General features: G+C 48.6%; 2 protein-coding genes and 1 long non-coding RNA gene across 15 annotated transcripts in view; 2 read left to right on the top strand and 1 right to left on the bottom strand.

The window, feature by feature from the left end:
- The first annotated feature begins 6,044 nt into the window (after positions 1 to 6,044).
- Positions 6,045 to 36,059, top strand: LOC136019165 (mucosa-associated lymphoid tissue lymphoma translocation protein 1-like). Of its 7 annotated transcripts, XM_065689083.1 has the most exons (16): positions 6,151 to 6,197; positions 6,385 to 6,538; positions 6,712 to 6,772; positions 7,064 to 7,182; positions 8,438 to 8,591; positions 9,233 to 9,411; positions 11,003 to 11,099; positions 13,144 to 13,170; positions 13,981 to 14,184; positions 19,740 to 19,917; positions 23,384 to 23,458; positions 24,045 to 24,172; positions 24,410 to 24,541; positions 24,681 to 24,832; positions 31,398 to 31,523; positions 33,007 to 36,059. In XM_065689083.1, the coding sequence occupies exons 3-16, from the start codon at positions 6,763 to 6,765 to the stop codon at positions 33,367 to 33,369; spliced, it is 1,944 nt and encodes a 647-aa protein (XP_065545155.1). In that variant the 5' UTR covers positions 6,151 to 6,197; positions 6,385 to 6,538; positions 6,712 to 6,762; the 3' UTR covers positions 33,370 to 36,059. The 7 variants fall into 7 exon arrangements, with proteins under 7 accessions (XP_065545153.1, XP_065545159.1, XP_065545157.1 ...); XM_065689084.1 differs by lacking the exon at positions 6,385 to 6,538 and having other exon boundaries at positions 6,171 to 6,197; XM_065689082.1 differs by lacking the exon at positions 6,151 to 6,197 and having other exon boundaries at positions 6,232 to 6,538.
- An 11,955-nt stretch (positions 36,060 to 48,014) lies between these two features.
- Positions 48,015 to 50,592, bottom strand: LOC136019020 (uncharacterized). The gene is made up of 3 exons (XR_010614701.1): positions 50,461 to 50,592; positions 49,462 to 49,495; positions 48,015 to 48,464 (listed from the first exon to the last, which is right to left on the bottom strand). It is a non-coding gene; the product is annotated as an uncharacterized LOC136019020 (long non-coding RNA).
- Positions 50,593 to 56,938: 6,346 nt separating this feature from the next.
- Positions 56,939 to 61,571, top strand: part of LOC136019151 (zinc finger protein 592-like) — a 40,535-nt gene continuing 35,902 nt past the window's right edge. Inside the window, exons 1-4 of one of the 7 annotated variants that reach the window (XM_065689046.1) lie at positions 56,939 to 57,031; positions 57,771 to 57,911; positions 58,015 to 58,126; positions 61,085 to 61,571. The exon at positions 61,085 to 61,571 is cut by the window's right edge and continues 1,822 nt beyond it. In XM_065689046.1, the coding sequence (XP_065545118.1) occupies positions 61,093 to 61,571 (479 nt within the window). In that variant the 5' untranslated portion in view covers positions 56,939 to 57,031; positions 57,771 to 57,911; positions 58,015 to 58,126; positions 61,085 to 61,092. Of the gene's footprint in view, positions 57,032 to 57,320; positions 57,912 to 58,014; positions 58,127 to 61,084 lie in introns of those variants that run through there. The other 6 variants (XM_065689049.1, XM_065689047.1, XM_065689045.1 and 3 more) reach the window with 6 other exon arrangements.

Below are 61,571 nucleotides of genomic sequence, written 5' to 3'. Positions count from 1 at the left end.
TGCACAAGTCCGTGGGACCTGATGAAATCCATCCGCAGGTCCTGAAGGAACTGGCGAATGAAGTTGCTAAGCCACTGGCTATCATATATGAAAAATCATGGCAGTCAGGTGAAGTTCCCGACGACTGGAAAAAGGGAAATATAACCCCCATTTTCAAGAAGGGGAAGATGGAAGACCTGGGGAATTACAGACCAGTCTGTCTCACCTTTGCGCCTGGCAAAATCTTGGAGCACATTCTCCTGGAAGGAATGCTAAGGCACATGAAAAACAACAAGGTCCTTGGTGACAGCCAGCATGGCTTCACTAAGAGGAAATCCTGCCTGACCAATTTGGTGGCCTTCTATGATGGGGCTACAGAATTGATGGACAGGGGTAAAGCAGTTGATGTCATCTACCTGGACTTGTGCAAAGCGTTCGACACTGTCCCACACGACATCCTTCTCTCTAAATTGGAGAGATATCAATTTGATGGATGGACCCCTTGGTCGATAAAGAACTGGCTGGATGGCCGCACACAAAGAGTTGTGGTCAATGGCTCAATGTCCGGCTGGAGACCAGTAACGAGTGGTGTCCCTCAGGGATCGGTGTTGGGACCGGTCTTGTTTAACATCTTCATCGCTGACATGGACAGTGGGATTGAGTGCGCCCTCAGCAAGTTTGCCGATGACACCAAGCTGTGTGGTCCGGTTGATATGCTGGAGGGAAGGGATGGGATCCAGAGGGACCTTGACACGCTTGTGAGGTGGGCTGATGCCAACCTCATGAAGTTCAACCATGACAAGTGCAAGGTCCTACACCTGGGTCGGAGCAATCCCAGGCACAGCTACAGATTGGGCAAAGAAGAGATTCAGAGCAGCCCTGCAGAGAAGGACTTGGGGGTGCTGGTCAATGAGAAAATGAACATGAGCCGGCAGTGTGCGCTCGCAGCCCAGAAAGCCAACCGTATCCTGGGCTGCATCAAAAGGAGTGTGACCAACAGGTCGAAGGAGGTGATCCTGCCCCTCTACTCTGCTCTTGTGAGACCTCACCTGGAGCACTGTGTGCAGTTCTGGTGTCCTCAAAACAAAAAGGACATGGAACTATTGGAACAAGTCCAGAGGAGGCCACGAGGATGATCAGGGGACTGGAGCACCTCCCGTATGAAGATAGGCTGAGAAAGTTGGGCTGTTCAGCCTGGAGAAGAGAAGGCTGCGTGGAGACCTCATAGCAGCCTTCCAGTACCTGAAGGGGGCCTATAGGGATGCTGGGGAGGGACTCTTCATCAGGGACTGTAGTGACAGGACAAGGGGTAACAGGTTAAAAGTTAAACAAGGGAAGTTTAGATTGGCTATAAGGAAGAAGTTCTTTACAGTTAGGGTGGTGAGGCACTGGAATGGGTTGCTCAGGGAGGCTGTGAATGCTCCATCCCTGGCAGTGTTCAAGGCCAGGCTGGATGAAGCCTTGGGTCTGATGGTTTAGTGTGAGGTGTCCCTGCCCATGGCAGGGGGGTTGGAACTAGATGATCTTGAGGTCCTTTCCAACCCTAACTGTTCTATGATTCTAAGAGTCTTGCATTTGAGCAGTGTTTTGGAAGCAGCCATCTCAGGTGTAGGTACTGGAGTTTATTTGCTTTTTTGTAGGCAGGTTATCACAGTATCAGGCATGTAAATATCTGGATTTGTGATACCAGAGAAGGATACTTGGCCTTAGAAAATGCAAAGGAGATAGACCTCATAAGATGTTTGGTTGTGGTCCTAGGAATTACGGGGAAAGAAGGTGGTCCCAGAGAGCTGCTTGAAGGTCTCACTTTCAGCAGGCAGTAAAATACCAGATGAAATTCCATAAAATGAATGTAACATGATCCATAGAGGAAACAACAATACTCATTTTCAATAGGCAGCAGTGGGCTCTGCATGGACTAGTGCCACTCGGATATAATCCTTCTCAGGCAGAATACAATAGACTTGAAAAAAACCCCAACAAAACCAAACAGAAAACTCACAGAAGGGCAGCAATGGTGAGCAGAGGTACAGACTGGCTGCTGCAGGAAGAATAACTACATAGGCTGGGACTCTTCAGCCTGGAACAGCTGAGGTGCATATGACTGAGTTGTGAGGGACAAGGATTACAAGAACAGAGGCATGGAGTGAAATTAGCAGGAGGTAAAATCAGTAAAAGGGAGATACTTCCTCCCTCATTTTGGCATTAATCTGCTTCCACACACTGCTGGGGCTGCTCAGTGCTAATAGGGGTTAAGAAACCCCATAGAATAAATCTGTGGAAGGAAAATCTCTTGAGGTTTACTCACGACAAAGATACTACCTTTGGTTCAAGAGGTCTCCAAGCTACAAAAGAATACTCACTGTGTGCATGCCCTGATCTCACACCTTTTGCTGTGCCCTGGCTGCCCCTAAGTGTGGAAGGCAGGACACTAGGTTGGGAAGTCCCAAGATGGCATTCTCCTGCTTCCATTTCTGACAGGAGGGGGACTTTAAAGTCCCACAGTTCAAGGAAACATGAATTCAAGTCCCAGCATATGAATTACACATTATTTTACCATCCCTCACCATGGGCCCTATCTCTCAAGAGCTATCTTGAGAAAGGTGTCTAGAACAGGTGTGTCTTTGTGTCAGGCCTGAAACTGCCTGGTTTCAGACTCCCAGATACAGGAAAGACACTGATATACTGGAGTGAGTCCAGTGAAAGCCACCAAGATGGTTAAGAGAGCTCAACGCATGACATAGGAAGAGAGGAAGACAGAAACTGGGGTTTAAGTCTTCGGGGGAGGGCTAAATGCAGACTTCCTTGTTTTCTTCAACTACTTCACAGAAGGGTGTGGACAAGACAGCGCCAACCACTTCCCAGAGGTGCAGAGTGATTGATAGGGCAACAAATGCAACTGGCAAAGAAGCAAGTTCTGAATAGACGTTAGTAAAAGAAATTACCCCGTGAGGGGGTGTCGTGGTTTAAACCCAACCACAAACCTCTTTTGCTCACTCCCCCCCTTCTTGCCCTCCCCCTGCTTCTGGAGGGACGGAGAGAAGAATCGAAAAGAATGCAACTCCCACAGGTTGAGATAAGAACAGTTTAGTAACTAAGGTATAACACAAATCACTACTGCTACCACCAATAATAATAATGCTAAAGGAAATAACAAGAGGAAAGAATACAACACCTCAGCACCAGCTGACCAATAACTCGCCCCACTCCCCCCAGCCGAGCACCGACCAATACCTCATCCAACCCTGCAGTCCCCCTCCCCTTCCGGGTAACTCCCAGTTACCTCCTGGGCATGACGTGCTGTGGTATGGAATACCTCTTTGGCTAGTTTGGGTCAGGTGTCCTGTCTCTGCTTCCTCCCGGCCTCCCCTCCTCCCTGACAGAGCATGAGGCTCAGAAAGTCCTTGGCCAGACCAAACATTCGAGCAGCAACTGAAAACATCGGCGTTATCACCACTGTTCCAAGGCCAAAAGATCAAAACACAGCACTGTACTAGCTCCTAAGAAGGAGAAAAATGACTGCTGCTGCTCAACCCAGGACAGGGGGCTAAGAATCCCCTCTAAGGATCCCAGAGAGGTCAGTGATCTCCATCCTGGGAAACAGTCAGCTGTGGATGGGACAAGGTGCCAAGCAACTGATTGACGCCCTGCTTGGAGTGGGAGGCTGTACCAGAGACCTACAGAGGTCCCTTCCCACCCCAGTCACATGATAGTTCTTTGCCTCACCCCAGAAGTGGAGAGAAACCTGGATGCTGAGTGGAGGTTTAGCTTGGCTGTGGTGAGATGAAGCCTGCCATGGTGTTTGATCCTACCCCCACATGCACAGTGAATGCATTTTTTTTTCTGCCCTCTTCAGGCTCTTGGTTCTTGTGCCTGTCGCCTGTCATCCTGCTGAGACATCAGCTTCCTCCTGCAGCATGTGTTTTCCTGTCACTTGTTCACAGAGAGTGACAGTGCCCTCTGCTCTCATCTCCATTTGGAAATGTGCTCTCTCTCACCGTTTAATTTTTGAAGCCTAAGCCAGACTCAGCCACCAGGCTTCAATCCTTGTTAGCAAAGCTTTCGTCCTCTGCCTGCAAATCCAGCACTGGCTCACAGCGAGAGTGGCAGATGTTTTCTCACTCCTTTCACCCAATGTATCCTTCTCTTTCCACCCTGCAAGCATTCACTTAAGTTCCTCCCTTTCTAATATCACAGGCTCGTTCCTGCTCTCCAACATGATGTCAGCAAGTCCTCCCCTCCCCGTTCTTTACCAAACATTGAAGCAGACTGTGCCAGTAAAGGGCTCTTACAGAGGACAAGCATGACATCTTTTGTCTGGATATTTGATAGAGGATGCTCTTTCCAGAGCCTAGAGAAGCAGTCTATAGGGAAAACCAGCAACCTGCAGCTATTTGAAGAGATGCTGCATCAACCAGAAGTGTCATCTTTAGCTCCAGGAAGGTGCCAGGGTTAATTTCATGATCATTTTTATTAGCTACCAGCACTGCATTTATAATAATTCTGCACGACAGGCATGACAGGGAGCTACTGGCACATACTCAGCCAGAACCTTCATATGCAATACATTTATTTTAAACCTGCAAGGGTGTATTTCCAAATGCCTGGCTGGACCCTGTAGAAATTAATAAAATGAGGATGTGTGTGATCTCAGAGACAACTGGGGAGGTAAGCACAAAGAAAGGCCTACAAGTCTGTGCTAAGTATCACCTTCCCTGTATTCAGGAAAGGAAAAGACCAGTCTCTGTAGGAGCAGGAATTGTTCTGCATCGTGTTAGATGTATCACATTTTCCTACCTTTGCAGGAGCACAGTGTAACCATCCCGTCCCGCACAGAGGAAAATATGTGGAAGGGAAAGGATGTAGAGAGAGAAAATCCTTCTTCCATCTGCCAGTTGGGTTTTGCTTTTTGCTCTTTATTCCCATCCCTTTTAAGAGGAAAGCAGCAGGTAGAGGTTCATCCCTCAGCCTTGCTTAGTCACTCTGACCCTGTGGCATGGCTCAGCTCTGCCCTGGGTTCCCTGTGGAATCCTGTCGAGTTGATCCATGACTGCTCTCAGCAACTACTGCTTTTCCCTGCCATCCCACAGAGCTGCCTGCACCTTTCCACACTGCCACTGAAGGCACTTGGGAGAGGCATCCCTGATGGCCTTGCTTTTTCTTCACCATCCCACATCATAGCCACTGCTGCAGCCTCAGTGGGCGGAAATATCAGCAGGGAAGCAAGAGTGTCTCTCACAGCTTCTACTCCAGATTGTCTGTGGTCCCTTTTGTGCTGGAGTCCTGGTCCCATCACTCCTGGCACTATGGGGACCTGCTGCCCAGGACCATTGGCTTGTGGGGAAGCCAGCCTGGTGGGAATTTGTCTGCCCTAGGGCTGGGAACCCATCAGTGGGGCATCCACAAGTCCTGAGCCCAGACTTGCTTCATCCCAGTTGGCTTTGTGTCACACTCCCTCCCCAGTCACTTGAAGTACTTTGGAAATGACAAGCAGTCACTCCCTGGTCAATCCCCTGTCCTCTCTATTTCTAGCTCCTTTCTATGGGGTCATAGAATCACAGAGTGATTTGGTTGAAGGGACCTTAAAGCTCCTCCAGTTCTAACCCCTGCCATGGGCAGGGACACCTTCCACTGGAGCAGCTTGCTCCAAGCCCCTGTGTCCAACCTGGCCTTGAGCACTGCCAGGGATGGGGCAGCCACAGCTTCTCTGGGCACCCTGTGCCAGCGCCTCAGCACCCTCCCAGGGAAGAGCTTCTGCCTAAGAGCTCATCTCAGTCTCCCCTCTGGCAGGTTAAAGCCATTCCCCTTTGTCCTGTCCCTACAGGCCTTTGTCCAAATACCCTCCCCAGGCTTCCTGTGTGACCACTTTAGGTACTGGTCCTCCCATCTCTTCAAAAGTTATGAGTTTTGGTTTAATTGCCCTAACTTTGGAAATGAAAGTCACAGTTGCAGCAGTAACAAGTCCTAGTGCTCACCACCGTGTCGTTTCCCCTGCGGGACCAGGGCATCCCCGGCCACCCCTGTTTTGCCCTGTCCCAGAGGCGCTTGTGCAACCTCCTGGCGGTCTGGCCCAGAGCCACCTCCTCTGGGCCCCTCGCGATGCCCGGCCCAGCTGGCGGGGATTTCTCAGAAGCAGCCCAGCAAGGTTTCCATCTGCCTGCCGGAGCAGAGCTGCGGCTCCAGCATGAGCCTTGGGGTTGCAGCTCCAGCGGAGAGAGGTGAGGACACCCGCAGGGAGTGGGTGAGAAGAGCGCCGTGGGGAGGGAATGAGGACACCCGTGGGAATGGGGAGAAGGTCACCAGTGGAGAGGGGGCGAGGATCCCTGTGGGGAGGGTTGAAGACACCCGGGCCGGGGAAGGTACGAGCGGGCAGCCGTGGTGCCGAGGGTGCGATGCCTCCTGCAGCGTCCCGGGACGGAGCCGTGCAGGGCAGAGCCGGCCCGTGCTAGGGGGCAGCCCCGGCGTTATTCGGCGCCGCCCCGCGCGGTTCCGCTGCGGGAGCGGGGCGGACCCGGCAGCGCGGAAGTGCGGGATCGGCGGCGCCTTTCTCGAGCGGAGGGTGAGTGTGGGGCTGTGGTCCCGGCCCGCGCTGGGTGCTCGGTGAGCCGGAGCCTGCAGCCCGGACCGCACGGAGGCCACCGTGCCCGGCCGCTGCCGCGCCGGGTGAGCAGCCCTGCCGCCGGGCCCGAACCGCCCCCCGAGCTCTGGGCGCTGCCGTCCCGCCCGCCGCAGGTGCCGCCGCTTCCCCAGGAGAGGAGTCGCTGAGGAGCCGCCGGCGAAGAGATGCAGGAAGGTGAGCGGCTGCCTGGGAGCCAGCGTGCAGCGCGGCCTGAGCACTGACTCCTTTTGCCCTGCAGCGCGAAAAGTGCTGCCCCCCCTTGCGCTCGGGCTTGGGAGATGACCCAAGAGCCCCGTGGCAGCCCCAGGGCACGGAAGGCCGAGCATCCCTTGTTTTCCGAATGTCCCGTCGTCCTGGGGTGGGTGCTGGGACCCCTGTTGCAGCCCATAGGGGCTGGCCAGTGGTGGGAGGAGGTCCCTGATGAATGCTGGGTTGTTTCCACTTCTGCACACTGTTTCTCCACAGCCATTGTAATCACCGAGCAGCCAGTATCCGTCTCCGTCCCCTTGGGATACTCCTTCACCCTGCGGTGCAGAGCTGAGGGACAGACACTGCTGCAATACCAATGGTTTTGTCAGTACCAGGTAATGGTGGGAACAGAGGTAGCCCTGGTGTGGCACCAGGCTGGGTCCCTGCCCACAGTGATGGAACTGGCCCTCTGCGGGCAGACCTGGTGCGAACAAGGAAGCTAGAAGAAGAGGGGGAAAGGATACATGTACACGACAAGGGTCTCTGCCCCTCATAATATCATAGAATCGTCAAATGCTTTGGCTTGAAGGGACCTTAAAGCTCCTCCAGTTCCAAACCCCTGCCACGAGCAGGAACACCTTCAACTAGAGCAGGTTGCTCCAGGACCTGTCCAGCCTGGCCTTGAGCACTGCCAGGGATGGGGCAGCCACAGCTTCTCTGGGCACCCTGTGCCAACACCTCAGCACCCTCACAGGGAAGAGCTTCTGCCTAAGAGCTCACCTCAATCTCCCGTCTAGCAGGTTAAAGCCATTCCCCTTGGCCTGTCCCTACAGGCCCTTGTCACAAGCCCCTCTCCAGGTTTCCTGCAGCCCCTTTAGGCACTGGAGCTGCTCTCAGGTCTCCCCTTCAGGAGCCTTCTCTTGTCCAGGCTGCCCCAGCCCAGCTCTCTCAGCCTGGCTCCAGAGCAGAGCTGCTCCAGCCCTCGCAGCATCTCTGTGGCCTCCTCTGGGCTTGCTCCAACAGCTCCACATCCCGCTTGTGCTGTTGCCCCAGAGCTGGACCAGGACTGCAGGGGGGGTCTTCCCAGAGCACAGCAGAGGGGCAGGATCCCATCCCTCAACCTACTCCTCATGCTCTGTGGGTGCAACCCAGCACACGGGAGGGTTCTAGACTCAAGCGTGCACACACAGACAGGTTGTGGGGAGCTTCTCCTCCCCTAACACCTTCAAGTTCTCCTCAGGGCTGCTCTCAGTCCTGTCTTCCCCAGCCTGTGTCTGTGCTGGGTATTGCGCTGACCCAGGGTCAGGACCCTTCGCTTAGCCTTGTTGAACTTCATGAGGTTCCCATGAGCCCATCTCTCAAGCCTGTCCAGGTCCCTCTGCATCACATCCCTTTCCTCCAGTGTGTCAACAGCTTGGTGTTGCCAGCAAACTTGCTGAGCATGCACTCAATCCCACTGTCCATGTTGCTGACGAAGAAGTTAAACAGTGGTGGGTGGGGTGTGCATTGAAAAAGCTCCTTCTCTCACATCTGTGCAGCTGGAGGAGGGGAGGATTTCCACTTTTCCTGGTCTTACAAGGTCCCTGCTGGTGCATTCGGCTACCAGCAATGAAGAGGACTTGCTGCCCACCACCTCTGTTTTCCCTTTAGTCTGTCTGCAACCAGATTCCTGGTGCTACCAAGCAAGACTTGCCCATCACTGCACAACAGACCCAACTCTACACCTGCAGAATCAACGACCTCTACAAAAATGCCGTCTTCTCTGACTGGGTGAAGGTGGAGGTCCATCACTGTATTGCCAGAGGTATGAATGTGTCTTGTAGCTTTTCCACATTTTATGCTTTGCCCACCCTTGCAGCAGTGATCCTGTGCAGTTCCCAGGGCAGTGTGTCCTCCCAGCTCAGAAATCACAATACAGAAGCATTGCCTCAGGAACATGAGCCTGCAGGCCTAACCCAGACCTCTGTGCCCATTCTCTGGGTGATTCAGGTCCTTGTCATGGTCTGCATAACCTTGGCTGTAGGTACCTGCTCCTCTTTCCTAAAGTTATACTGGGTGTTTGCCTGTTTGCGCTTGACAGTGGTACTGGACAAGGCAATATGGCTATTTCAGAGGTGAGCAAAAATAACTCCAGGTGTGGTTGATGCCAGCATGTTGACTTTGTGCCATTGGCAGGGAAGGGCAAGCATCAAGTCTGGGAAGCCAGAGGCAGGGTTTTGGTGTGTCATTTACTATCATGGGTGTCACTCTCCAGGATTCCCTGCTCCCAAAGCAGAAGGGTGCAGTGGTGATGCTGCAGTCACAGCCATCCTGTGGGACCTCTTGGAGTGGGTGGAAAAGCTTGGTTTTCCGGCAGTGCGCACAGGTTCTTGTACAGGGAGAGAAAATGACCCCTGTTTTCTGTCTTTGCAGAGGGAGGACTAATTCTGTTTTGCTACTTCACAGGACTGCCCCCTCGGCTCTGGCAAGGAGAACCAGTCATCATCCTCAACCCCACTGAGCAGAGGGTGGATGTGGGTAAGCCGCTACAGCTGCAGTGTGCTGCCATGGGGGTCCCAGCCCCCAGCTACCAGTGGTACCAGAATGGAAACCTTCTAGAACACCAGAAGAAAAAAAAACTCTGGGTAATGTTGTCTTGGGGTAGTTCAGATGCTTTGGCTGCTGAGGTGGGTGATAGGAGAAGCTCGTTGCTGGGTGCTGGGCATGTGAGAGCCTTAGAAACCTTGGAGAGACTGTTGAAAATTGTGTCATTGTCATCCTGGACATGACAGTGTCAGTCCTTAAGCCTGGCTTGCATCTCCCTGGCAATCTCGGGCGTGTTTTGATCTGTGTGATATGTGGATGCCAGCAGAAAGCGGTGTCTTGTTGCCTGTCCTCCCAGTCTCTCCAGCCCTCTCCAGCCTCATGCTCAGCAGTTTTTCCCTGCTGCCTTGCAGGGTTGTGGGAGAGCACTCCATGTATCACCCCAGTTGCTTTGGTAGCTGACTGAAGGCCTCTAGGTGAAGAGGGGAATATGTTTTATGGGCTTCTTTTAAAGCTGCAGATATTTCTCTAAGAAGTAACCCATTCATAGATGTGTCATGGGCTCTTGGCAGGTTTCTCATTACTTTTTGCAGCAGTGGCACATGAACAGCTATTGCATGTCAGCGCAGGGACTGTGGACTGATGGAGCTGCAGGAGTGCTGCCTGCCTGCAGGAGAACTAGAAGGAAAAGTGGTTAGTCCTCACAGAAAAGAGTCAGGGACACAGCAAAAAGTGTGGCTTTATTTTGGGTTACTGGCTGAACCCGACAATGCTGTCTTCTTGAAGCAAGAAAGGCAGATTTCCTTGTGGCGCATCACATGAAAGGTAATGAAGACAAGAGATCCTGTCTCTTCTCAGGAGTAATAGATGATGTTAGGGGACAGTGGTCTCAGATTGCACTTTTCCCAGGCAAGTTCAGGCTGGGGATTAGAAAGAGGTTCTTCATTTGGAGGTGGATGGTGCTGCTTGAGCCAGAAAGGCAACAAGATGTCCATCCTTGGGGGGTTTCAGTACTTAACTAGACGAAGTCATGGCCAACCTGACCCAGTGGTGGCTTTCTGAGTAGGAGCCTGCGCTGGAGAGCCACACAGGTCCTCACCAGCCAGTACTGCTGTGATTATTGTCAACGTCAAGAGAGATGCACAATTGTTGAAAACTTGCCAGAAGAGAGCTATGATCAAAAATCTAGAAAATGTTACCCAAGAGGAAAACGAGGCAACCTTCTGATTTTGGCCACACACCATCCTCCCAGTGTGGCTCCTGAGGCAGAGTATAGCTATGGCACAGAGTTTTTGGGCTGCTGAATAAAGAAGGGAAGGCAATTGGGCAGGGGATTCATGTGCTGTAGAAGCTGGGGTCAGCAGCCAACCTTAGCATAGAAGCATAGCACCATAAAATGCTTTGTGTTGGAAAGGACCTTAAGATCATCTAGTTCCAACACCCCCACAATGGGCAAGGACACCTCCCCCTAGACCAGTGTGCTCAAAGCGCTGTCCAGCCTGGCCTTGAATACCTTTGGGGCCACTGAACTTCCTAGAAAAGACAGATGTCATGGGAAACTTTAGCTTTGTGAGGCAAGGAATGAAGAATAAAGACTTTTCATTCCAGGAACACAGGTGCCTTTGGCAGATACCATCAGGGGGCTGTAAACTTTCACCATAAATAATGTGATTTAACTTTTGATCTGTCTAGATCTCCCATGCAAAGGTCAGTGACTCCGGCACATACCTCTGCTGTGCCTCCAATTGCCACGGCGAGCACTGGACCGATGCAGTGGATATTCGCGTAGGTGAGCAGAGCCAACCCACGTCTGCTTTGCTGCAAATCACCTTCTAGCATGAAAAGTAATTGGAGGGCAGAAAGGAGTTTAGTGGTCTTGCCTGGAAGCGCTGAACTGGTGAACAGGGAGCCCAGTGCTGGTGTGTTACCCTGTGGCTCAATCAGTGCAGGGGGAAGCTGGGCTCCAGGGGGTGGGATTAGGGGAAGTAGGATGCATGGCTCTGATACTTGCATCTTCCCCTGGTGTGGATGGATCTTGCACACTTTTATTAACATAAAGAAAGACCATGACTTTAAAATACCACTTCTGCAGGGAGACAGAAGTGTGACACTTCAGAGTAGAGATGCAACACGGGGCTCTGCAGGAGAACTGGAGTGTCCTGGCAGTGCTGTGGCAGCTGTCAGGGAAAGAGTCTGCAGAGTACAGTTTCACACCCTGGATATACTGGATACAATGATCTCAGCAGAGCTGCACAAGCCCTGCTGAGCGGCAAGCACAGGCATCTGTTGCACTGTGATAAATAGGATTCTTTGATAACAGAGTTCAGAGGCAGTGAGGGAAGCGGCATCTGTAACAGAAAAAAGCCAAAAGCCAGCGATCCACTCTCCTGTGGTGTAGGATGCTCCTGCGTCCTGCAGTCTGTCACAGACCTGACATCTGAGGGTAGGTTGAGCACTCTCAGATTCTCATGTAGTTTTCTTGCCTTGCCAAGGTGTTGATTTAATAGCTCCTCGGCCAAATTGCAGCAGGCTCCTATGCTAAAACTCATTTACAGCCCTGCTGAGATGAAGTGATACACTCAGACACACAGAGACGGAGAGGATGGTGTATTTTGGGAAGATTCAGCTCCTTTGGGCTCACAGGCCAGGCCTGGTGCTGCATGAGCTAAGAGGGAGAAGATGGGTCCCCAGAGCCTCCGGCATGCTCCACCAAGTGGAGTGAAGCCTGCTTTGGCCCTCTGCCCTGCTGCGTGACTGGAATAGCATGGGCTAGCTTTACTGGCTCCTTACTCCATCTAGGGATTCTATGCCATAAGCTTCTCATGTCACCTTTTAGGCTGGCTTTAAAATTGCTCCAGAGTGTAAATTGGCCCTGTATAGCCAGAGAGTACTCTCCCTGCTTCCTCACAGATGGCAAAACAGCATCCGGGGAGGACAGGCAGTGAGAAGGGTGCACTGGATTGGGATAGGTTCAAGATGCTACAGCTGCCTAGCTTTACCGTGTAACAGTCAGCTCTGTCAGAGGCAGGAAAGGATGAATGTATTTCCAGGCAGCCCTGGTGCATTTAGCAACACTGGTTTGAGTACTAAACTCTTCCAGACCTGAGTTATAGGCAATTAAAAATATGCCCTTGATTTCTTCTTTTTGAGCAGTAGGGCTTTAGGGTTTTCTTGTGGGCCAGATTATATTTTGAAATTTAAATGGGAAAAGCTGGAGCTGTTGGGTAATGATGATTTTAAGAGACTGGGCAAGGGAACTTGTGGAGGTCATGAAAGTGAGTCGCATTTAGGGTGGCTTTTCTGAACCGGAATTGCTAAAAGGCAGGGAAAGGCTCTGGGAATTTTATCTCAATCAAAAGCAAACAGGTGACTTCCCCTGGACTGGCTACTTACTGGGAGAACTCTCTGTTTTGGAGCTTATACTGAGCCTTAGTTACTGTGTTGCCTTTGCTTCCCCTGCAGTAAGGGAGAGGCCAAGTCATCTCAGGAAGCACCGCAGCCCAAGCAGGGCTGGCGCAAGTAGCACAGACCTGCTGATGGGTTTAAGCTCCTCCATGCTGCTCTCTTTCCCCTGGCCTGCCTCTTCTCCAAGCTTTGCTTCCCAGCTGCTCAAGATTTCATATATCAGGCAGGGTTCCATACATCCTTCTAAAATCACCAGACCAATGTTTTTAAGGTTAGCAAACGGGCCTGAGGAGTGTTGCTTGTGCGGATGCTTTGTGCTATATGATCCAGCTTTGCATTGCTGGGGGATGTTGGAACACATTTCAGATTTGTGGGAGTTGGCACTGTGGTGCTGGATACAGGCTTATCATTTCTTCTGTCTTTTCCAGGTACATGTCGCTCTGAAAAGTTTTTTGGTGAGTCCTGTCATCTTTTCTTCCCGAGCAATTCTTCCCCTAATTAGAAGTCAGGCTTTAAAGTAGAAGGGAGGACAAGGCATAGGAGTGTTTTTCCTGCAGGTATCGCTTCAAGCCTCTATGCCCACATTGTCATAGGCTCTGTACTTCTGGGATCAGAACTGCAAGGCACAGGATGAGTCCCATCCCAAGTCCTGATCAGTTTCCACAAGTGGAGTAAGATTATTCCTAATGAGTAACCCAGTCTTCACATCTGTGCCTACCAAAGCGAGTTTAAAAGTATTATTCACATGACACCTTTTCCCTTCCTTGCAATACCTCCTTGGAGCAGGGAAAAGCTCCTTGCTCCCATCACTGCTGAGTACCATAAATTTGTTTTTTTCCTACAGTGGAAGGTGGGGATAAAATGAAAGCAAGGATCCCGGGGTTTCTCTCCTTCAGCCTCATGGGGGAAAGGACCTCCTACCCTGGCTCAGTGCATTCGGGCACTGCTGGCATGCAAGACCTGTGGTTATGGTAGGGTAGCTGCTGAATAGTCTCAGTAGTGTGGATCCTCCTGCACTCCTGGGATTTTGGTTGTTAAGTGAAAACTTTCCAAGTCTTTCTGGCAAAATGATGATTTGTGTATTTTGTGAGTGTTCAGAAAGCCAAAGGCTTTCTGCAAGGCGCTTCAGGCTTGTAGCAACATAGGAGCTATCCTTCCTGCCTACACGTAAGAAAAGATTTCCCGTGTCCTGGATCCAAAAGAAGGAGGTGAGACCTTGTCTCCTGCTGAGCGTTTACAGCTTTGTCAATTGGTATTTCTTTTAGCTACGGGCAAGATAGCGCTTTTAGTCGGCAACAACCACTACCAGCATCACCCCAACCTCATGGCTCCCATCATGGATGTGTTTGAGCTGAGTCTCCTTCTGGAGCAGCTGGGCTTCCAGGTTGTCTCCCTTCTGGATCTGAACAAGACTGAGATGGAGGCAGCAGTCAGTCGGTTTCTGGAGCTCCTGGGGAAAGGAGTCTATGGTAAGGCAAAGCCAGCCCAGTAGCTGCCAGTGCTGAGCAGGCAGCAGCTGATGTGCAGGTAGCAGTGGTAGAGGACAGGAGGAGGAGGGATTTGGCAATTTTATGAACAGCTGTTGAATTAAAAAAAGAGGAACTTGAGCTTTCCTTTGGGGGATATGGGGGCAAGGGAGACCTGCAGCATAGTCTGCAGTGATGCCAGGCTTTTAGGGATCCAGAGCTTCTGATGATGAATGGGAGAAGGTATTTTGATGTGGCCTTGGATGACAAAATTGAGACTGACTATCAACTGCCCCCACCATTCTCCTTTGTGAGAGGGGGAGCTCCTTTTTAGTGGTGACTGCTACAGCTGACAATGATTTCCCTGTTTCTATTTCCTGATGGTCTCATTTGGGAGTTTGCTTTTTTTGCAGAAGAGCATTCCCAGCTGCAGCTGGCTTTGAGCTTATTGCATGCTGTTCTCAGAGAGAAGTATTCCTCAAACACAGAACCAACTAGCAGATCTTGTGCGTCTTAAAGCAGATGTTCAGGTGTTGTGGTGAAAGTAGCTTCTTCGGGGTTTCTGAGGTTCTCTCAACCTGACAGATATCCTGAAAACACCTTGAAGGTGTAAGGGGTTTTTTTTAATTCCAAACTGACATGCAAGGCTTATCTTCACCACCCTCCCAGTTGCATGGCATAGCAGGCCACTCGGTGAAGGTCAGTGTGGGACAATTCCAGCCCTGCGCTCAGCAGGAGGTTTGGAGGTTTTGCAGTGGACAAGGACACAGCCCTGAGTGAAATTCTGCAAAGCCACCTTGTTCCTGGAAGCACTGACTCACCCCGGGAGGCTGAGCTGATGGGGAAGGGCAGAACATTGTTGTCACCAATCCAGCCGAGCACGTCACTTGATGGCAGCATATTTCTGTCTTCACTTGCAGCTTCCTCTTGTGGTTGCTATCTGAAATTCGTGTGTATCTTGGGCTTTACCTCCTCTCCCAGGCCAGAGATATCCCTGTTGGGCTTCTCTGCTTGTCCCATGACACTGCCATTCCGAGTCTCTACTCATCTTGCATGAAGACTGAATAGCATTTTATCCATGGCACTTCCCTTGTTTTGATAAGCATTTGACAGAAAAACTATTTGGAAATGGCAAACCTTTCATGCTGTCATGCCTTATTTAAACTTCTAGTGCTTTTCTGCATTTGTGGCCACTGACCCTTCCTGGAAAACTGACTTTGTGCTCTGTCGGGAAAAACGCTAACAGCTGGGTTAGTGAACCTTGAAGCCTCAGGTGTTTGCTAGACATAGCCTGCAAGTGGTTTTCTTTGGATGGTGGTTTTCTTTACAGCTTTCTAAGCTGAGTGGTCTACTCTTATTTGGAGGCAGTGAACCCCAGCACAGGCTGATCCCAGCAGCGTGATTGAATTGAGGACTCTTGCTGTAATTGGTGGCATCCAGACTTAATGGTGAGGCATTGGGTCAGTCTGCCTGCTGATTGCCCCAGGGTTTCTCCATCTGAAGTGTGATGCCTCCCACTGTGATGCTTCTTCCAGCATTTCTTCAGCTGTTTTCCTTACATAAAATATAAAGAACCAGGTGAAGCACAAATCACTTAAACTAACTTGTCTTAGTAATAAAAACACACATTAGGAAAATGCTAACAATTTCTAAACTGTATTTTTCAAGGCACTAACTCCAGGATAAACATCAAGAACTGATTGAGAGGTTTAGGATTCATGTAACTCATACACAGGGCAGATAGTGGTGAGAGAGCAGCTTCAGAAACAACCTAAGCAGACTGTTAAAACTAAAAAGCCCCCCAGGTGCATGTGTGATAGCCAGTCTTGAAGGTCCATGTATGTATGTCAGACAAGCACCTGCAGAGAGGCATTGCAGTGCTTCTGCCTGGTTTTTCTGGTTCAAGAAACCTGAAGGTTCCATCTGCTGTGTAGCCATCACCAAAGCTGAAGTCAGGAGAGCTTTGTTTAGACATTCAAGTGAAACAGGGAGCTGAGAGGAGAGGGCTGACTAGTGAAAGAGTGTCACTGGGCTGAAGTGAGAGGCTCTGGTCTAACATAGACACCTCTCAGCATGCCCAGGGAGTGAGGCTGACTGTCTTCCAAGGTTTAACTCCAGCTGGGGCCTTCATACATCTTTTTGCTGGAACAGATCAGAAGACAGGACATAGCCACATGGATTAGTGTTTGAGCATGGTGCATGTTGTTGCTTCTAGCGATTTGTTTAGCTTCAGGATGCTGATAAGAGCTGGAGATGTGTCTGTCCTCCCTAGAATGGCAGGGCCCTTTGGCTGACTGCCCTCCCCTGCATGTCCTTACTGACATGTGATTTACACTTGTACAGGGGTTGGTAAGAAAAGACTTTGGAGTTACCAGCACGAGGTTAGGGTTGGTTGTAGCTCTCCTTATCAGGTCAAGATTTCCAGGCATGGAGCCCTCCATTTATCTGCCTGCCTGTCCCAGGCTGTACCACTCTCCAGGGAGGTCTTTCCTCCTGTCAGACATGACCCTCCAAGGGTTGGTGTTCATTGCCCCATGTTCTTTGGTCACCTCTGACACAAGAGTTGGGCTTTGTTGTCTCTGTAACTGCTCCTCCAGGAGCTGTTAGATCTTCCTCTGCCTCCACGTCTCCAGCCCAACCCAGTTCCTTCACTCTCTCCTCACAGGCCCTGGATATCTTGTAGCCTCTTCTTGGCTACAAGAAGCCAACATCTTCGTAGCCTCTGCTGGCCTTTTTCCAGCTTCTCCAGCCTCCTCTTGAACTGAAGTTCCCAAAAACTGGACACTGGATCTAAGCAGCATCTCCTGGGGCCAAGGAGAGTGGTGACAGCTTCTCTGGCAATCCTGCATCTGCTAGCATAGCCCTGTCCCCAGTGAATGCTGGCTCATCTTCAGCATGGTGTCCACTGTGACTCCAGGCCCTTATCTCTAGGCTTGCTGCTCAAGCATTATTCAGCCCCAGCCAAAATGCTACCTGGGTTTATCTGCCTCAGTGCAGGATTTTGTCATTGTTACTGAATTTTTTCTTAAATTTCTCAACCCCAGGGCAAAAGCTGGTTTCATTTTCAGGCACAGGAATATTGTTTAGCTGTGTATTTAAGGTGATCCAAAGGCTTCTCTAATTCACTGACTGGTTTTCCTCCAGATCTCCTCTCAGAAGAGCTGCAGAGGATTTTTGAAGGCTGCAAATATTCCCTGAGTGGTCTAATCATGCAGCCTTCAGGCAAACAAGGAATCTCTCTGGATTTTATTTTGAAGTCTTAAAAAGTCCTGAGTCAAAGAAGTGCAATGAGAGCAGAAAGCTGTGAGTGAAATACTAGGAATATGCTGTCATGCCTTAATTAAGCTGCATGCTGACGCTTCCTGTTTTATAAGCAGTGCCTGGAGCTTCCGTTTTTAAATTTGGTACTCAGGAGCTTGTCCCTGATCAGCAGTTTTGACCCACGAGATGTGAGAAGAACACTGAAATATTAGCTTGGAATAAAATACACTTTTCCTTCTCTAGGCCAATCATTGTCTTTCCTGTTCAGGAGGAGAGATGAGGTCCAGGAGAGATTTGCAAAGCTACTCAGCTGATGGGAAACTCATGTTATTTTGATTTGAACACAAATCTTTATGGTTTATGTAGTGTGGGGAGCACTTGGCAGTACATTCAGGGTACACAACAAGGCTTCAAAATTTACAAGATTTACAAGATTTAATGATTGATCATTCTTTGTGGGTTTTTTTCCATAATATTTCCTTTTCTACCAAGTATCAGTGATGCTGCCTGGTAAGGAATGTCATCACCTCCCTTGCACATACAGGAGTGCTTGGAAACTTGAGGGGCCAAACCTGAAGTGCCTGCATCTGATTTTTGCAGAAGGGTCCCTGTTTTATACTTTAATAGTCTCAGCAGAGGTTTTGATTTGCAAGCTCTAAAAATATAAAACTTCTGCAAATCAGAGCCCTGCCTTCCTCTGGCTGATGATCCACAAGAAGAGGAACCCAAACCCTGTGGGCAGCTGTGAAGACAGCATTTGAGTAACTTTCCATCATCTCCTGAGAATAGAAACCAAAGATGACTTGAGGCCTTTTTTGATGTAATATCATGCTTTCCATCCTCCATACAATGAGATCATGCTTTCAGTCATTCAGCTGCTGCCCCATTCACTGCATCCCTTGCAGCATCAAAGATCAGAGCGAGTGTCCTGTGAACTACAAAGGCAGAAACCTTGGAGGGAAAAGAGAGGAGAGGTTACTCTGAAGTTTGGGCTTTGGCAGCAAATTTGACTAAGGAATTTCTCCTGAGGAGTTTGCCTCTTAGCCACTTGTTTCCGTTTCTGACCTCTCATTTTTCACTGTCCCTCAGTTGTGGTAGTTTGCGTCACTTTGCAGAGCTATTTTTAACCTGTTTCAGTTCCCCAGGTTGGCTTTCACCAGCACCCACAAGCAGTGGCATCAGTGCTGGGAAGGGGTAGTTGGCCACTAGACAGCTTTCCTTCAAGAAGCTGCAGTCCATGTAGGAAACCCTGTACAGCAGGAATGCCCTTTGACAAACACATGGGTTGGAGAGAAGCACCAGCTTGGGCTGTGCCAAGCTCCTCAGTTGCTGGCTTTCCAAGCTGGATGTCCCTGTGTTGCCATCTCTTGTGAAGGCAGAAACCTTTTTGAAGTGTGGTGCTTAAGAGTAAAACTCAAAACCAAAATTCTTGTTGAGTATTGGTCTTTCCACTAATATTTGGATAAGTCTGACTTCTCATCAGCCTTACAGGGCCTGGTGTCTGGTCTGAGGTTGTTGAAGCATGTGGTCCATGTGTTCTGGACATATAGAGATCAAGTCTCTGTCTAATTTTTCACCAGCTTATAGGTGTGTAAATACAGGCAGACATTTTAAATCTGGAGAGTGTTTCCCATCACCTAATCCATTGCTAGTATCTTTTCTAAAACTAGGAAGCTGACAAACTTCTTATTTAAAAGGCTGTTAAGATATATTTCATAATGGTAAAATACTTCGTTGTAGCTATTCTATGATTCTTGCCAAGAGGTGATGATTAACCCAGACTTTGTCCAAAGGTGGCATTCAGCCTGGCATTCCTGAGAACATGGAGTTCTCTTCAGTCCACACTTTTCTGATGGTTATCAGTGGGGGAATTACCAATTAAAGTTCACCTTTTGAAGGAAAAGTATCCTACCGCCCTTGAACTTACTATTATCCTTCCCCATATACTGCATTTCTCCTCCTGTTTGCATTCTCTCCTTGGTTTTCCCCTCAGTGCTACCTAGATGCTGAGTTTGGGTGTTGTAGCACAAATGGTTATGGAAATGAGTAAACCCAGTGACTCTGGGGTCTCATGACAGATGGTGCTAAAGACCACAAGTGCAGGAGAGCCTCTCAGGGCTGCTTCTATCTCTGCTGAAGGGAACAGATTAGAAAAAGCAAAATTTGTGAGGTCAGTTTCATAGGTGCCCCCTGCAGCAGTATCCCTTCAGGACAGAAGGTGGGACATGGCTGTGTGGAGGTGGTTACAGACCTGGAGGTTCACACCATGGCTCATCCTCTTCTCTGCCTGTTACCAGCTATATTCTACTATGCCGGGCATGGGTATGAACATTTGGGGAGGAACTACATGGTCCCAGTTGATGCTCCACAGCCCTACGCCCCTGAGAACTGCATCAGTGTGCAGAGGATCCTCCAGAGGATGCAGCAGCAGCAGACGGCCCTGAACCTCATCCTGCTGGACACCTGCAGGAAGTGGTAGGTTGCTTTTCCCCCTTCCTCACCTGCAATGGGCAGAGCATGGTATTGTGAAGAGTCAGGGGAGACAGCCCCCACTTCAGCAGTGGGCTTCTACACAACCATGTGGGGTGATCCCTTGGATTGCTGGGACTGCATCCTCTGTTGTGCTGTTGAGACCAGTTTATTGGGTTCTAAAATCAGCAAGACTGTCAGGTCTTGCAGGATGTCCTGGGAAGACCAGTCTTCCCAGATGCTGCCTGAGAGAAGGGGTGGAGACCCTCTTATGATTTTTGGGGGTGAAAAAGCCTAGCAAAACCAGACAGGTTGTCTAAAGCCTGTGGAGGGATGGGTCTGCCCTTACACAAATTGTTGGCTGAAACTTAGCATAGGGTTTGTTTTTTTGCGCTTCAACCCCCTGCACTGAACCACCCAACCCAGCAGGCTGTAGCAGCATCTTGCTGACCTCATACTTTCATGTTGCATATAGCCCACATGCTCAGGCTCTCTTCTCCTGGCTCCGTTTCAGTTAACATCTCAGTGAAAAGAGTGCAACATGATGGGGAAAATATTTTAAGCTGTGGTACTTGGTTTTTACTGGCCTTATATGCTTCTGAAGTGCTCACATTGTGGCGTGGGACCCAGGCTGCTGCATTTTTCCTCTCAGATCAGCATTTTCCCTCTGTCTGCGGAAAGCTCATCATTCTCCCTTGGGCTGCAGCTTCTGGACTGCAGAAAATTACTACTTGTCCATTTTCAGCAGAGGTAGGTGGACTATTCCAGTAGAAGCTGTTATTCGTCCATTTATTTCAATCTTTTGAGGCAGATTTACAAGTCAGAAAAGATGTGGAGATCAAATGTAGAAATTTCCCTCTTCCTTCTGTGGTTCCTGTACTAAGAACCATAAAGATGACAGGGATTTTGATACTGTTGCCCTGAAAGAGCTGACAGCCCCTGGAAAGTTGTTAAATCTTAGATGCCTTTTAGCTGGAGAGGTGGGAATGCTCACTTTGAATAGCTTATACACTGGCTGCCACAGCTCTGAGTTGCCAGTGTCGCTAGAGCTTGATGTCCTTTGATACCTGCCCCTGAATGCCCCACAGTGAAGCATCTCTTTCTTCCTTCTTGCTCACCACTGCTGCTGAGAACATGTTGCTTCCCTGCACTACCAAGTGCCTCTGTGGCACATGTGACAGCAACTTGCTGCTCTCCCCAGCATGACACCGGGCAGAGGATGTCTTGCAGCCAAGTAGGAGTACTTGGCTCTCATGGATGCACTGGTGGAGCTCGGCTAGTATGCCTCTGGTAGCCCATGTGAGTGCAATGTGTGATGGAGAGGTAGTGTGGTGACATGGAGTCTTTACAGGGCTTGCTAACACAAACAGCGACAATCTATGAAATAGCTTTTGAGCTGATGTCTCTTTTCTTGGCATTGCCAGTGGTTTCTGTGCTCAGTGGAGCCTTAATGACATGTTGGGAAAAGGATGCAGCATGAGAACCACTGTGATATTTAGGCATTGTTGTGAGGCTGTTTCTCCTCACCTAAGCTTCATACTTCTTTCCTCCCCTTCCCCACAGCAAGCACAGCACCCAGTACAGTAGGTGTTTTCACCAGGCTTGTGGGGATTGCTGTAAAAGCTCTCTCCTGAGCTCGTTTTTCTTGCGAAGTTGCTGTTTCAGCTCAGTAAAGCATTTGGATTTCAGAGCTGCATGTGTTTACACTGCTCTGTAAAACCAGGCTCCTGGGGCCTTCTTTCCCAACGCCCTTTTGATTGGAGTGGTGCTGCAAGTCTGTTGACAGTCCAGTCAGCCATGCATGATCTGGGAGGAGCTGTGTCTGTGCTAAGAGGATCTCACCCGGAATATCTCTTCATCCCATATGTTGGCATCAGAAATGCCAAGGCCGTGAGAAACACATCCCTCTTTGCCAAGTCGTAGCAGATGTTCAGCTTCAGCAGAGAAGGAGCTAGGAACACGGAGCCTGTGTGTAGCCTCATACATTTATATGCTGATTCTGGGTGAATGTGATTGCCTCTTCCAGGAATTCCCCAGTTTATGAGGGTTTCTAGCATATGCCACTTAGGACGGAAGGAGGACACAATCTCCTAACTGGGACGCAGATGAGAAACAGATTGCATGGGATGCACTGTGTAACTGAGACTGGTTTTGGGTCTGGAGCAGGAGGGATGCTGCCACCTTCTCCATTGTCAGGTCACAGTCTGGAAATGCCACTGCTGAAGCTCGCTTTCTGCTGGACAGGATCACAGCCAGCATTTCTGCTGCAGGCACTAGCTGGCCTTGCTGGAGCCATGGATGCCTGCTGGTGCCATCACAAAAGGTTTGCATCAGCTCTTGTCCGCAGCTTTGGGTAGATGTCCCCAGCATGGGGACAACAGGTGCTTGGCTTATTTTGGGATCCCATGTCGTATTTCTCCTTGGACCTGGATCCTGGATTTCTGCATTTATTTAGGAGCAGATAAATCTCTCTTCTCAGTGTTCATATTTAGAAGCATATCTCCTTTCCCACATTTTCTCTTCTGATCATCTTTAAAGAACTTATAAAGAACTTATACAATCCAGATGAATGTTGCCATAAAACCAGACTGCACCGCCAGAACTGGTAATGTGCTGACTGCTGGCAACACAACCATCCCTTCTGCTCTCCTTAGCATGCCAGCTTCAGCCCTGAGAAACTGTGCTGGAATTGAATAACAGAGAATAATGCCACCTCTGTTATCCCCGTGTGACTGAGAACAGTTCCAAGTCACTGCTGTAAACTAGTGGCAGCCAGTCCCTATTCTGTTCAGTTTGGCTGCAGTCAGATGGGCAAGGCTTGTCCATTATGCTCAACCATAATATCTTTTTTGGTGGAAACCAGAACCACCTTAGAGATATACCTGATTTTGGAAATAACAGGGTCTGAGCTCATTGAGTTGCATCTAAACAAGGGTTCTGGAACCAGGTTTGGGTTCTGAGACCTGGGTGTGCATCCTGATCCCATCTCTCAGTGAGATCTAGAGGTGCATCAGCTGTAGCATGTTTTGGTTTTCTGGGGCAGAAGGTGCGTGCATGGTCTGGAAGGGAACTGTGGGACACCCCTGACCCCCGGGACAGGTGGTTGAGCTGTAGCCATGCAATGTGCACACCTCTGACTTCTTTATGGACAGTCATCCCTTGGGCAACAGTGAACCTGTGTGTTCTCTGCACTGTTATGCTGCCTGGGCTTGTTACAAACCAGCCTCAGGAAGGAGAAGGCATGGTTGTACCCACAGCCCAGGCTCGCTTGCCAGGCAGGGAGCAGCTCACCAGTGCAGACAGATCAAAGCTAGCCCTATCTACTCACTTCCCCGTGGTTGTGTTCTTTGTGGGTTGATCTTACTGCCATCTATAGGAGATGGACTTGGTGGAGCTTAGGGGTTTTATCCCCTCCAGGCACATGCTGATGGATGTCCTTGACACTGACTAATGCCTTTGTCTGCTCTTCCAGGTACAACTCCGAGTGTGCCCTTTCACAGGTACAGCCACTGGAGCCCTGGGGCAATACTGTTTATGGATATGCCACGTAAGTAGTGGCAAATGTGGTTTAGCAAGCCCACGCCATGACATAGGACCAAATGCTGGCACAGCCATATCTTCTCGCATCCTTTTGTGCATGATGGCTTTGGAGACTTGAGAGGGCTTTTCTGATGTTTCCTCTGGCTCTCACCCTCCACCTCTAGCATTTGCTGTTCAGGCAGTTCTGTCCTTCCTGTCATCAGTAGTGGCAGCCCGTGCATCAGTTACAGGTTATGCGTGAAGGTAGCATCAGCTCCTGTCATCTGTCCTTCCAGGCCTGAGCCTGATGCCCAAGGTGCACGTGCTATGAGATCACCTGAAGCCTCCTGAGATGATCAGTGTTGCTTACTGCTCTAGTGCCAGTTCTGCTGGCTTTTCAACTACTGACACTCCCCTAGGTTGGCAAAAGAGGCTTTACTGTCCTCTGCGTACTTCCCACCCTCTCCTGGGCCAAAACCAAGTGCTTTGTGTCATTGCTTGAGAAGCCAAGCTGGACTCAGCTGACAGAGTCTGGATGGAATCAGCAAGCCCTGCCTCACCCCAGGGCTACATGCCTCTTGCAGAAATGTGAGGACAATTCCTTACTCTTCCAGGAGTGAAGATGCAGAAGCCTATGAGTTGCAGGATGGGGAGTTCAGCTCTGGGATCTTCATGAAATACCTGAAGAAACATATTCTGCAAGAGAAGAAGGTTACACACATGCTGGAGGATGTGCTAGAAGGTAAGGGATGAGCTATAAACCACTTGCTTCATTAGCAGGGGTGAAAATTGATAGCAGCTACCCCATCCCAGCCAGCCAGCCAGTCATCCCTCCCTAAAAACCAAACCACAGGCCATGTCCCATGTGAGCTTTTAGTAAACTGGCAGCAGTACAAAGATGTTAACATAAGATATGAAAGCTAATGAGATAAATAAGGAACCTGGAGTGACTTTTGCACCTCCAAACTCTCTCCCCCAGACATTGGCCAGGATCCCTTGGTTACTGGGAAGCAGGTGATGGAGATCAAGCATACTCTGAAGGAAGCCCGGTCCCTGACGGATCCAATCTGTCCCTTGGGAGCAGGGGCTGAGCGCTGGGGGCACAGCCATGGTGAGCCATGCATGATGCAGGGAGGGCTACTAGGTGGGGGTGAGGAGAGGGCTGGGGGTCTCTGTGCCCCTCAGGGACACTGATCTTCCTGGAGTTGTTGGCAGGATGCTCCAAGACCCCTCTTGTCTTTTGCTTCCAGAGCTGCTGAGCAAACTGGTGACCTTCCCCTGCGGGGCACGGGTGGAGCTGCGCTTCCACCAACTCTTCTCCAACCTAATCTATGTGTGTTCCAAGCTGCAGTGCTCCCCAGCCCACATCGCAGATACCCGCCTCCTACTCTGCCAGCCCACTGTGAGTCCTCCCTTCCCTGGATTCCCAACGGGCTCCTTTCCCCGGAGTGGAGTTGGGAGGGTGGCAAGGGCGAGCCCAAGGGGTCCTGAGGGCTGGGAAAGGCTGAACCCCCATGGAAACAAATCCTCTCCTCTGCTACCTCTGATGCAAATAATCCTCCCTGCAAACACCTTTTTGAGTGCTCCTTCCATGCATCAGTACCCTGCAGACTGTCTGCCTTGCTCTTAATGCATGACAAAAAGGATTTTGTGGCAGTTTTGATGCCTTTAACCAGTTACCCTTGGACTGGTTTTTGGTCTGCCCAATTAAATTACTGCATTTAATCTGATTGAGATGAAGAGCTTTTCTGTTTTCTGTGTTTGGAAGCAGATCTGGCTTTTTTTATCATAGCACAAGTGGTTTGGGTTGGAAGAGACCTTAAAGCTCCTCCAGTTCCAACCCCCTGCCATAGGCAGGGACACATTCCACTAGAGCAGGTTGCTCTAAGCCCCGTTCAGCCTGGCCTTGAACACTGCCAGGGATGAGGCAGCCACAGCTTCTCTTCTCTTCTTCTGAATCATGCCTTCTTAGCCCACTGTGCTAATACATCTTAATGCAACAATATATTTCTTCCCTCTTGAGCTGTACCAGCTTCCTTGCACCCCTTCTCACACCTTTCCTAACAGACCATGTATCCAGTGTGGCTTTTCTGGTGATATCCATGCCACCTCTAAGGATTGAATTTGTTGCTCCTTTTTGCTAACCATCTTTCTCCTTTTCTATAGTCCTTTTGCTGAAGCATAGTGTGACTGTGGTGGATTTTTTGGACCTTGTTTCTCATGGAGGGGCATTGCCCCTAAGTACTTCGTGGTCACTGATTCAGCACAGTGTGTCCAGCAGGAGGTTTGGAGCCTGAGCCTGCCCATTAAGGAGCCAGAGCATCGTTTCCTGCTGTGAGCTCCTTAACCATGCATGAAAACCATGTGTGTGTGTGCGCACTTGTGTCTGCATGTATTTGTGTGTGTCCACACCACATCAGCAATAGTTGGGAAAGGGGAACCCAGCTGCTTGCTCCTGCATTCAGAGCTGTGTCAAGACATGGTCCAGGCCTGGGGAAGAGTGGCTGGAAAGATGCTTGGTGGAAAACGAGCTGGAGGTGATGATTGACAGAGCTGACCATGAGCAGCCTGTGCCCAGGCAGCCAAGAAGCCAGCAGCATCCTGGCCTGTATCAGCACTAGTGTGGCAGCAGGGCCAGGGCAGCACTTGTACCCCTGCACTGGGCACTGGTGAGGCCACCCCTCGAATCCTGTGTTCAGTTCTGGGCCCCTCACTATAAGGGAGACATTGAAGTGCTGGAGGAGCAGGACCTGAAGCACAAGTGTGATGAGGAACAGCTGAGGGGCCTAGGGGGGTTTAGTCTGGAGAAGAGAAGGCTCAAGGGAGACCTTATCATTCTCTAAAACTACCTGAAAGGAGGTTGTAGTGAGGTAGGGTTAGTCTCTTCTCCCAAGTAATGAGTAATAGGACCAGAGGAAATGGCCTCAGGCTGCACCAGGGGAGGTTTAGATGGAGCTGAGGAACAATTCCTTCCCCAGAGAGTGCTCAGGCATTGGAACAGGCTGCCCAGGGCAGGGCTGCAGGCACGTCCCTGGAAGTGTTCATGAACTGTGTATACAAGGCCCTTAGTGACGTGGTTTAGTGGTGGCTTTGACAGTGCTGGGGAACAGTTGGACTGAATGATCTTAAAGGTCTTTTCCAACCTTGTTGATTCTGTGATTGTAAGAGGGATTGGCAAGACCAAAAAGGGACCCCGATATAGCCATGGCAGTAGGATCCTGTCAGGGTCTGACTGGAGAAAACCCCAGTGTTGGACCTGTTTCGTTCGTGATCCCAAGAGTGAAATTTAGACTCAAACAAGGTCAAGTAGCACAATTGATCAGTTGGTTTATTACAAAAAGACAATTACTATAAAAAAGGAAATTACTGTTAAAAAAAAGGAGATAATGATGGGACAGATAGGAAAAAAGATAGAAGTGAAGCAAGAATTCAGGGTGCAGGGAGAGAGAGTCTCCACTGTGGGTCCAGCGCGGGTCTGTGGTCAGCATCGGAAGTGGTAGGACTCCTCCATCATCCATAGTTGGTATCAGAGCAGTGTCCCCAAGAATCCACAGTAGTCATCTTAGGTGGATGTCCTCATGAAGGTGTCCTGATGGAGGTGTCCTTATGGAGTTGTCCTCATGGAGAGTGTCCTCATGGAGGATGTCCCACTGGAGGGTGTCCTCATGGTGGTGTCTTTCCTGGTGATTACCTTTTCCCCGTTTTATTATAAGTTGGGGATGGTATGTCTGTTCTTAATGTCACATACTACACATTCCTGGTGGACCAGTTTTGCTGGCCTTGCAGCCAGCTCTTCAAGTGTCTGCAGCATTTCTTGGGATAATGGGCAGCAATTCCTCACACCAATCCCCAAGATAATGAACAGAAGAGTCTCAGCTCCTCCCACCCATCTTTCAGGTAATGGACATTGGGGTCAACTCTTCCCACCCAGCTCTGAGAACAATGGTCGATGGAATCCCATCTCAGCTTCTCATACCAACCTTAGAGACTGTGGACGGTGGAGTCTGATTTCAGTTCAGTCCCTCACAGATCCCCATTCCTATCCTACTCTGCAGCGGTGCTGGCTCACACTGACCTCCAGTGGTGTCTGCTGACGTGGCAGCACATCCTCCCATTTCAGTGAATTGCAATTCAACTGCTCCACGTTAGACATCCACAGCAAGGACACCCACTGCCCTGTGGGACCACAGAGAGATGCACGGGCATCTGCAGGAGGGCACCTGGCTCCTGTCAGGATCTGGGCAAGCTGTCTGCATCCTTACTGTGCCAGCCTCCTATTAGATGCTAAGGGGACCTGGGGGGCTGTCTGTGCCACACTTGCAAGGCTGAGATGTAGGAGCTGAGGCTGAAGGCAAACAAAACGAGGCTAGATCTGAGGTATATGTTGTAATCCCTGGCAATGAACCCAGGGAGCTGTTTGTTTGAGGAAATAGTAGTTTTCCCACCATTTGCCACATTCTGCTTATCAAAGTGAGTTAAGCAGAGAGCCTGGGCTTGTTGTAGGGCTTGTCAGAGATAATGGTGATGAGAGCTTATAGAATTGATCCATTTTCTTTAGTTGACCAATGGCAGTGTTCTGTCCCATCCTGTGTCTTGCCTGGCTTGCATTTTTACTTGACAAGCACTGTCTTCAGGGAAAGGGGCTGCTCTAGGACATACATACAAAGGAATAATGCTGAGCCAAGATGTTCCCATTTCTTTGCTCTGTACTGTTTAAATGCTTATTTTTTAAACTTTTATGTTGGATCTGCTCATTTTTAAGTCACCTGATCTAGAGCTGTTTGACGTAATGGCCTCTCCAGTTATGCTTTCCCATTTAGAATACGTGAAACTCTGGGCCAGCCAAAACTCTGGCCTTGGCACTTCCTGGGCATTCTCTTCATTAAAGAACACATTCCACCTGGGGGGAAATTTTTATAAATTATTACGAATTGGCTAAATAATTAATTTTAAAAATCTTTTTCTCTATTTCCTAACTCCTACACAGCCAGAAATGATAAAGGAGACTAATGGAAGAGAAGACCCACCTGCATGCAATTAGATTCTGAAAGCACAGGAGGCTACTGAGGCTGGGAATATAGTAGAGGGGCAGATACTTGTGGATAATGAGTTACTGGCGCCTGCTTTGAACCTCATATGTCAGGGCTTTAAGTGACCCCTCAAGATTAGGTTGCTCCTTGCCCAGGTGAATGTCTTGAAGGTGTTTCTGTGTGACATGGCCCTCCAGAGGCAGGAGGTCAAGGAGAGCTGGTGAACTTTAAAAGTCCACCTGATGAGCAAGAAGTCAGCCAAAGGTGGCAGGAGGCCTGTGTAGCCTTGCAGAGGGCTCTGAGCTCACACATGAAAAGGAGGTGTACAAGGGATGGAAGCAAGAGCAGGTGGTGGAGGAGGATTATAGAGACGTGGCCCAGCATATAGTCATGGGGTTAGGGAAGCCAAAGCCCATCCGGTGCTGAATCTGGTGGCAACAAGAACGGCTTCTACAAGTGCATCAGCAGCAAAGGGAAAGTAAAAGAAAGTATGGGCCCACTGCTAAATGGGTCAGGGTATTTTGGATGTTCAGTGCTTGGGACTGGATTCATCCCACTCAGGGAGGCTCTGTGGTTCAGAGTATCTAAACTTCCTGATGCTGCTTGGCTTTTCCTGGTTTAACTTCGGATGGGATATCGTGCTATCTATGCTAGTCATGTCTGTAGTATACTAGGCATTTCTTAGGCTGAAAAAAAGGGTGGTCCAGCCTCAAGGGGCTCAAAATTGCAGAGCAATAAACAGATGTCTAGAAGAGTCCAGTGCATTAGCATAGATCTGAGCACTCCTGTCTTGCTAGTTGAAACCCAACTGCGATGTTAATCACTGAAGATTCAGTGTCTGCAAGGGCTGCTAACGCAATTGCAAAAGCAGGCACTTAGCATCTGTGTCTGCAAGGAGACAAAGGGAATGTGGCTCTGCCAGGTGGTGGATCCCTGGAGGAGCTACTCTTGGAGAAGTCACAGGAATGGGGATGCCCCAGGGGAAGTCAGGACTGTGGAAATCAACAGACGCATGGGAAACAGCAGTGAGGCAACTACAGAGAAGGCTGGAGGAGGGTGCTTACAGCATCATCATGGATGGGGGTGGGAGGGGAATAATAGGGGGGTGACTATGAGGAGGGCTTCTGGCCATGAATGATTCTCTTTCTAGTGATTAGGTTGTCATGGGTATTACTAGTCTAGCAGGGTTCAAAAATAACTTTGTCACCTTCATAGGAGTCCATGAAAGCTATTGAAAGCACAGACACCACCTTTGGCTGAGAAAGTCACTGATTTTTTCCATGGCAGGAGGCTGGTTCATGTGGGTGAGGCTGGCAGCATGTACATCTCATCTCTCCTGAAGCATGTACTGGAGAATGGACCTAGCTGGACGCAGCAGGGCCACTCCACTCGTTTTTGCAGTCTTCCTGCCAAAGCCCTGCAGTAGTGGCACCCAGATGGTTTTGGTTTGTGCCTCTCTCTGGTCTCCAGGTTTAGTTAAACCTGGCTGTTGGGCTCAGCATAGTGGTGGTGGCATCAAGGTAGCTGGGAGCCAGGTGCCTGATGCAACAAGACAGGGAAGGAAAGGGCAGTGGTCACTTGCAGAAGTTGCGGTGCTCCTGTTTCAGGCACAGTTCAGGCTGGTGGAAGGAACAAGGCTTCCTGGCAAGGAGAGCTGCTCCATCCCCATGTGAGCTGTGTTCTCCTCTCACTGGCATACCTGTCTCCCTTTCTGCCAGCTCCGATCACTGCCCTGATCTTCCCTAAGCTCTCTCCAGTTTATATTTCCATTAATGAGTTGCCAAGTGCGAAGATGGGATTTGGCTTTGCTTTGTACAGAGATAAATGGTATTTCTTCAGCCTGCCTCCAGTGCAATTTTGTTCAGCAATGGTGTTTACTCCTGTTCAGCCAGCCTTTCAAGCAGGGGAGGACCCTGATGCTGCAGATCCCAGCCAGCATTTGGGATCCAACATTTTACTTTCTACCCTCAATATTCTCTTAGCCAAAAAAAAAAAACACCAAAAAAGCTTTAGCCACTTGCAGGCAGCAGTTCAGGGAGGGTCTGTAAAGGCTTCTCTGATCTCTACCCCCTGCAGTGTTCTAACAGCCTCCTTCATCATCATGCCCAGTGCAACTTCTCCTGACAACAGCAAGAATATTTTGCAAGGGTCGAACTCTTCTCTCACACCACTGGTGTTGTCTGTGGCTGCAGGGAGCCTTACCGGGCTGCTCAGCTCCCACACCCAAAGCCATGCCAGGACATCCTAGTGCTGGTCAAGTCAGGGCAGCATGATCACACCATGTTAGTTGCCAGAGCCAGCTGGCAGAGGTAAGTGCCGTCTTATGAAAAGGACTGGGGGACTGTGGGCTGTCACCCATCCTGGATTGCTCAAATCCAAAGCAAGATGCTATTTCATAAGGCCCTGATTCCCTTGTCCCTTCTTGTGCTATTAGCAGCTCTAATATATGATCATTACTGAAGAGTATCCCATAGAGATGGTGCTGTTTTGAATGATTTTGAGTAATTCCCCAAGAATTGACAGTTCTGTAGCTGGTAGGGAGCTAACTCAGCACCCACTACAACTCCCCTTCTCCAGCTGTGTCTTTGGAAAACTTTCTCCCTCCTCCAGTTATGATAGTGGCTGTTGCTCCTCTCTGTTCTGCTGAAAATCCTATTATTACCACAGTTTTCCCAGTAAATGATTCATGGGACATTTAGCTAGGTCTTCCCACTGATATACACAAGGTGAGTGTGTGAAAGCTCTGCATTTCTGTTTCTTGCACACTGTATTACTTCCACCAGCGTGTACATTTCCACCAGCCAAAGTGCCAAGGGCACAGGCCAACCCTGGGCACTGCTTTGTGCAGAGAAGCAGCATGCTTGATGGGCAGTTGCACCTCCATGCCCGGGCTGATGCTGAAACATCCTTATGTTTCTTCTTGTTTTCCTGATGCAGGAGATGGACAGTGTGGCCGTCCCGAAAGAGAGCCACTGGGACCAAATCAAGTCTCTGCTCTCCTCTGTGTACAAGCAGGAGGAGCTGGACTGTGTCTTCCAGCTCTGTGGACTACAGAAAATTCAGGTAGAGAGCTGCCGGGTGCAAGTATCTGTGGTTCTCCTGCACCCTCACATAACTTGTACTCCCCATCCCCACTAACTTAAGCTGGATGTGCCCCTCTGTATGTCTTGTGACTCTGAGTGGAGAATGCCTGGCATGCCTCTGTTAGTGCAACATCCAGACCTATGTTACAGGGGCTTGTTCACCTTCGAGGCACAAAACCCATCTTCTTTCCCTTGGTTTGCTCTGTTTTTCTGTGCTGCCCAGTCATGGAGGCTGTTCTTTACCTGTATCAGCCATGGGGAGATAAGACTAGCCCAAATCTTTTGGACAAAGGATGTCTCACTAGGCTGTGTGCTTGCTCACAGGCTGGCCAGGATCTCAAGCAGCGGGAGGGATTATCCCCTGCTATCAGGGTGACAGTACCAAGCATGACCCAAGCTATGCCTGTTTGGCACACTTCAGAAGACTCTCAAACTATTTAAAGCCCATGAGAGGGGCGGAATTGCTAGACCCCTGGCTTGTCTCTTCCAGCAGATTCTCTCTCCCCAAATAGCAGCGAGCACCTAGTTTCTCATCTGATTTCTTTTTCCCCCTAGCACCCAGGCAGTGGATCTTGCCAGCTGCTCATCTGCTCTGCTCCATGCAGACTCCCACCAAACATTGCTCTTGAGCTGCTGCCTAGATCTGCCTACAATGAGCTCCATTTGCTGAGTGCGTGACGTGCCTTGGTATATGGCAGCTCTTACAGTCCTTGACTGTTCCTGGAGCTCTTTTCTGAACCCTTTGCAAGCATTCAACATTGCTTTTAAGTGCAGATGGGAGACCTGGACCATGCATTGCCTGCCAAAATCTTCTTGCTCTATTATACATCTCCCTGCTTTATACAGTCAGGCATCTGAGGCACAGCCCCATGCTCGGGTTCATGGCCACGGGTTTGGCTGCCATGAATATGGTTATTTTCTGATTTCTTCATCTTTATAAAAACCTAAAATAGTCCTAGGCTGCAAACAGATCCCTGTGGAGCGCTGCTGTTTAAAAACGTTGGCTTTTACTGTGCAATATGTGTTTAAGTGGTTCTGTCCCTTCCCTTGCATGCTTTCCTCTTGCATGTGCAGCAGTCCTGTGCCATGGTCAGGACAGATGTTGCGCCATTCTTTGCATGGGTGCAATCTCTAATCCTGCTTCCTGTGCCAATGTCTCAGAGGTGATGCTCTCAGTGACAGTGCCCTGACGGGGTTGATGACATGTCCAGTGAGGTGGCTTGATTTCAGGAGAAGTTCTGAAATCAAGGAACTGTGTCCAAGTCCCACAAATATCATGAATATATGTAACAGCTTGTTTTCTCTGACAGTAGCATTGCTCCATCATGCCACAGCATGGGGCTGTGAGCCTGCAGAACAGCCAACCAAGTCTGGCATTTCTGTTGACAGCAGCAAATGCAAAAAACCTCTGCTTCAAGTCTTAGTCTCCAATTCACATTGCTACATTTGCTCTCACTTTCCAGACAGACGTGGTTCTGCAGTTGGATTTGCATTACACCCAGCTGAGCACAAAGCAGAGGATTTGTGAAAGCCTGCAGACAACCCTCCAAAAATCTCTGCTAGGGCAGTTTTTCAGCCAGATGAATTACTCCCAGCCAAACTACTGGAGAACACCTGCCTGTGCAAGTGGTGTGTGCCTCCAGGATGCAGTGGCACTGAGAATGGATCTGAAGGGACAAGCATCAATGAGGACAGGCTTTGGCCATAGCTTGCCCAGCAGCAACCCCTCCAACTCCAGCAGTGAGCCAGAGGAGAATGATGAGAGCGACCTGAGTGACCTCTGCTCAGCATTGCTGCGGGCCAGCCCAAGGCAGGACTACCCCTGACCCCATGGGCTGACATGCCCAACCTTAGGAACTATTTTTAATAGAGATAACAGTTATTTGAGTGCTAACATCAGAATCCATCAGAGGGAGAATTCCAGTCTTGGCAACCACCCTGTCCAAAGGAGGCCAAGGCTGCTTTCTTGGAAAGGATTCTCCCATATGCACGCTGTGGCATGTGCGCCCTGAAGCCCACTGGAAATAACTCCATCCCATGGGAGAGGCAGGGATCAGCAAGGAGTTGTCACGTCTAGCGGAGGACAGGGCCACCCCACCATTGCCAGGAACAACATGTAGCTTAAAGGGCACCGCCTGATGTGTTCTGTGAATTGGGCATTGCCTGAAAGCCAACATGACAGCATTAAACATTATGAGGAACCCATAAACACTACGAACCTGTGGAGAGTAGTGATGCAGCCTCAAAACCCAACTACAGCTGCTGGCTCTCATCACACTCGTGCAGGGGTCACAAGGCTTGACTAAGGGAAGCAGGTGGAATTATGTGAACATATAAGCCCTCCCTTGGGGTTGCAGTGTGGTTTTCTTTCCTTGCGAGTCCTGCTTGTGCCAAAGCAGGTTTTAAGTTATGCATTTATGTATTTCTCAAGAATGTATTTATACTTGGGGCAAGACAACTGCTTGCCAGGAAAAGGAAGGTCAGATATTCTGTGAAGTGTGTGTTTACAATGGAGGCTGGTTTTCCATCAGTAGCAGCCACTAGGCAGGTACATGTCCCTTCCTAGCATGGTACACAGGGGTGTTAAAGGGTGTTAAGTCCTGTGCAGTCCTGAGTTCCTCTCAGATGCAGAATTTCCTCCATGCGAGAGATGGAAAAAACAGCGTGGAGGAGGAAGAACCTTAAAAAAGTTATTATTAGTGCAAGATTTTTTTTCTAAGTGCCTGTCTGTGCATTCACTGTAGGCAACCTCATGCACTGCCTTTTGTGGAGAACCAGCTGTTCAGAGAGACCCACTTGTGAACAGGGCCCAAAGGGCAACCCAAGTGAGCATAGTCCCCTCCCTGCCTGCTTCTCTAATATTTGTTTGATAAAGGTTACACCACAGGTCCAGGTGATTGCTCAGCAAGGGCCTGGGAGGATGATCAAATAGTTCAACAGGGACCAGTGCCCCATCACCTCCATCTCGGGCACAGCTACAGGTTGGGTGGAGAAGTCATTCAGAGCAGGCCTGCAGAGAAGGACTTGTGGGTGTTGGTTGATGAGAAAATGAACGTGAGCCAGCTTCAGTGTATGCTTGAGCCCAGAAATCAACTGTGTCCTGGGCTGCATCAATAGAAGCATGACCAGGAGGTTGAAGGAGGTGATACTACCCCTTGACTGCTCTCATGAGACCCTACTTGCAGCACTGTGTGCAGTTCTGGTGTCCTCAACATAAGAAGGACATGGAACTGTTGGAGCAAGTCCAGAGGAGGCCACGAGGATGATCAGGGGACTGGAGCACCTCCTGGCTGGAGGCAGACTGAGAACACTGGGGTTGTTTGGCCTGGAGAAGAGAAGCTGCATGGAGACCTCATAGCAGCCTTCCAGTATCTGAACGGAGCTACAAGGATGCTGGAGAGGGGCTCTTCATGAGGGACTATAGTGATGGGACAAGGGGGGGATGGGTTTAAACTTACACAGGGGAAGTTAGGTTGGATACAACACAGAAGTTCTTCCCTGTTAGAGTGGTGAGGCCCTGGCACAGGTTGCCCAAAGAACTGGTAAATATGTGTAAATCCCTGGCAGTGTTCAAGGCCAGGTTGGACAGAGCCTTGGGCAACATGTTCTAGTGTTCCCCTGCCCATTTTAGGGGGTGTGGAATGATCCTTTCCAGCCCAAACTATTCTATGATTCTCAGAGGACAGTTCACTCTGGACTAGAGAAGGTGCTAATGAACTGATCTGGGAGTTGGACTAGGTCTCCAGAAGTCTCTTCCAACCCTAATAATTCTGTGATTTGGCAGGGTGCTGGACTAGAGACTGACAGACTTCTTTCTGGCTGTTGTCCTCTGAAAGAAAGACTTAAAGACTTCTTGAGAGATCAAGGATGGTGGGGTGGTGAGAGCATCCAAGCCCTGTCTTCTGTCTTGGTATAAAAGGGTGCTGTAGAGAGCATTTTGTAAGTTCTGGTTCTTCAGCAGTGAAGATACTTGCATCTCTGTCTATGGTGTCTGTTGCATCCTGAAAAAATAGGAAATGTTGCTTCCAGATGAACCATCCTGCAAGTGCTGGAAACCTGTCTGAAGAGAACAGGGGAGGCTTTTACTCTCTTCACAGTGAGTAGAGCCAAGGGTAAGAAAAGGGGCCCCATCTGGCTAAGGTCTAGAAAGTCTCCTAAGAGAAAATGTAAAAACAATGAATAATTGACAGAATGTATTTTAAATAAGATGTTCTGAGGGAGAAGCTAAATCAGGAAATGATGAACTAATAGAAGGGAGAACCAAAGATCAACTCAACACCAGCAGAAACTTCAGACAGGTCAGTGAGAATGTCTATGCAGGCATTTAGGAGCTATGAGTCTCATTGTCGCTATGAGGATTGTACACACCCTTCTGTACTGTTGGGCCACAATGTGGTTCTGGCTCATCTAATCATGGCAAATGTCACCTTGTGTGAATGTTAATCGCATTCAAAGTGAAGCTGTTTATTTTTTTCTGAATAAAATACTTCTGGTGTTTTTGGATGCAGAAGAGCTTCATGCGGCTCCAAGTGAACTGTCTTCATTTATCCTCTAATTGATGTAATTGCCATGGTTTGACTTTAATATTGACCTGCTGTGTTCTTACTGGGTTCTGGGTTCTTGTTGACCTATTGGGTTCAAAAACATAAGGCTCTTATATGTTTCTTTTTTTAGGTAACCTCATATTGAAGTTGGGATTCAGAAGGTGGATCAAGTGACATGAGATAGGATGAAATAATGTCAGGTGAAACGTGTAGCTAAAATGTCAAGATTTTGTGAATTATCCATCTCCTTTGTAAAGTGGGGCTGGCTGTTGGGTGGCTGGGTCCTTCTGTCCCAGTGCCAACCATAGGACTTGTCCCTGTCACCAGTTCTTCTGCTCCTCCAAAGAGACCCTGCAGCCAAGCCCAGGGCTACCACCACATTTCAATGCACCTCAGCTGGTTATAACCAAGAACATAAGCACTTGCAAAGCTGAATTGCAAAAGTGGAGTTTGAATCCCAGGCTTCTGGCCATGGCAGCCTGGTGCCCTACTGCCAGCTGGAAGGGGTGAAGCTATGTCTGCCTTCATCCCCCTTACATGTGAAATCTGAACTCCCCCATGGTGGTATAACTGTTTAGTGCCAGTCAATCTTCAGATGAATATATGCTTTCATATCCCAGCATTGAGGCTGGGCAACTGATCCAAGATTACTATGCTTCTCTTGATCACATCCTTCCTTATCTCCATCCATAGTCCTTGGGGACCATACGCTCCTTGTGGCCAGCCTGAAGAGTAGGAAGGAGGGAGCACCCATCTCCATGCAATGCACCATCCTTTCATACTCTGCTTACAGCATGCCTGTGGCCAAGTAGCCCCAACAGCCTCTGCCCACTCAATACTTAATTCCTCTTGTCATTGCTGCTCCTTCCATCCATCCTGACTCCTGGAAAACGCTGTTTTACCCTCACATCTGTGTGACCTGACCTCACCTCTTCCTGCTGCATCAGTTGCTTGCTCTCTGCCATGACACTGACGTGCAGCAAGCAGCCATTCTTCTCACTGTTTCCCATCTGACAGTGTATATCGTGCCCACCTTGCTGTGTCATTTCAGGTTATCCCTCCCTCCCTATCGATTTTGAGTACATTTCCATGCCTTTTCATACACTGAAGTAGCAGGTGGTATCTCCAAATGTAAAAGCCTGGAAATTTGATGCTATTCCATTGCATTTCTTTGCAGGAACATAGCTTGCAAAGACCTTATGGCTGGACAATGCCTAGTCTTCATACTGCCTTTAGTAAGAAAAGCAGTCCATTACTTAGTGTGATTCCCCCAGAAGGGCTACAAGACCTGTTAAATGCTGGGGCTCGTTCATTAGATGCATACTGCAGGCAAAGTGGCATCAAGAAATCATCTCTAATTTACATTCCCTCTCTGCCTCCATACCTTCACTTATCCATCCACAGCCACAGCCATTACCCTCCACTTCCCACTGTTTCTGTGCCACTCTGTGCCCAGAGGCTACAAACAGCATTTAGAAGCGTTTATGCTGGCAATACAGTTGCTTTTCCTATGTTTTCTTTGGGAAGCACCAAGTGAACCAAAGCTTTAAAACATTCATTAATCTCTGATGAAAACAGCAACACCATGATCATTTTATGTTTAGATGATTGCCCTTTTTTTCTTCTCTGCTAACACTGATGTACTGAAGGGAAGGACTTTGCTCAACAGCCTGATGTGCTCTTCTACAGAGTTTGACTGGATGAAGTTTTCAACTCTTTTGTTGGTATTTGGCAGTTTCCTGACAAAACAAGGCAAGTGTGCCCAAAAGGAGTGAGAAAACAAGGCAGTTGGAATCAGGGATATGCCAGTTCTGTTTTATTTAGTTACTGGAAAATCACTGGCCCACCATGTAGTCAAGAAGCATGTTGCGTGTGCACTGGCATATACATCCAAGCCTGGCACCCTTCTGTTGGCAGCAGATCCATTAAGGTTTGTTCTCAGTTGGCTTTTTTATGACCAAAGCAAGGAAATGGGAGATTGGTCTTGGACCAGCCACTCACCAGGCTCAGCCAGAGAGAGATGATAAGCATAATGCAGGTCTTTCTGCATCTGAAGAATTGGTCATACAAGTTAGGGATAAGAAGGCAGCAGAAGCAATAAGTTCATGTCTCAGGCCAGAGAGGGACACAGCTATGGAGGCAGATGACACCAAAGCATGTCGCCATGCCACAAGGATCTTCCTGGCACCTTTGGATAGCTGAGGCATCTGCATGTCACTGTGAATGTTTCAGACACCATTGAGGCATTGCTGCTGTGTGCTGTTCCCAAGTATGCAAGAAGTAGCATGGAGGCAGGGCAGAAGATGGGATGTTTCTTGGTTTGTACAGCCCCTCACTAGACACTGAGCCATCCCTACTGGCTCTGGGCAACAGCTGTCTCCTATTGATCTCAGCAAAGGTGCTGATACAGAACAGAAGGGCTGGGGCCTGCTGGTGGGTACCTGTGAACATTTCCATCCTCTGTAGTGGGAAGAAGTATTTTCTTCCTTACCTATCTAGAGTGTACAACAGAGGGACAAGTGCCTCCGTCATCTCCATCATCTCTCACCATAGTCATATTAGCGAGTTCAGACACAACAACCTTTCATCCCAGCTGTACTAGCTGGCATTGAATTCTGCTGCTTATCTAGTAAAAAACAGTGATATTCAGGTGTTTGGTGACATGCTTATAGTGGGATTAGCCCAGCTGACCAAGATGATTAGCAAGATGTGCTATAACCTGGGGAGGTTACAGAAAAGTGTGTGGCATGTATGGTGTTAGCATGAAGTGAAGGTAGTAAGCATTATCTTATAGAGTGGTAAGTGTTGTGTGGATAAGACTGTTGGATACTGTGTAGTTTTAGTGGAGTGGCCTCAACAGACCTGAAAATGCCTCCTCTGTGCAAAGCAGTAGCTCGTCCTTTGCTTTCTCAGGGTTACGCTGCCTACTGCACAAGACTGGTTGCTGTTGGGGCTGAGGAAGCATCCCAGAGGTGTCTCCTCTCCTTGAGAGAACTTAGGGAAAGCCCTAGATGGAGTCACAAAATGTCTCTGCTGCAGCAGAGTGACAGCACACATGAGGCACTGGCTAAAGCATAATTTCACTGAAGTTGTTGTTTCTGGGGAATGTATGGGGGAATATTGAGCCATTTCACTTACTAGGTCAGCTGTCTCCAGCTTTTTGGAATAAATCTCCCTCACACAAGAGTGAATTGGAATTTACCCTTTAGAAACTGGTAGGTTCTGTTCACTTTACACTTGGTAGAGATTTTCTATAATAACTACTACAGAACTTGCCAGATAATTTCCTACTTTGCATTACAGTGCAGAGCTAGTGGTGCTGGCTACTAGATACACTCGTTTGACACCTCCCACTAAAGCTGCTGTTTGCTGTTGTGTATGGCTGCCAAAGTGGTAAGCTGAATGTTCTATGCCATGGGCCAATCTCAGGCTGTTTTCTGGCCTTTCCAACCACAGAAGCATTTGAAACTTTGCAACCTTGAGAGTTTTCTTTCTTTTTTTCCCCAGGACAGTAGGGTCTGTAGAGCTTCCTCATATGCCAACCCAGTTGGTCTGGACCAGGGTGGCCTCTTATGGAAAGATGTGTGCAGTGTAGTAGAAAATACAGAGGGACATACAGGGAGACTCCAAGACTTAATAATGCTGTTTTGTTCCTCCCTCCCTGGTAGCTTCTCATACATGCAGAAGAGATCCTGAAGGCATTAGGTGGCCATTCCTCATTCCTTCCCAGGGAAGGAAGGAGCTTCTTAAAGGGCAGGTTGTCATGTTCTTTAGCAGTTATGCTACCTTTCCTGTAGGCAATGACTGGATAGGTTGATCTCTTCACCTCAGAGAGGAATTGCTCTTTTTCTAAAACGCACTCATTAGGTCATTAGCTGAGGATCACTTCTGAAACACCAGGTTGTCTGCTTCCTATAAGCATAACAAGACCATACACCATACAGTAACTGAAGATTTCAAGGCCAAGTTGGACAGGGCCTTGGACAACATGGTCTAGTGGAAGGTGTCCCTGCCCATGAAAGGGGGCTGGAACTAAGTGATCTTATGGTCCTTTCCAACCCAAACCAGTCTGTAATTCTATGATTCTATAAGATACCAGGCTCAGGACTAGTAAGGAGTTCCTGAATCGCTAAATCCAGGCAGTGCTATCAAAGGCGGTGTGTCACAGATGGCCTTTATTCATCAGGCTTTGCACATGGAGACACCCACGGCTCTCCTCTCTCCTGACGCTGGCAGTCATCCTGCTTCAAACAGGAGGTTGGATTAGGTCCCTTCCAGCCAACGCTTCTGTGATTTTGCTACCAGAATACATGCCCAAAAAAGTAGACGTGTTCAGAGTGATTCTGAGCAGCAAACTGGGAGATGCAAGACTCTTTCAGTGAAATATCACTGCTCCCTGTCCAAAGAGTAAACAAGGACATAGGCTCAGCTCAGCTGGCTCCAAATTTACAGCAGGCCTAGAAAATAAGGGAAAGGTGGTAAAACAGTTCTGTGAGATGGTTCACATTCAGTTCTTCCAGGCCTCCCCAACAGCAGATTGCTTAGTAATAAAACTAGGAGGATAGTTTTAAATAAAAGAGGTGATCGAAGCCATTCACTGCAAAGGTAATAAACCTGAGATTATCCATATTAAACAGGAGATAAGCACCACTGACATGCACTCAGGCAAGCTACCCCTCTGCAGAGAGTGGGCTACCTCTTTGGAAAGCAAAGACAGAAGCTTGTTTGGTGTCATGGTGAAGTCTGCAGACTAGGATCTTATTAATGGTGAGAAATTATTGATAGCATGACCTTTTCATATGGTCCCAGAGTTCTCTCTGCTATCAAAGATTATTTCAATGACTGTTTTGCCATCGCTACTAATCACTTGAAATTAGTCTATGACATCATGTGGCAGTGAAGAGGGAAGCCTATCACAAAACAAATGAGAATCCGTGAAGTGCTTGAAGTTGCTTCTTATCTTCACAGTTTGGATAACCTTTTGCATAATAATCAACGATTTCAAGTATATTGGTCATATCAGCTCCTCAAAGAGATGGAAGACACTCTTTGAAATCATAGACCAGACTTCATACACATGAGAAGAACTGACGTGGTGTCACACAGTGATGAAGAGCTAATGTCTCTTTGATAAAGCTGTCTTCACTGAGTTAGATTTTCTTGCCAGGGTGGCAGGAATAGTTGACGAGACAGACGTGTTATTAAGTGGTAAAAATAAACAGATGGAAGAGACAAGTGAGAGATTTCAGCTCTGGCTTTCCAGAATGTTTCAGCACAGAATAACCTCCTAATTTACATTCCCTACCAGAGATAAAAAACAGGAGATACTTACCAAAGTGTTGTATGGTCACAGCTCCTGTGCAGCAGTGGGGCACCCACCATAACACTGGACCACAAGTTGCTTGAGCCAACAGCTTGTCCCTACCTGGCCAAAGGGCCCATGAGATGGGGCAGTTTGTGGACCTGAAGAAGAGGTGCTGGTCCCAACCTGCTGCTACTCTGCAGGCAAAGTCATCATCATGGAGACCACTGATAGATGTCCATGTGTGTGCTGACTGCCTTGGTTCCTCATGGGCATCATGACCTATTTTTGAGACCCCAGTCTCTACACCCTTCCTCTTTTCTCACTCACTCTTCCACAGTGGTCTCTTCTCCTCAGCTTTCTTTTTGTCTCACCCCTTCCCGGTGTGGAGGCTGCAGCAGTGTGGCCAGGGCTGTGCCAGCACCCTGCCCCACTGCGGGAAGGACAGACAATGACAAGCAGGCTGAAGGTTTTTCATCCACTGGACTGCAGTAGCTCGAGTGTCAGCTCCTGAAGAGACTTGAGGGTGAAACAGTGTCAAGTAATTATGTAGTGAGCTTGGAGGAGCATCTAGGGGCCTTACCACAGCAGGGCACACCAGAAAGGTTTCTTGCCTGTAGTCGACAGAAAAGGGTGTTGCTCCCACACCTGGCTCTTGCCCAGCTGCTGGATGGTATGTTACTGGAAAAGTAGAGGGCAGCTTCTTCTGTGTCACTCCCACCCCCACCTGCTGCTTTACTCTTCTGTGTGGCTTAATATAAATTATAAAATATTAAATCAGAAAAATACCTTTGACCTTTCTGGATGATAAGAAAAGACATTGTTCTGCCTTCTAAAATGCCATTATTTTCACTGGAAATGCTAATGGGATTATATAAAGGTTATTTCAGCCTCCTCTCAAGTCTGGAGATGTGGCAAAATAATCATGATGTCCTTTGTTTCTGCTTTTTTAATGTCTGCTCTTACCTCAAGGTATCTGAGGCCTCTGCATTTCTCAGGTCCTTACTTGTGGAATCCTTGGGCTGCTTTTTGAGGGGAAACTTCCCGGGGAATATAAATGTGTCTGTGCTGTCATATTTGAAATCTGGAAGTGAACTGATGTGGTGAAGAGATCTGGGACTCCGTCAATGTGTATGTCTTGATACTTGTAGGGTTGCACCCTTGTGCATTCTGCTGTATGAGTACCGGGGAGCTCACATGGATTCAACATGTTCCTGTGGTGGGTCTGCACAGCAGTGCCCGCACCAGTGTGCTCCAGTGCACCTCTGAGGTTCTGTCTTCTGGTTTCCTTTCTTTGAGGCATCTGTGTGTGAGCCAGTGCAGGATGCATGCATGAATGAATGCGCTCTCATGATGAGCAAGTGGTGTGGTGCGGTCCCTGTTTGCAGCCTCTGGTCTAGACAGACCTTCACTGCACGTGCAGAAGGGATGGGCTAAGGAAGAAGCATAGTTCATGAGCCAGAGAAAACTACAGAAATGAATATGATGGTCCACATGCTCTGTTCTCTGGGAAGGTGATTCCAAAAGCATGTTTTCCTCTAATTTTTGGTTGTCATTGGGTTTTTGCCCAGGCCTTTCATTTTTACTAAGTCATTCCCTTGTGTCCCAAAACAGACCCAGTGTTTTGCAGAGGGGTTGTAATGGCCTGATGACCTTTTTGCTTTCCAGAAAAAAGCAGAGCAACAAGATAGAATTGTATCTTCTAACATCAGAAACACCAGTAAAGAACTGGTTCTCAGTGGGGGACCCCTCCATGTCCCCACCTCCACGTGGACTGAAATACAAGTTTTTCAATTGTGAGCGTTGGGGTCACAGATATCCTATGCATCAGAATCACAGAGTCACAGGATGGTTGGGGTTGGAAGTGACCTTAAAGCTCATCCAACTCCAACCCCCTGCCATGGGCAGAGACACCTTCCACCACAGCAGCTTGCTCCAAGCCCCATCCAGCCTGGCCTTGAACACTGCCAGGGATGGGGCAGCCACAGCTTCCTTGGGAAACCTCTTCCTATGTCTCACCACTCTCATTGTAAAAAATTTCTTCTTTATATCCAATTTCAATCTCTGCTACTTCAGTTTAAAACCATCGCCCCTTGTCTAGTCACTACAGGTCCAGGTAAAAAAGTCTTTCTCCATCTTCCTTATAAGCTCCATTTATACATTGAAAAGACACATTAAAAGTGGCCTGAGCAAGTGAGGAGTCTTGTTTTGACCAGGAGCTTGGCCTGCAGACGTCCAAGGGTGCCCTTCCACCCTAAGTCCTTCTAGGAGTCTGTAACAATTGCTGTGAAATTCTGTTTAGCTTCAGTCTTCTGCCTTTTCATGCTCTCCTAAAGTTTGTTTTTCATGAGGAAAAGATAAAATCAGAAATGTGGCCAACACAAGGACACTCCTCGCTGCTGAAGCTGCATGTTGTCCTTGGTCATTCACCTAGTTGGTGGCGCAGGAGGAGGGTGTGTGCAGATACCCTGGGGCTGCACGAAGAGTAGGATGGGTATTCACATTTTTTCTTAAAAAAAATCTTTTATGAACTTGGAAGAGGGAAATGGTATCTGGGAATGGTTCTTTTAAGCACAGCTTGATTGTGTGAATAGATGATTGAGTAATTTGAGAGGATCAAGAGGTAGTTCCTGGAGGGCTGAGAGGCAAATTAGCTAGTGCAGCAGGTATTACATCTTTCACAGCTAATAGAGAGAGAAAAAGAGAAGGCAGTTGTCACTGCCTGTTGAATGCAAAACATTTAGCCAAGAGGATGGGCAGAGAAAGGTGGTGCATCCCTGGTTTGGTGGAGATGTGAATTACAAATCCTGTTACTGAAAGTTGTAATTCTCTTTTCTGAAGTTACTTTGTAGGTCTCCCTGGAGGATCATGCCTTAGAGGTAAGAGACAGAGCAGCTGCTTTAGGATGACAGTTTCTTAACACTGACTGGGGGTTTCTCATGCACATTGGCTACGTAAATTCATACAGTAGCTTTGGTTTTCAAATCTAGTTTCAGGGAGACCATCTGAATCCTCCCAGACAGAAGGATTTCATAGTGTAAGATGCACACAATGTAGTTTGATCACAGTGACAGGCAGTGCTCTCGGCCATGTCTGCAGGACAGGATTCTCATGTGATGCGCTAGCTTGGCATGCTTCCTGCAAGTTTGTTTTGATGATCATTTTGGTAGCATTTGAAGGGTGAAGAAGAAAAAGACTTCAGAGGATGGTTGCTTTTCCTATGTAAATGGCATTTGTGTAAAGTTTTTCTGGAGAGCTCCCAGACAAAGGTGGTATGGAATGAGCAGTGGAGGTTCAACAGGGGAGCTTGTCTTTCCCCCCTTGCAACAGTATCTGCTGGTCTAATGAGAATTATGCTATCTACAGCCCTTGCCAAATTATATCATAGAAGCATAGAATGGTCAGAGTTGGAAGGACAGGGACACCTTCCACAATGGCCTTGAACACTGCCAGGGATGGGGCAGCCACAGCTTCTCTGGGCACCCTGTGCCAGCACCTCAGCACCCTCACAGGGAAGAGCTTCTGCCTAAGAGCTCATCTCAGTCTCCCCTCGGGCAGGTTCAAGCCATTCCCCTTGGCCTGTCCCTACAGGCCCTTGTCCAAAGCCCCTTTCCATGTTTCTTGTAGCCCCTTTAGGCACTCGGAGCTGCTCTAAGGTTTTCCCTTCAGGAGCCTTCTCTTCTGCAGGCTGACCCAGCCCAGCTCTCTCAGCCTGACTCCAGAGCAGAGCTGCTCCAGCCCTCAGAATCATCTTTGTGGCCTCCTCTGGACTCACTGAAGCAGGTCCATATCCCTTTTGTGTTGGGGGCTCCAGAGTCCCTGTGTCTTTGGCTTTGGCTTTGAAGTTCCTCAGGTGATGGATGCTTATCACTCAGTGAGACAAAGCAAGAGCCTATTTAATGTTCTTCCCTTTGACATCAGTGCAGTAAATCCATCTCAACTCCCCCAGCAGGAAATTAGGAAACATGTCACAAACCCCCAACACATCAGCAAACTCCAGCAATTTCCTTCAGGCAATTCAAGTAGCTGGATCAAAGGAGTATCTCTGAGACACAAGGTCCCTGCACAGTTGTCAGAAGTGCATCAGCTCTTCCTGAAGTACTTGTGTGATGCACATCCATCTCTGCTGGACCTGACTCTGCAGGGCTGGCTCCAAAGTCAGGGTCTTAGCCTGTCTGTAGGGCAGTTCATCACTCCCTGCTTCTGCTCTTTGTCCTGGGAAGGCTGGTGTCCACTGAAGAGAAATGCAGAAGCCTTGGTCTGAAAAAAGCCCACCGTCCACTCCAGACTCACAGCACCATGCTCTGAGTGCAGATGTGTTTCAGGCTTAATGTGCAGGTGCTGATCCTGAACATGGGATCTACAAGATAAACCCCTCTCTTGGAAAAGTACCTTAAAGATGGGGGTTTGTAGGTGATGACAATAGCAGTGGCATTTGAGAGCAGCATGCTGATGCCCTGAAAAGATTCTGTCCAGCCTTGGCAGCATTGCCCTAGGGAAAAGGAATACAGGGATAGAACAGAGGTTCACCGGAAACCCCTTCAGCCCAGTACATTACCTCTAGCAATGTGACATGGCAAGATGCTCCAGGAGAAGATGAGAAACCTGCTGCCTCCCACACAGGCCAATTCCTTTACTGCTCACTTCCTTCCTACCCTAAAGCTGTAGGTTATAATTTTACCCTGTCTACTCCATCATAATTTTATTCTTTGTCTTCATCAATGCTTTAACGAGCCCTACTCAGCCCTTTCATAGCAGGAGGTTTTTTAATCCCCAGTGCAATAAGGCTGCTTATTCATTCCTGGCTCCCCTCCACTATTTTCTCTCACAGGAAACGCTTTTGCTTCCCTGTAGGCTGCAATAAGAGCACTCAGCACATCTCTGCTGCACCGGGATGAGTCAATATGAGTTCAACCTTTGGAAAATTGTTTCTTGAAGGCCAGAGACATTTGTTTGTCCTTTACTTAAATGTCTTTCACTGACACATCAGAGCAACTACAAACCATCGTTTAGGATCCTGAGTGACAGCACAGTGTAACTGAGGGCCCAGTGAACATCTAACAGGATAAGAAAACCCATGAAAATACTCTAATGGCCACAGTTAACAGGGTCAAAGGGGGCCTCCTATGGAAAACTTCATATTCAGATGACTTCTGAATGCTAGTACAGTGCTTTCTTAACATCACAGTCCCTATTGGTTTTAAGGCATAAAAAGATTTTTCTCTATAACAAATCTTACAATTGGTTTTGGTTTGGAGGGTTTTTTTCTGAAAAGCCTGTTTGTCACAGTCCCTTATTGTTTCCTCTCTTTCTTCACCCTTCTCCCAAAGCTCATTTTGAACAAAAAAGTACTCAGCATCCTGCACCTCTTATGAGATGCTGTGCCTGATACACGGCATTATTTTTTCCTTTCTTCACACCCCAGTCATCTTTATGGAAAAGTAATCATCTGAGATAGCTTCTGCTGTTAAACAAAACTTTAAAAAGCACCTTTTGGTGCCAAGACCCTGCCATATTTTGTTGACTTGTAGCCCAAATTTGCCAACAAGGTGTAAGCCTAAGAAATCTCTGCTGTGCATCCCCTTCCCAAGGAGACAGGACTTGGGAAGGAGACAGTTCCAAGGCCTGCTGACAGCACTGCAGTTCCATGTCACTGTACTGGCTGCAGTTCCTCAGTTACAGCTTGACTCTGGAGCTTGCTCTTTGTGCTCTTTGTTCCAGGGACATAGAAGTGTGAAGGCAACTTATCAAAGGCAGAGCAGAGACCAATTCTGCCTGCTCAGTCTTACAATGCAGTGAAAGCCTCTGGGACACACATGACACACCACCAGTTGTCCCAGCTGAAGCCAGCTTTTAATTTAAGGACAAAGCAAGGTGAGAGAGGAAGGAGAGATATGGTGTGTAAATTCCCAAGGTACCTCTCCCTTTAGGGTAAAAACCCTAAAAGTCTGGAGGAGAAGAAAGAGAAAGTAATTGACAAAGAAAGATCAGGTTTTAGGAAATAAATAGATTTTGCATCTAAAACTGCTCCTCAGAAAGCACTAAGAGATCTTGCTGAAGTCTGTGACCTCTCCAGGGAAGTAATTACTGCTGCTTTAATACCAGCCTTCACCTCCAACTTGTTACAGCAAGGTCTGCAGAGGGACATTGAACTATGTCCTATGTGGTACCAGTACTGGCTGCCCCAAGCTGAAATGGCTCTGCCCATGGCCCCTCATGTGGGGCAGATGATGCAGAAACTAAAGGTGTTACAGGAGCTAAAGGCAATGCAGAAATGAGAGACAACGCAGGAGGCAGAAGAGAGTCAGGAGGGAGAAGGATGCAGGAGGCACAGGAGATGCAGGAGAGAGAGGTGATATAGGAGGCAGAGGTAATGCAGAAGGCAGAGGTAAAGCAAGAGGCAAAGGAAATGCAAGAGGCTACGCAGGAGGCAGGGACAATGCAGGAGGCAGGGCAATGCAGGAGGCAGAGCGATGCAGGAAGCAGAAGTGATGCAGGAGGCAGAGGCATAGATGTGCCAGGCAGCAGAAGCAGAGGAGTGAGGAAGAAAGCAAGATACATGGCAGCCGCAGTGATTTGTCTGCAATTATCCTACTGCTACATGAACGTGGAGTAAGTGACCAGATGTGTGGGGCTCTTCCCTCATGTATGAAATAATGGACACAGAGATGAAGGCAAGACATTTACATTACTAAAATACAAACCAGAATGAAAATTAGCAGTTTTGCTGAGACACAGATCTTTCCTTTGATTGAGAGCTTGGTGGAAGGACTAACCAGAGGGCGAGGGACAGCAGAGCACACCTCCAGACATGTTGGGGCACCACATAAGTGAAAACCAGCTCCTAATACAAATGCATGAGCCAAACTGCGTTCTGTGTTGATGGGGGATTGAACAGCCCTCCTGGTGTTGTGGAAGGGTGACATGGATGTGGCCCACTTCCCAGAAAGGAGAGTCAAGCTCCAAGCTGTGGCCTCGCAGTCCATCATGTTGTGGGTTTTCATGGGAGAAGCATGAAGTGCACTGAATTGAGTTGAACGGCAGCTTAATATTTCCTGATATGATGGAGACTATCCTGGCAAAGGGAACAGACTGGTTTAGTATGTGCACTTAAATAACCATATGATAACAAATACTTGGAGGCTAATGATGCAACGAACAGAATTCGTACATAAACTTTTCCAGGTTCAGCTGTGTTTTCCTACTATTGTGCTGAAAGAGAAAATAGTAACATACAATTCTGAAAACAAAAATGCACTGAGTTTTTAAGTTTCAAATGAATTTGTTAATATTTTTTAGGGGAAAAAGAAGAAACTATGACAGGGTGCAGATCAAGCATGAAGGGCTTTTGCCTCATCTCTGGGATTCCTTGGAACCCACAATGTTTGGAAAGCAAGAAGAAAAATCCTTTGATTGGTAGCTGTCCTCTTGTCCCTAGCTATGCAGAAAAACCTCTGCTCCAGATTGGGTAGAGTTTAAAATCTTGCCATGCTCCTCAATGCAGGCTGTGGGATAAAGCTTCAACATGTGCCGCTCTGCCTTGGGCTGGAATCGTCGTCATGCAGCCCAACTGCAGATTAAATTGTTCAGATGCCTCATAGGCCCTGGAGACCTTTCATTGTGCCCAGGGGAGGATCAGCAAGTCTCCTGTGTGCACCTGGGAACATGCCTGAGATCCCTGCAACATCAGGAATCACAAAGATGGGTGCTCACCTATGTATGGGCTATGGCACAGCCAGTGGGGCTGTGCACCAGAAGCCCTCATGTCTCAGCTATTCTATTCTTACTGCAGTGAGGTTCTGTACATTATTTCAGTTTTAGCATTTTAAATATGAAAACTCTCCAGCCAGTGAACAGTGCCAGAGGTGTCAGATTTGCTTTAGGATTATCAATGTATTTTCAGAGAAAGCAAAAAGTCCTACACTTCATTTTGGGGCTACATTGCACTTAATCCCTGTTTGACACCTGGAAACATATTCATACATTCTAAATCCTAAATGTCTCTCCTAGCTGTATGAGATAATTTGCATGCAGTACAATTTCATCTACTCATCTGTTCTTTCCTACCTTACCTTCAAGCATGGTCATATTGACTCCTTGTTCCTCCTGTTGGAAGAAATAATAGTTTATTATAACCAAAGGCTATTGTAACATACAGAGTCAAGCTCTGCTTCCCCAACAGATCCATCTCAAGAGGGTAAGCATGGAGCTGAAGGGCAGACTGTTAGGGTTTCTGGGGAAGAAAACCTAACAGAAAACCCTTTTCATCTGTTTGATGTAAAGATTTTACTGTTAATTGGAGAAACTGATTGAAGAAAAGGCTTTATGCAGAAAGCCCAGTCTTGGGACTGAGCCTGCCCATGCTTGACTGCCCTGCTACTGTTCAGTGTGTTGGCTAAACTATGGGATTACACAATGGCTACCACCAAGGCCACAACATCCCGTGTACCCCTCAGGTATGCCTGCAACATGGACTGACCTTGCATGTCATTACAGACCTGGCATCTACATTACTATCTCTCTTCACAAACATGCAAAGCAATCTCTCAGCGATCTTGATGAGACTTTTCAAGATACAACTGCACTGAAATTGCTTGGAGGGTGCTACAGGCAATTTAGGACAGAGAACTCTTACAGAGTTATTCTTCTTGCAGGTTTCTCAAGCTTTGATTAAACTTCCTAGCAAAGTTCAGAAGAGTTTCCTGGAGTAACCTGGCCTGTGGCTTGGTGCCACTGGTCTTTCTGCTCCAGCAGCTTTCCATCTGGCTGGTTCCCACGTGGTAGCCAACCACCCCCGTCTTCGCCCACACAATTGTTTATGGGGCTAAGTGCAAGCTAATGTGTGAACTCATAAGATTAATTTCTTCCCCAAAGAGGTATATAAAGCCTGGATCAGTTCTCTCTGGTTCTCAGAGCACTCCCACGACCATCACACAGGGCAACTGGAGGCACAAAAGCAAGATCAGCTCAAGCCAGTCTTGTCACCCTGGGAAACATATGAGGAAACCTCAATGTGCCCCAGCACCAGCACCACCCCCACCCCCCTCCCCCCCGGTGAATCCAGCACTCACGTGCAGAGTACTGCGAGTGGTTGCATCAGTGCTACTCAGGCGAAGCAGTATGAAGCCCAGGGCTTTGTGCTGTCTCTACTGTCAGCACAGAGGATTTCACAAGTGGTCCTTGCTTGCCCAGACCTTGGAGCATGTCCATACCGCACCAGAGCCTGCAGTTCTCGTGGGTGAAGAAAACTGGCTGTCTGGAAGTTTCTCTCCTGGCTTTCTAGTTGAGTTGTAAAACAGGTTTGCTATTGCACTAGCAGAAGGCGATATGGGAAATACACATCCTTGCCAGGCTTTGACTACAACCTCCCCATCAGAAATCAGTCAATCTCAACATGTCTCCAACTACATTAAATTGGAATCAGAAGCATGGCAGGGCATGAAGAAGCTCTTCTCTAAAAGAAATTTGCCAAATTAGGTTCTTATTTCTATTCTCACCCTTGCTGGGATACTCACTGTGTTTGATTTGATGCAGGAATTTAAGCTCAGGTGTCCATCACTGCAAGCGAGTACCCCAGCCACTGACTACAAGCTGCCTTGAGCATGGATGTGGAGTAAAGGCAAGCCTTTTCCATGTTCATGGTGGATCAGTCATTGCACAGAGGACTCCTTGTTGAAGAGATGTGTTGGCTCATCAGCATATGTGTCCAGAAGCAAAAAGGGAGGGGGGAAAATCTGTTCAAAGGGCATGCCCTGGGCGTCAGGGACACCAGAAAGCCAGAGTGAAAGGAGTAAATGCTTTTAAATGTATACAGATGACATCTGTGTAATTAATTACCCTGATTTAAGTTATACTGTTCTTTTTGTGTGTAGGTAATGCCAAAGGCTATGCTGTTATCTTAGAGGAATGTTTGTGTCTGGAGAGTCATTCTCACTCTGCCAGTAAAAAACTTTCCCCGGAGTTTCTGAAACATTAATTATAGTTTTATAACACTCAAGTTTTGCAACCAGCTCACAGTAATTCTCTGTAACGCTGAGCTCTGACAGAAACAAATTAATCACTGATTTGAAAGCTGACAGTTGCCTAGGCATGAATGCTCAGGACTTTATTATGTTTATTATGTATAAATAAAAATAGGTCTCACTGTAGCTGCCAGCCTGCCTGCCTACATCCACTCTCCAACATAGCTAGCACCTGGGAAGAAGCAGTTTTCTCCCAGCTAAGAAGCAAGTACCAACAACCCCAAGCAGGAGGAGAAATGAAAAGTGAAGATCTTGGATGCAGCTGGACATCACTTGAGAATATTTCATCCAGGGGCTTCCCTCACTGAGGTATCACCACGACACAGAGGCTCCCACTGCTCCAGCCTTGACACAGAATCACAGAATCCCAAGGGTTGGAAGGGACCTAAAAAGATCATCTAGTCCAACCCCCCTGCAAGAGCAGGGTAACCTACAGTACATCACACAGGAACTTGTCCAGGCGGGCCTTGAATATCTCCAGTGTAGGAGACTCCACAACCCCCCTGGGCAACCTGTTCCAGTGCTCTGTCACTCTTACAGTAAAGAAGTTCTTCCTGATGTTAACGTGGAACTTCCTATGCTCCAGTTTACACCCATTGCCCCTTGTCCTATCACTAGATATCACTGAAAAAAGCCTAGCTCCATCATCCTGACACCTACCCTTTACATATTTGTAAACATTGATGAGGTCACCCCTCAGTCTCCTCTTCTCCAAGCTAAAGAGACCCAGCTCCCTCAGCCTCTCCTCATAAGGGAGATGTTCCACTCCCTTAATCATCTTTGTGGCTCTGCGCTGGACTCCTTCAAGCAATTCCCTGTCCTTCTTGAACAGAGGGGCCCAGAACTGGACGCAATATTCCAGATGCGGCCTCACCAAGGCTGAGTAGAGGTGGAGGAGAACCTCTCTTGACCTACTAACCACACCCTTTCTAATGCACCCTAAGATGCCATTTGCCTTCTTGGCCGCAAGAGCACATTGTTGGCTCATGGTCATCCTCCTATCCACCAGGACCCCCAGGTCCCTTTCCCCTTCGCTACTTTCCAGCAGGTCAACCCCCAACCTGTACTGGTACATGGGGTTGTTCTTCCCCAGATGCAAGACTCTACACTTGCCCTTGTTAAATTTCATCAAGTTTCTCCCCGCCCAACTCTCCAGCCTGTCCAGGTCTCTCTGAATGGCAGCACAGCCTTCTGGTGTGTCAGCCACTCCTCCCAGTTTTGTGTCATCAGCGAACTTGCTGATGGTGCACTCAGTTCCCTCATCCAGGTCATTGATGAAAATATTAAACAGCACCGGTCCCAGCACCGACCCCTGAGGGACTCCACTAGTCACAGACCTCCAGCTAGATTCTGCACCATTGACCACAACTCTCTGCCTTCTTCCTTTCAACCAGTTCTCGATCCACCTCACTACTTGATTGTCAAGCCCACACTTCCTTAGCTTATCTATGAGGATGCTGTGGGAGACAGTATCAAATGCCTTACTGAAATCAAGAAAAACTACATCTACCCCTCTACCATCATCCCTCCACCTAGTCACTTCCTCATAGAAGGCCATAAGGTTGGTCATACATGACTTCCCCCTCATAAAACCATGTTGGCTGTTCTTAATGACCCCCTCATCCTTGATATGCCTAGTGATGGAGTCAAGAATAAGTTGTTCCATCACCTTTCCAGGGATAGAGGTAAGGCTGACTGGTCTATAATTACCCGGGTCCTCCTTCTTGCCCTTCTTATAGACTGGTGTGACCTTTGCCATCCGCCAATCCTCAGGCACCTCGCCTGTTTCCCACGACTTACCAAAGATGATGGAGAGTGGCCTAGCAATGACCTCCGTCAGCTCCCTCAGCACCCGTGGGTGCATTCCATCCGGACCCATCGATTTACAGATGTCCAGATTGCATAGCTGATCCCTAACCCAATCCTCATCTACCAAAGCAAACTCCTCCTTTGTCCTGACTCCTTCTGGGGCTATAGAAATCCGGGGCCCTCGAGGAGAGTCTGCAGGAGTAAAGACAGAGGCAAAGAAGGCATTCAGCACCTCTGCCTTCATTTTATCCTCTGTCTCCAGGGCACCCACTTCGTTCAGCAGTGGGCCTATATTGCCTCTTGTGTTAGTTTTATTTGCTATGTATTTGAAGAAGACCTTTCTATTGTCTTTAACCCGACTAGCAAGATTGAGTTCCAAGGAGGCCTTAGCTGTCCTAATTGCCTCCCTACATCCTCTAACAACTCTCCTATATTCCTCCCAAGCGGCCAGCCCCTCCTTACATAATCCATAGATTCTCCTTTTCCACTTGAGTTTGCCCAGCAGCTCCTTGTTTAACCACGCCGGTCTCCTAGATCCCTTACTTGATTTCCTACTCATTGGGATGCTCCGATCCTGAGCTTGGAAGAAGCGGTCCTTGAATGCTAACCAACTATCTTGAGCCCCTTTACCACCTAGTACACTTTCCCATGAGACTTCCCTTAGCAGTTGACTGAAGAGGCCAAAGTTGGCCCTTCGGAAATCCAGAACTGTGGCTTTGCTAGGTTGTCTGTTCCTCCCACACAGGATCCTAAACTCCACCATCTCATGGTCACTGCAGCCAAGGCTGCCATTGACCGTCACCACTTCAACCAAACCCTCCTTGTTGGCGAGTACTAAATCTAGCAGCTCTGCTCTCCTAGTTGGTACGTCCACTATTTGCATTAAGAAATTATCATCAATGCACTCGAGGAACCTCCTAGACTGTGAATGACTGGCTGTGTGAGTCTTCCAGCAAATATCGGGGTAGTTAAAGTCCCCCACGACGACTAAGGCATGTAGTCGCGAGGCTACTTCCAGTTGCCTGTAGAAAGCCTCATCAACTCCTTCGTCCTGATCAGGAGGTCTGTAATAGACCCCCACAACTGTATCACCCGTGCCAGTCTGTCCCTTAATTCGTACCCACAGACATTCCACTTGCTCCTCATCCGACCCCGGACAGAACTCAATACATTCTAGTTGCTCTCTCACGTAAAGAGCAACTCCACCACCTCACTTCATTGACCTATCTTTCCTAAAAAGGACATAGCCATCCATGACCACATTCCAGTCATGTGAACTGTCCCACCATGTCTCTGTAATTGCCACTAGATCATAACCTTTAGCCTGCACACAGACTTCTAACTCCTCCTGTTTATTCCCACGTCCAAGCGCTTTGTACCATGTCTCCTTTAGAGCCACAGCTTTTGTCTCTTCCACATCAAATCCTTTAGCTCAGATGATGAAACAAGCCTAAAGGGACAAATTTAAATTTCAGAAAAAAAGGAGGACTATCTTTTTATTTCCAGATTTTTCAAGTTACCACATTGGACTAAAAATAAATAAATAAATGTCAAAAGTGATTTTTAGCTCATACAGAAGAATATAGATTCTCCTTAGACCTTTTTGTGTATCTGCTTGTCTTGAGGAGGTGAATGTAGCTTCCTACACTGCCACTTTAGAGCTGCCTCTCCTCCTTGGCCATCTTGGATGGAGCTAAATTTCCACTGGCATTATATTTCTTAATTAGCACAATCTTTCAAATTACAGTGGCTTTCCTGCAAGCCACAACTTGTTCAGGACTGCAGCAGTTCTTTACAAATTGTGTAAGAAATGTCAGCTCTTTTAATAGATACAACTTACAGCTCCCAAAACAGCTTTTCATAGTGGGGTGCTGAAAATACAGGTAGCAGTTGCAATACCAGAAGTGTTTTCTCTTCTTTACTTCCTTTGCCTTTCTGTTGGCCTTGAGGCAGTCACCTCCAAAAGGAGAAAGGTGATGACACCGATTCTGAATTGAAGTGAAGCTATGAGTGTCAATAAAAAAACCTAAGAAATGCTTTTCCCATGGGACTGATGACAAAGAAAAAAAGAATTATTTAACTCGATGAGAAACAACGAGTTTTGAACAATGTCGCGTGTCCAGTGCCAGGTGTAGATAGTAAAAATGTCATGTTACAGGAAAAACAAACTCAGGAAATACTCATCTTTTCTTACAATGGGTGAGGTATTCACACCTGAACACAAATCACTTCACATCATCACATGGCGACTGAGGTGGGAAGACACCTCCAGAGGTCAAGTGATCCAGTCTCAAGGAAGGCCACCAGGTTGCCCAGGAAATCTAGATAGCTTTTGAAAACCTCTGAGGATGGAGACTTGCAGCCTCCCTGGGCAATTTGTGCCAGGGCTTGGTCACCCTCACAGTGAAAAAACGTTCTTGGTATTCAGAGGGAATTGTAACCATTGTGCCCATTGCTTCTGGTCCTGGCTCTGGTCACCACTAAAGACAGCCTTCAGCTGTGTAGTCTTCGTTCAGCTATCTACACACATTGATAAGATTCATGCCCACTTCAGCCTTCTCTTCCCAGGATGAGCTGTCCCAGTGCTCACAGCCTTGCCTCATCATGAGGTTCCTTCTTCACCTTAGGCACCATTTGTTGGACTCTAGTCTCTCTCACAGTGGTGAGCCCAGCACAGGACGTAATGCTCCAGGGGTGGCCTTGCCACGGCTTCCAGAGCCACCACTAACTGTGGAAGATGTGAAGCACAAATTGCTACAATTCTGATTCTCTCTTTTTTTTTTTTTTTTTTTTTTTAACTGTAGGACTTGCTAGTGCATGCTTGGGGATTTCATCATCTGAGGAAGATGCTGAGCAATGAACATCGATGGTCAATAGCCTACACCAGGTTGTAAGGCAGGTGGCAAAAATCCAACCCTGTTGCACATTTGTGAACAGGAAGTGATTAATCCAGGAGACCTTGTAACAGTCTTCCAATACCTAGATGGGGCTCCAAGAAACCTGAAGAGCGGCTTTGGACAAGGGCCTGTAGGGACAGGCCAAGGGGAATGGCTTGAACCTGCCCGAGGGGAGACTGAGCTGAGCTCTTAGGCAGAAGCTCTTCCCTGTGAGGGTGCTGAGGCGCTGGCACAGGGTGCCCAGAGAAGCTGTGGCTGCCCCATCCCTGGCAGTGCTCAAGGCCAGGTTGGACACAGGGGCTTGGAGCAAGCTGCTCCAGTGGAAGGGGTCCCTGCCCGTGGCAGGGGCTGGAGCTGGAGGAGCTTTAAGCTTTAAGGTCCTTTCCAACCCAAACCAGTCTGGGATTCTATGATGCTATGAATTCCAGGTCATTTTGCCTAATTGTAAGCAAAATCACATCGGTGTTGATGCAGGGTACGGTGAGGAAGGAGATAAAAGACGAGGGGAGGTGACTGCAGTGGACGCCCTTCTACAAGAGAGGTTTCGGTGAGAAAACGTTGAAGACGGAGAAGCGCGGCCCCTCGGAGGCGTGAGGGGCCCCCGGGGCGCCCCCCGAGCAGGCCTGCCTGAGGGGCGCTGGGCACAGAGACACCGTCCGCTGCCGAGCCTGCCCGGCGCTCCCGCCCCGGCTGACAGCGCCCTTGGCTGGGCCCCGCCGGGCGGGGAGGCCGAGCCGGCGGCGCCGCGGGCCCGGCGCGGGGGGCGGTCCGCTGTGCCCCGGCCCGGCCCCGCCCCGCTCCCGGCCCCGCCCGCTGCGCTCGCCGCCATGTTGCGGCCGTTGGTGCCGGGTGCGGGGTGAGGCCTGTGCGGGGCTCTGGCGGCGGCGGGGCCCTCAGAGGAGCAGTCCGCGTGGGTGAGTGCCGCCCGCTCGGGCTTGGCCGCGCCGGGGCACGCCCCTCCCGCTCGCCCTCCGCCTTCCCTGCGCCCTCCCGCCGGCCGGGCGGGTGCTGCCGCCCCGCGGGCAGGGCGGGCGGCCCCGCCGCCGGCACACCGAGCCCTGCGCGCCCGTCTGCCCGCCGCACCGGCTCTTCCGGCCCGCGGGGCGCCCGCCGCTTTCTCCGCACCTCCCGATCCCCGGCTCCGCCGGCAGCTCCGGTCACGGCTCCGGCTGCCGGCCCGGACCCCACGGCGGTGCGGCGCGGCGCTGCGCTGCGCGGCCCGGTCCGGCGGTGCTGGGACAAACTTAACTTCGGCGGGGTTTGCCCACGTGCAGCCGGGGCCGCGGGGCCGCGCCGGGTGTCAGTGCCGGGGGGAGCGGGCGGCGGCCGGGGAGGCCCCAGGCCTTTGTCTTGGGTGGGTCGCGCCTGGGGACGGCAGCAGCGCTGCCACGGGCGGTGACCCCGAGCTCCCGGACCCGCTCGTAGCAGTGATACCGAACGGGGCTCCTGCAACTTCAGTGGGTGTTGCAGCACCGGGGCCCGTTTGGAGCCTCCGGTTTAATCTCCCACCAGCTGCCGTTCCCCGTTCCTGTACTTTCCCCATGGCCCTGACAGCCCCTGGGCGGCCTCTGCCTTGGTCTGCTTTGGCTGCTCCCAGTTGGCATGTACTGCTTGTGCTTCCTCAAGCCCTGCTCCTGCTCTCTGTCTTCCCAGATGATTCCCTGGCAGGCAAGCCCTCTCCACATCCCCTCTGCATCCCTCCAGGAGGTGCCATCCCTCCAGGAGGTGCCATCCCTCCAGGAGGAAGCCCTCTTCTGGACTGGTGAGAGCAGCCTTTGGCCGATGTTTTCCCATGTAACTCACTGCTATTTTACAGATTTACCAATATTTACTGTTAACGTTATTTTCCTGTATTATTTAACCTTGGTGTAATTGCATTTTCATGCTTTCCTTTTAGGTGGCAATCTTGAACCTCCTTCTTGAGCAGCATGGTACGCGCTGGTTTGAATGCTCCAGAGGAGCTACTGCAGAGCTCTGAGAAGCCCCAGGAATAGCACTGCTAGCGAAAGGTTTGTACGGTGTATGTGTGGTGTGCTGGTCCTGTGGTGCCTCTGCCTGGCTGCCACATCTTGAAGCTCAGCCACAGCCCTGAGGTTGTACAAACAGCCTCAACTAAGTTCACAGGGGTGTTTTTGATGGCTTGGAGGCTTCTAGGTTCCATGCTCCTTGGAGAAACGTGCTATAGCGCGGTTGGCTTTGCACATTGAAATACATGTGTTCTACTCTGTAACTCCTTCTTTGCTCATTTTATTCACCTCTTCTGTTGCTTTGGAAATCTCAACCTCCATGTTTTCACAGGCAAGCAGAGAAAGAAAACTCGATTTCAAGCTTGGGTTTGAAGGCAAGTCCTTTGCACAAGAAAGATGGAGGTTTCGTCTTTCCTCACAAAATAGTTTGCAGGAGGCTTTGACATAATTTCCTTTGATATGCTTCTGTTTGTTATCTGAGAACAGAAATAAATGGTGTTTAGTCAAAATTTTAAATTTGTTTCACTTAAAAGTCACTTTTGTCAGCCAGGTACCTACTTGGTCTTCTCTAGAATCTGAGTCAAGTTTTGCTTTGAGAATTTTAGCTTCATGTGTGACATGTTTAAGATGCAGTTTTGAGGAGAAATGCTTGAGTAGAGACTTGTGCTCTCATAATAGCAGAGTGTAGGATAGTCTTTCATAGGACTCAAAGATGTACACGAAAGCTTCTGAAAATGCACCATGTCTTCCAAGAAAAGCATATTTTGTAATGTTGCAGATACCTTGGGTTTATTTTGTCTGGTATTTTAAAGTAGTGCTGCGTCCAAAGAAGTGGATAGGTGGAAAAGTCAAGAGCGATTGGCAAGCTCCTTTTTCTCTATATAAACCTTGAGCATTACAGGTTATGGATGAAATGTCTTCCTTGTGGAAGGGTTTGTGTGCCAGAAATTTTGGGAGCTCAGTGGTGCCTTGCTGTCTCCCAGCTGGCGCAAGTTTTCTCACCAAAGGAAGAAGTTTTAGGTCAACAGTCTTTGCCAACTGCAGTAATCTGTGATGTTTCAGAAGTCTTTATCAAGTGCTAGTGATGTGAAGCATAAGGATAATCTTCTGAGCTTCCAGCCGAGCTACCTTGCTTAGGGATGGGATTGTAAAGTACTGCACAGCTGTCTGTGGACATTCATATTTGTGGTTTAATTTAAGAATGAGAACAAGTTTAAGCTAAACCACAGTGAGCCACTCTTAAGCCAAGTAAATCTCCACAGAATGTTTCGCAGTAGATTAACCAAAGCAACACTAACCAAAGCAACACCTATGGGGCTTGTCTGGAGGCATGGCTAAACTAAAGCTCAAAGACCGTTGTGTCCTCTTGTTCAAAGCTGAAGTGATTTTTCCTGGTCCAGCTCTGTAAAGTGTTCCCCATACCTGCAGTTTTAATGTGACACTTCACAAACATTTAAACCCAATTGTAAGTAATGAAAGCAGCCTTAAATCAGTGGCCTCTATCAAACAGCTCCTTTGTCTCCCTCCACTTTGTCCCAGGGTCCTTCTTTCTTCCTGTGCCTCTCCTCCCAGCTCTGCCCCCTTCTCCTGGGCTCTTGCCACCTTCTGTCTCCTTCACTTGCCACTGGCACTGGCAGCTCTGATGCGGCACAGGTCAAGTGAGCGTGGCAGGACTTACCTTGCCTGTGGGTGCTCTTTTCCAAGGAACTGGTGCTCTGCTGGCTCAGTTGACACTCTGTTGGTTTTTTGAGGTTTTTTTTTCCTCCCCTGCATACAGCATGCATCAGGTCACATAAATTGGGGGTTTAAATGGAACATGTATAAAATATTTGGGAAGTCCGTATATTGCCCCAACTTGAAAATGTTTTGATTAAGCAGGGGAAAACCACTATCCCTGACAATAGCAAACACAAATGTTCAAGTAATTCTGTGCTGTCAGTTTTCATTATGCATCTCATCAGAGCTTCATTATGGCTGTTATAGGTCTCTGTGGTGAGCATCTAAGTCTTCACTAACCTTCTGGAGGGCTTATAAAGAGAGAGCTGGCTGGGAACACCATTTCTTGTTATGATTTGAATATGATCCTTTATTCTGTCTTTGGCCAGTTTTGCCTCACATCCTTCCTTAATTAAGGATTGCGTGTGTTTCAGATAAATCCTGCTTCGTTTACCATGCTTTAAGCTGCTGTATTGAAATATTTACTGAAGACTTCTATTGTACAAATTGCTCTGGGTGGGAGTCATCTCACTTCTCTGGCCTATTTCTCTTGGGCCACCTGTTTACCGCTGCCTTTGTTCCTTGAAGTAGGACTGAATTCTTCAGAGAATCTGTTGAGAAATCAGCAGTGATTGTTGCCTATTAGCTTTAAAAAAAAACCAGCCAAACAAAAAAGAAACCCAGCACTGATGTACTTCCGGATCTTTTCTGTGGAGGCTCATGACAGTGGCTGTTTTGGAGTAGAGTTGCATCTGACAGGGTGAAAACATGTCCCCTGCACGAGCTTGGTGTCATTTAAAGGGTCATGTTTGAACAAGCTCTGTTCTCAGGGACTCTGCATGTTGCGTGCAGCACCAGGAGCAGCTTTGGTCACAGTCCAGAGGGGGCAGGTTGTGTTGCAGGACAGGATTGAACAGTTCCTGCCACTTGTCACCTGCCCCTGCCAGCTTGAGCAGGATGAGACCTGAGCTTTTGCAGATCCTCCATGTGCAGCAAGGTCAGGAGAGTTTCCTTCTCTGTAATGCCCTACAAATGGCACTTCTGTTTTGAAAGCTGTGTTGAAAAAGCTCGGCTAATATTTTTGTGTATAAACAGTCAATCTTGGAATAGTTAAAATAGAAACTAAAGTGTCTGCTGCAGATGTTTCTAGCCTTTGTACCTGCTGCGTTAGTGTTTTGGGCAGTTGTGGGTTTTGTCACATAAGATTTATGCAAATTAGTCTTACAAAGTCTGTCCTTGGGGAAGATGTACCTGACTAAGAATTTTTTTGTATTTTAATTATAGCTTTCATAATGGGGGACATGAAAACCCCAGACTTTGATGACCTCTTGGCTGCTTTTGACATCCCTGATCCGACGAGCCTTGATGCCAAGGAGACCATCCCACCAGCTGGGGAGGAGAATGAGAATCACCTGAAGTCATCAGGAATCTGCATCGATGAGAATGTGTCCTTATCCCACTCCGATGCTCCTGTTGTGAGTGTGATAGTGAAGAACACGAGTCGCCAGGAGTCCTTTGAAGCAGAAAAAGAGGGGAATCATCTTGGTACTGGTCTGCTACACAATGGGTTTCGTGGGTCTGATCTGCCATCAGAGGCTCACGCTTTAGTCCATAATTATGGCAAGTTTGAGACAACTTTTATTAATGGCGACAGCTCAAGAAGTTACTCTGATAAACTGGAGCAGTCCAAGTCAGAGCCTTTGCCAACATTTAGTCAGTTTAGCCCAATTTCCAGTCCTGAACCAGAGGATGCATTCAAAGAGAACAGCAT

Source organism: Lathamus discolor, chromosome 8 (genome assembly GCF_037157495.1).
Source record: "Lathamus discolor isolate bLatDis1 chromosome 8, bLatDis1.hap1, whole genome shotgun sequence".
In the NCBI taxonomy this organism is placed as follows: domain Eukaryota; kingdom Metazoa; phylum Chordata; class Aves; order Psittaciformes; family Psittacidae; genus Lathamus; species Lathamus discolor.
This window is presented reverse-complemented; position numbering and strand designations above follow the sequence as displayed.

Coding starts and splice junctions, on each gene's coding strand:
- LOC136019165 (XM_065689081.1), top strand. CDS start 6,164: ATGAGCCTTGGGGTTGCAGCTCCAGCGGAGAGAG. Junction 23,459..24,044: donor ACTGTTTATGGATATGCCAC/GTAAGTAGTGGC, acceptor TTACTCTTCCAG/GAGTGAAGATGCAGAAGCCT. Junction 24,173..24,409: donor GCTGGAGGATGTGCTAGAAG/GTAAGGGATGAG, acceptor TCTCTCCCCCAG/ACATTGGCCAGGATCCCTTG.